The 72089-nt window shown below is 35.6% G+C and overlaps 1 long non-coding RNA gene across 2 annotated transcripts; it reads left to right on the top strand.

Annotated features, from left to right (window-relative positions):
• Positions 1-33369: 33369 nt before the first annotated feature.
• Positions 33370-66048, top strand: LOC116154619 (uncharacterized). 2 transcript variants are annotated; one of them, XR_010377388.1, is made up of 3 exons: positions 33370-33704; positions 49109-49187; positions 65906-66048. It is a non-coding gene; the product is annotated as an uncharacterized LOC116154619 (long non-coding RNA). The 2 variants fall into 2 exon arrangements; XR_010377390.1 differs by lacking the exon at positions 33370-33704 and adding an exon at positions 37095-37417.
• The last annotated feature ends 6041 nt before the right edge of the window (positions 66049-72089 follow it).

The following is a 72089-nucleotide window of genomic DNA, read 5'->3' as shown; positions in this document are numbered from 1 at the left end:
TTTAGTATAGGTATTTGCTAAGTTATCATCTTCCTTTCCACAAGACTGTGAGACTGTTGGATTTATCATCCCTAATATGTCTTGGTTAATTCAAACTGAACTGCACTGTTCATACTTGATTATTATTAAAGTCATATTTTTGAGTGAAGGGCTAGCCCCTGGTTTAAAAGAGAAATGCATTTCCTGAAAGGGTGATACAATAAATAATTAGCTCTTCCAAACTAGTTTGAATTTGCTCATCAGATTAAACAGAGCCATTGATGGGGAGAAGGAGGGAAAAGGAAGAGAAAGCTACAGAGTATGCTAAGGAAAGATCAAAATGAGGAGTTAAAATATTGGACCTTTGGATACAATGGATTGAAGATGTCAAAATAAAGGGAAGCACTAATACAACATCCACAAGAATAATTCCAAGTATTTTAAAATTTTGCCTAAGGCTAACGCTGAAAGACCAAAACATATCTCAGAAAGGTTGTCAGCGGTAAAGGAATATACACCTAATGGAAGCAAGTAAAAGGAGGCGTGCTAAGCTTCATTTGAGGGATATTTTCTTCCTCTAATGTTTGTGGAAATATCAAATACATGCTAATTTTTTTTCTAATGTCTTTCTAACTATGTCTCCACTTCCTGTTTAGGAGTTTTACAGATTTTAATCTATAATGCACAGTTATGATGTCAGTACAATTCAAAGGAGAGGCAGAAGAGCTATCTTGCTCTTGTTAAGTTACTACCTCTAAGCAATTAGAGAAAATGGAAAAGGAAAGTATTAATCCACACCTTAAAGGTAAAGAGGTTAAAACAAGTTCAACTTCTGACAATATTATGGTGTTTGTGGTTGTACAGCCTGTTGCTTTCAGATCTAAATACTGGGAGAGCACAGAAGGAAGGTATATTTCAGGATCAGAGGACTGTTAGGGGATCCTTTGGCTCCTCTGTGTTTACACTAACCTCAAATTAAATATCAGCACATTCTGTCACATTAATTTAAATCTTTGCTCAATTTATTTTGCTAAGAGGAATAGACAACTTGTTCTCAAGGTAAATCAGTGATGAAGAAAACAGAAAAAATCATAGACCTACTGATTCCCTAGACTGATTCCCTACTGATTTGGAGACAAACTTCAAATTTTAAAAAATTATCTTGAGCCATCTTAGAAATCATCATCACTCTCACATTTGGTAATCAGAAGCAGTATTAATGGCACTGCTGGAAATTTCCTGACCCCTAAATTTAAAAATGTGTTAATTTATTCAAAAGTTATTTATCTGTGACTGTAGTAGACCTGGAACTCTTACAAGTCCTGAGGATGCAGCAATGAACAAGAAAATCTATATGCAAGGCATTTTCTAGTGGGGTGAATTATATGTGTTTGTATGTGTGCACACATGCATATGTATAGGAGTTATAGAACTTGGACTGTAAATAAATAGACAAACAAATAAGGAAAATACAAAATTGTGGAAAGTACTGAGGAGAGAATGACTGAGTCTCCGGTCAAGATTTGATGGACAGGAAACCTGAGTGATATTCCAACTGAGATCTAAATAACAAAAGGAGACAATGAAGCAGAGGGGATTAAGAGGAATGGTTGGCACATGGGCTTCTGGGTGGAAATTAGGGAGTAATATCCAGTGTAGCTTATTGTGGTAGGTGAGAGAAAGAGCTGTACTAGAAATATGAGTTGGCCAAGGGTTAAGTCATGTAGAATTTTGTAGCCAAGATAAGAAATTTGGATTCATTCTAATTGTGTTGGGAAGTTGGGAAGGGTTTTAAGTAAAGTCTAACATGATTTGAATTACAATTTTAAAACATCCTATTCGCTTCTGGGTGAATTGTTAGCTGAAGTACAACAAATATTTTGGGAAACATGTATTGTTGCTTCTTCAAAGTGGTCATTCTCTTTTGTTCATTTTCAAATATCTGAGTGCCAATTTGGGACAAACACTGTAGTCTTTGCTAGACAGGCAATGTGAGCTAATGTGGGTCCTTATTCTCATGGAGTTCACTCTCTGAGAAGGGACATAGAAATTAATTAATCACACTAAGGATATATAAATACCATCTGCAAAATGTTCTGAAGAAAAGGGAAAGGATTATATCTTAACATGTACCAAAGGATCCAAATCTGACTGGGAAGTCACAGAAAACTTTACATTAGCTGTGATCAAAAGAATGAGTAGGAGTAAACTGATTTTTACCCTAAGTACAATGAAGGCTTTAAGCAGGATGACATGATTCAGTGTGGGTTTTAAAGTGATCATTCACTCTGGCTTCAGCTGAAGAATAGATTGGAGGGAGAACAAAATAAATGCAGAGGGACAAGTTAGGGGGATCTCCTAAGAGATAATGGTGGCTAAGAACAGAGTGAAGGTATCAATGAAGAGAAAAACAAATTCCGTAGATATTGAGATGACAAAAGTGAGTGATCTTGATAACAGATCAGGTAGGAGGAGTGAGGATACAGAAGGCAACAAACAGCCTGGGCTAGTGAATAAATGATGACGACATTTACTGCAAGAACAGATAGAGAAAGAGGATCAGGTTTGAAGAGAAAGACCATGAATCTGGTCATACACATCACAAATTTGTGATATCTTCAAACTATCCAAGTGATATGTCAAGTCAGTCATTGGATATACTGACAGAGCAGAGCAGAGCTATGGGCTAAAGAAATAAATCTGGACATCCCCATGGTGACAAGAACTGTGGATGTGTTGAAATTTCCTAGTGAAAGACTATTTTAGCCTATTTCTGAGCTTTAAGGAACTCCAGAATTTGATGACCCAGTAGGAAAGGAACTGCTGGCAGAGGAAATCTGAAAGGCAGCGCCAGACAGGTAGCATTTGAAGAACGTCCAATTAGGTCAAATGATTATGAAGAACTAGGGAGGGTATGGGAGTTTTCTCTATGTACAAGCTAATAAGTTAGTCTGTTACTGCTTTATAAGTGCCGGCAGAAGACCCAATACTCCTGAGCTAGAGACAAAGGACTTTATTATTCACAGTAAATACAGTGGCAGGATGCTCTTGCTGGTTCCCCATGTGTCCTAAGTCCTGTGGAGTGATGTGAAGTGCCCATGGTGGATGTTTGCAGATGCAGTGGGTTGCCCTACAGGAGAGGAACACTGAGCATGGAAGATTAACCACTTTTATGGTAAGGTGGAAATAAGCATGCTCATTATCTGGAGGAAAGTGTTACCTTATTCCTCAGGGTTGCTTGCTGGAAATGCACCTGGAGAAATGGCAGAGAATAGTCAGGAAATTTGTTTGTTTGGCACAGCCAAGAAGAACATATAAGGAGGTTTAGGGCCTATTGGAGATTGCATCTTCCAATAATGATCATGTAAAGACAAATGAATCGAGGGCAGGGGAGAAAAAAATCTCAAATGGATTTAGCAAAATGGAGATCATCTTTAACCTTACTAGGAGCTGTTTCATTGGTGTGCTGTAATGTGAAAACAGACTGGGGTGAATGTGGGGTGTGGAAATGAAGATCACAAACACAGAAGAGTCTTTTTTAAAAGAAGTTTAAATATAGCAAGATAAAAATAAAAATGGTAGCTTGAGGTAGTATATTAAAATGAGGGAAAAAGTAGGGGGGAGGGTATAGCCCAAGTGGCAGAGCTAATGCTTAGGATGCATGAGGTCCTGGGTTCAATCCCCACTACATCTTCTAAGAATAAATAAATACTAAATAATCCTAGTTACCTCCCCCATCAATAAGTTAATTAAATAAATAAACTGTAAAATAAAATAAAATAAAATAAAATAAAATAAAATAAAATAAAATAAAATAAAGAAGTTTTTGTTATAGGTCTGGTCTTGAGAATGTGGAAATACTGATAGAAACGGACAAGTGAAATGTCCTATGGACATGAGAGTATAATTCACCACTAGGTTTACATTAATCCTGTTTAGAACATTGAACTGAGCCCTCTCCCAAAATATACCGAAGTCCTAGCCCTCAGTATTTCTGAATGTGACCTTATAAGGGTTTTGTAGATGACCAAGTTAAGGTGAAGTCATTAGGGTGGGCATAATCCAGTACGACTATGCCCCTTTAAAAAGGGGAACTTTGGGCACAGAAACAGACATGCATAAAGGGAAGATGTCATCTTCAAGCTAAAGATCCCTGGTGGCCACCAGTTCAGAGAGAGGCATAAAACAAATTCTCCCACACAACCCTCAGAAGGAACTAACTCCACCTTTATCTTGATTTCAGATTTCTAGCCCCCAGAACTGTGAGAATAAATTTCTGTTGGTTATGCCCCACCTAGTTTGTGGTACTCTGATACTGCAGCCCTAGTAAGCTAATACAAGCATCATTTCCAGAAAGACTGAATTCTGATTGTAAGAAATGAAAAGCAAAGATTAAAGCCTTTTGAACACTTTATTTCACTGCATTTCAGCAGGACAATGGTCATGGCATAGTCTTTTTCAGGAGCCTATCATGTTAAGAGCACTACTAAAATGATCATTCTTGGTGAAATTTCAAAAAAAAGGAAGTAAGGGAAGAGGGAACAAAAGCTCCTGTGACAATGTTGCCTTAACAAAATGAGAATTCAATGTAAGTTAGCTTACTTAACGAATATTCGATTATCAAATACTTTGCAATTTGTTAATATAATTTTTCAGAATAAAATGGGGAATATAATTTAAGTCTACATGGAAAATAATTGGGATTATTGAGGAAGTGGCTTTCTGAAATGGTCTAAGTCAGTCTGCAGGAACAGGAAGCTTAAGCAATGACTCCCCCAGACTTTAAAAAAAAAAATCACTTAACCACTATAGTTTTATATTTCCTCATCTGTAACTAAAGAATTATACTAGATCACCTCTCAGAATGATTATGGGAATTACTTCAAAAACATATGTTTTTCATATAAGTGCCTTTTCTTGCACAAATTAAATACGTAACTGAGGCTGAAACCATTCCTGATTACCTACCAGTAACCTTTGTTCTTACACAAGATTTATTTGCTTTTGACACAGATGTCAAACTTATCCTTAATTCACGTTTTTTCTTATTCCAGTTTCCCTTAGGATGCCTTTCTGGGGTTTGTTCCGGACTTCATCTGGGGAGCTCTTTAATTCTCTCAAAGAGATTGCTCATTCATTCACAGGAGTCCAGCTAAAGCGAGTTCAAGGAAGTACACATCTGCCCCTGCAGCTGGACCAGGGCTCTCCAGTGGGCTGACTATGGTCAGTCATCTGCAAGTTTAATATAGATAAGTTTCGGCAGTCCCTAGCTCTGAAAAGTTTTCTCTATCTTATAATTATTCTTTTCATTATTTCTTTGAAGAAGGGAAAATACCTCATACTTCTGGCTAAACAATCTTAGGGACATTCCCACTTAGCTCTCCAAATGCCCCCAGATGCCACGTGAGTTTCCACGTGCAGCAGAACTGAAACATAAGTTAATGACTCTGACCACAGGATCAGAGAACTATTCCAGCAAAATCAAAAGTGAAGAGAATGCTCATGGACAACCCACAGGAACACATATCCCTTTGAGTAAACAGAGAAGAAAAATTGGTCCAAGTTGTTGAAGACATATAAGATTATTGCCCAGCTCCTCAGAATGTACACCTCTGTGATGAAAACAAAACCAAACACCCATGGGAAATTTCACAATTAGCTATCTCATTTCCCTAGCTCTTTAAAAAAACATTCCAGGGTGGGCAGGGAAGGCTACACCCTCATTGTGCGGGTCAATGCTTATGAAATCAAAAATGGTTCAATCATCTGAAAAAAATCTTCATACAAAGAGCAAATAGTAGGCATACCAGCCTGGCCTAGCACATTGGCTGTGTGCACAGTGTAACTTCAAAACAGCCTCTGGTCATAATAGTGCTAGAAATATGTTGCGGTGTTTTCAAGACAAATAAAACATGAAAAGTCCATTTATTTATAAAAATAAACCCATCTTAACTTTTCATTTATACAAGTATGCTTTTGTACAATGGCTTGCTCTTCAAAAAAAAAATATAGCTTACATTTAAGAATACTGCAATATCAAGGTCTTAAGTTCCTAAGAGTTAGTTTTATCTTTATTATTATTAGCCTTATTATTATTATTATTAAAAAGCTATTTGATGTGTTAGTCACCAGGGATGTAATTACATACATACACACACTTCAGTATAATTTTAAAGTCCATATTAACTTGTTTTAATTACATGCATTTGGGTATAACTAAAATTCTAGAAACTAATCTAAATATTTTCCCCTATACAATAGTAGCCAGGCTTTGGGGATAGAGAGAGAGGAGAGTGATAAACTATATTAAAAATAATTTAAATGTTTCGGGAAAAGGTCTCAGTTCAGTAGCCTAGTGTTCACATTCAATGCTTTTTCTTAAATTTACTTCTCTCTATATTAAATTCAGATAATAAAGTACTATGTCCCTTATCAGTATTTTCCAGTAGCTGAGCCCATTTTCAAGAGAAAAACATACTATTAAAATTATACAGGGTATTTGTTATATTTATTAAAAGAGACGGTTACTTAATTCTTTTTAAATGCTTGAATTTTATTATTTAATTGTACTTATTTGTGCTTGAACATTCAGTTTTAAGTATATTGGAAGAATATTTATAATACAATTCTGTTGTAAATATTTTGAAATATAACTGAGGAATACCCCAGAGCTCCTTTGACATAATTAAGAATATAGCATATCATCCTATTTATTACTTTTTTCTGGGTCATGATCTGCCTCTCACATTGTCCTCATTGACAGCTAGATCAAAAATAAGGAATGGGAGCCATTAAAATCTAATATACACTTTCTTAAGCTTCCCATATGAAAAGGAATCAGACATGACTACCCTCAAATGGCATCACAAATAAATTTCCTTTGCAATGATTCAACAATCAGTTGAAAATGAAAAACCATTTAAGAAGATAAAGAAGCCGCAGCAGATTTGAATATCATCCAAACAACAGGGGAACTAAAACTGTGGAAAAGGAACAACACCACCACCAACAAAACAAACCTAAGGAAATTGTCATGGGAGAAAAACATTGGGCAAATGTATAAAGCTTGGGAAATGTCACCTGAGTCAGGAAAATCTGTATGTCAGAATATGTATGAAGTTTTGGGTATTTCAGATAAATTTCCAGGGACGAAGCTTCCATGAGAAGTCACAGTGTAATGAGCCTATGATGACGGTTAAGCAAAATTGTCATTTCTCCCTTTTAACAAAGTACAGATTTATCATTGATTCTATTTTAGATTTTTACACACAAAAAAATGCTACTTTGGGATTTTTGGACAATGTCTCGTATCCACACAAGAACTGAAATTACTAAGATTATAATATTGTTCTTTCTAACTAGCCAGAATTGTGGATTCCAGCTCAACAGCTTCCCTTCAATATACTTACATTCATATTCATCACATACATTCCAGCCACACTGTTAGGACTCAAAATACCCTTAAAATATCTTCCAAGTCTGTAACATAGCCTTCTGAATACTCTGAGTAGTGATAAAGTTCCTTTTGAAGACATGCTTGATCTTTTGAAACAACAATACAAACACAATTTGTAGTTTAAAACTATTATCCTCAAAATAACTTTAAAAATATTCATTAATAGTTCCTCACTATTTCTCCTTCATTTCCTTTCTCATCTTTCCCTTTCCCCTTTCAAATACTTAACCAGATGTTCTCAAACCTGGCTACAATAGAGTTTTTTTTTTAAAAAATACTCTTGTCTGCAATGTATCTCTGGGAGTGGGGCTCACACACCAGTATTTTTCAAAAGTTCCCACAGAGGATTCTTTGGTGTAGCCAATGCTGAGAAAAATGGATTTGGGCAATCTTATACTTATCATCTCAAGAAGGTGATATGATAGAACTGGGGGGAAAAAATCTTGAGTCTCTTTCTAGCTTTGTGCTTCAGGAGTCCATATCCTTAAGGAAAAGTTTGGAGGATTAAAGAGGCAACTCTTGCCCTTGGATTGCAAAACAGTAGGAGAGATGAAAGGGGTCCAGGAAGAGAGGGCTAAGACAAAAGAGGACAAGGCAGATATGTCGCAGTCAAAGGACAATGTGAGGAGGATTGAGTCAACGTTAGGCGACTCTATACTTACTTAAGTCAGCCTAGATAAAGGATCCCAGCTCCTCCGCATAAGTGAATCCCTTAATCACACACACCAGGGCTTACGTCAGCTGTTTCGTCCCACCACGCCCATTGGCAACTTCCCTTTTGTAGGCCCCACGCTTTCGTTGGATAAGGCCCGTCTACAACTTAAGTGTTTGGGTCTGTCCTTTCTTTTTCAAACTAAACCTTGCAGCTCCCACTTGTAAACCTCAGAGAATAAACTAGATAAGTCTTTTCCTACAGAATTACATATGCCCAAATTTCAAAAGGAGGAGACAGGAAACAGAAGAAAATTTCAATTTGAGAACATGTTAGCTTTTTCTGTTTCTTTCTGTCTTTAAAATGTATGGGCAATGAAATGCCTGGTAATTATTTAGTGTTTGCATTACAATAGATTATCTCATTTTGTAGATGAGAAATATAGACAGCATAATCAGGAATCATCCTCAGTCACAAAACAAAACAAGCCCTGAACCTCTTCTTTAGCCTATGAAATCTCTCCCATTTGGGAACTGAATTTGATACCATCTGGCTCCAAAACCAGAGCCTGCAATTTCAGGCAGTACTTGGAGGAAACAGCTGCATACAGATCACTCTGAAACCCTCATAAAAATATATGGTACCATCATTTTTTTCTTTTTAAAAATGTTTTATGGGATTCCCCCATAGTATCTTTTGCTAGTCTTGCTGTAAAAATAATGTTTATGATGATTGAATATACTTTCAGTAGATAGCTTCTGTGGCTATCAAATGACGGTTTTTCTTCTTCATTTAATCACCTAGGAGGAAAGAAATGATGGAAAACAGATTTCACTGCCTTAAACAATATTTGTTAAAGAAAGACTTTTGCCCTGGAGCATCTTACTCAGAAAGTAATTTCCTGGTCACTGCTTTGGAGCCATTGCCTTATTATTCAGGGTTTTCTTTTTTCAGCATGAATCAGCTCTTTTGTTTTTTGTTTTTTGTTTTTTTGTCTGGCCCTAAAATGACATCACAGTCTTTTAACATCATGGTTAGTGAATAACATTCCCGATGTGTCTGGCTCAGATATTCCTGTGTTGGTGATGTTATGAGTATCTCATTTGTATTCTTAAGAGTCCAGTGACCTTTGAGTAAACCGTGGATTCATGTGGATCCATGTGAAACAACTGAATTACCTAGCTTTTGAAATAAACTCTGTCCTGAGCAGTCTTAGAAACGTGTTACCCAGAATTAAAATGTGATATATCTCTGAATTTACTGTATTAAATGAATTAACACTAAAACTTAAATAATCCATTTTTCAGTAAATTTAATATATAAGGTTTCATGCAGATTTCAGATAGATCTTCTTGTAAGCTCTGGTAATAATATTAACAATGACAATAATAAAACTACAAGTATTTTGTGATTTTATACAAAGTAGATTAAATATCATCACTGAATGATAAAAATTGAGTAACACAAAAATATTTCCAAGCGGAAACCAAATGTTAGGTAGTTAGATAAGTGGGGGCTCCGGGCAGATAGGTGGAGGGGAGGCAGGATGGTCCAAAAGATGGTGTTATGCCCGCCTCCTGCCTAAAGGGGCTTTACTTCTTCTAAACGAGTGTCAGCAGGAAGCAGGTTAAAACCCGACAACTACGAGGTAGTGGAAAGGACTTAACCAGACATGATCCAGTGCTCATTGTATTATAATTAACATTGCAGTTTAGGCCCCCCTTGGGTTTTTCTGTGTACACCATGGGTAAGGACATGCACAAAGGGACTGAACATGACTAAGCATTCCAGGGACAAGAGCTGTCCATCAAGAAACCATCGCTAAGCGAGGGAATAAGAGAAAAGGGAGACAAAAACCACCGCTTTTCCTCCTCTGGATCAGCCCACCTCCCATCCTTGGAGGTGTACTTTTTCTTTTTTTAAATAAATCTTTTAAAATCTTTCACTATACAACGCACCGTCACCTGACTGTAAACTTGTCTTTCGGGTAAGACAAGAACCAGGGTCTTTACCTTTTGGGGTAACACAAACACTAGTTCAATGAAAGATAAAACACGTTATAGTTTTCTGAGAACTAACCCAGCCTTGTAAAGAACGCTGCTAATATGGAATGGTATTTAAATTAAAAATATATATATATCACTAATAAATCCAATCTTTGCAATGCTAATATTTTGACTATTTTGTATATCAACACTATTCTTCTGTATCAACTGCTCTAAATTCCCAGGATGAGTTACAATTCTGCCTTAAAAAAAAAAACACAAGAAAATTACTTTTAGAGTAATCTTTGTGGACCACCTGGTTGAGGAGAAACTTCATAATGATTTTATGGACTAGATGATTCTCTGCTACCCAGCTACAAAAATTAGGTCTTTATCTTTGACTAATTTCTTTCTCACTAAAATATATGGGTTTACTTTTGCTCTTTATGAGTTTGTCAAAAATCATAATAAAATCCTGCCAATTGCTGCAATTTGAGAACATTTATTACTTTCAGGAATACTTGTAACAATACAGTAATAAGTAAGGCAGAGTTGGATCCATGGTTGTTACAGCCTCTGAAGGATGCAAAGATTCTACCCAGCAGCTCTTTTTTTTTTTTTTTTTTGCCATTGCTGCATCATTTAAGTCTGAACATTTTGCCTTCAGGATATAGCAGAGTTCTCTATGGTTCTCTGTAGTGATGACCCTTGCAGCTTTTACCAGTTGTATGGCTTCTACAAAATAACTAGATTGTACTAAATAGAGTCCCCTGTCATACAGTCATCGGTCTGATATATTTGCTCCTCCAATCTCTAGCCAGTGAAGAAAGGTGAAAAGGTCATCTATGCACTGGTCTTCAGGGAGTAAGGAAAGTCGAGAATTAGCCACTGCTATTTACAATATTGATTGGGAGATGGACCTGGAAAGGAAGGAGTTAGAATTAACAGGAAACAGAGTTTAAGGGAAAATAGATGCTTATTCTTTATATTTTCTGATAAAGATAAAGAAGAAAGACAGGTCCATTTCCCAAATTCCAAAGGCATAATCTTTAATGAGGCAAAGGACAGAGTATTTGTGTCTTTGCAGTTTTCTTTCTTTTTCAAAATTTTTATACCATAGCATTTTGCATAAGTGCCCAGAATATATGTGTTTTGTGTTTGTATATATGTATGTGTGTGTTTAAAATAGATATGCTTGACAGATTATTATACTGATCAACTATTACCACTTAAAAAAATTATTTATTAGTCAAGTTACAGACAAATATTTTGATACAAAACAAAACAGACTTTAGGAGCCTGCTGTGTTTATACAATACAATCCGCATTATCTTATTTAGTTCCAAAACAATTATTTGTGAGGGCAACACAATCCCAATTAATCTGTTCCCAAGTCAATGTTCCAGTGTCCAAAGAATACTTTGGGGAAGAGAGTATTTTCTTAAAAATGTGTTTTCAAGCTGTACTTAAGAATGATGACTGTGTTATGGTTTTTTATGTTTCAAGATTAAACAGTACCTACTAAAAATAAAGGTGTGAATAAAGGCTAGCCTTTAAAAGAATACACAGCTCATGTTGAAAGCAGTCTGGAGTTGATACACTGACACAATATCACCAATACTGATAATGACAAGTACACTATGAAACACACACATGAGCTCTATTTTCCATTTCCACACTAACATGTGACTTCTTATATAAAATTCGATCCTCTAAGGCTATCAACAAATGATATATAACACCAGTAAAGAATTCTTACTAAGATTAATGTTCATAAAACTCAAAACATTATTCTGTAGTTAAAACAAGAAACTGTAAACTACTAAAAACAAACTCCAATTTTGTAACACTCCTGTATATATAAACAGTTAAGGATGACTGGCCTCCGTAAGCTTGCATTTTTCTTTAACATTCTATGTTTGCCCAGATCGCAGGCAATAGTGTATCCAAATTATCAGCCAGTGTTGCTAGAGGGCCCACTGGCTGCGTGTTTGGATGTTTTTGAAGTAAATATAGAATGGAGTTTAATAAAGTTCCTACAGGAAAGAGCATTTTAAATTAGAAATTAGGTAATGAATGATCTTATAGCCCACTTTAATTGTCTTAGAGACGTTATAAAAAGTCATGTATATTTGTAAACATTTTCTAATTTTCCTTTGTTATATTTTATCCTCATAAAACTCTGTAAGGTAGGCCAGGCAGAGAGCGTTATCCCTAATGCACATATGAGCAGATTGAGGTTTACAGAGGTTTGATGATTTGCTTAAGGTCTCCAGATTTTTCAGTGTTGTACTCAGAATTTGAACCTAGGTCATAATAATGTAACAGCATCAACTTGCAAAAAACATAACAGGATAACAGTTACTACCACACCCCTCTGCCCATCATCCCAAGACTGTGATTGCAAATATACATCCTCTTAGGTACAATCTGGGATGAAATGACCCAGATTTACTGCCCTGAGAAAATATCTCAATGTGTAACTAAGAGCCTATCATGACTCAGAAATTCAATCAGGTACCCTCAAAACGCCAGTGGCTTAACAAACAATCATAATACCAAGAAGTACGCAGATACCATAAAAAGACAAGGGGAATTACTGAAATAATTTTGGTGTGAGCTTTCATGACTTTTCGCCCCTCTTCCCAAACTTGTATTTCTACATTCAAAAACCACTAGACACCTGACCACCTCACAGAAACTGCTATGCAGAAAGAATTGTCCTGAACACCCAGAATAAGCTTCATCAGCCAAAGAAAAAAGGTTTATGATGGAAACAGCCTCTTCTGCCTGACAAAACTAGAAGCGTCCAATCGCTGGTGTTTTCCACGATGCGAAAGAAAGATGAGAACAAAGAATAAGAAAGGTTGTGAGTCCTTTGTGAGAGGGATGAAAATTATAAAAACATATCTAAGTATCCTCTAGCATCCCCCAGTCCTGGCCTCATAATCAAAGCCAAACAGTTACTATTACATCTGGGTCAAATCACCTACACCTGCCTCCACGCCTTCCTCTCTCACCATCATCTCTGACTACAATGTCTTCATGGTCATCTTTAGGGATAAAAAATATTCCGCAGATATGCCACCAACCCTTCACCTCATGCCCATGGCAGACATAGTGGAATTCATTCCTCTTTCTAAATTCTTACCTAGGCTGATGAAACAGCATGAAAAATGCTGGAAATTTTCCATCTTTATATATACCATCTTGAGAATAATAGGAAGAAATTTGGTCGTTTTTCCCAACCCCTTTGTGTACTTCTTCCCATAACAAAGAAATGGCTTAGTGAGGCTGTGTGGAAGGGCACTGCTCATGCGTGGCCAGGCCTGTGGACTCTTGCCCTCCCTCTGGAATTCACTGCTTGTGAAGGGAACACACTCTTTCCCTGTTCTTGCCCTGTTTACCAGATTGAAAGTAGAAGTCTTTGTCTGCTCTTGTTTCTCTGAATTTCTTTATCCCATCTCAATTGGTTGTGAAGTATCCTGAGGCTCTACAAGCAACTGGCTAGAAAAGGATCTGTTCTGTCCACTCACATCTCTCTACAGGCAAGTCTCAAGGTTTATTTTTTAAGAGAAAAATCATAGTGTTGCTGGAGAACAGGTTCTTGCCTCGCATAGGAAAAACTTCAAAAGTGGGGCATGGGAAAGCAAGTTTACTTAGGGAGATACACACTCTCTAGGCAGAGTGGGGTCCGTCTCACTCAAAAGAGAAAGTGACTTAGGAGATAACACACTCCACAGGCAGAACGCGGGCCATCTCAAAAGGCAAGAGGGAGAGAGACCGAGAGGTGTGGGGGTGTTTAGTTTAAAGTAAGAGTGGATACGCACTCCAGAGACAGAGTGCGAGCTGTCTTAGAAGCAAGAGACAGAAAGACCACAAGGTGCAAGAGTTGTTAGTTTTTATGGGCTCGGTAATTTCATATGCTAACAAGCAGGAGGATTATTCTAACTATGTTGGGGAAGGGGCGGGGATTTCCAGGAATTGGGCTCCCACCCACTTTTTGGAACTTTTAATGGTCAGCCTAGGAATTGTCACAGCACCTGTGGGTGTGCCATGAAACTCAAGGTCTACTGGAAGTCGAATCTTCTGCCTTCTTGGTTCTAATCAGTTTGTCCTGTCTTCAGTTGCTCTGTCATGCCTTCAATGGTTGTGCCCTGGCCCTTCCTTTTGGCCTCAAATAAGAGATATACTCTGCAAATCAATTTTCCTTTCAATAAAAGTAATATTTTGATATATTGATTGGATTGGTCTCATAATCTTTAACAGTGATCTGGGAAGCCATTATCTAATAAATGGAATTCTCACTCAAATTGAAATCTATTTGTCAGTTTTGCTCTATGTCATACGTCTCCTTTAACAACTTATTTCTAAAGTTTTTATGAAACTTTCCCCTAATTACCTCAATTTATTTTAACCTCTCACTATTAAATTCTAGTGGCCTTCACAGGCTTTACCACTTATTTAGTACTTAGCACATCCTATCCCATTATGTGAGCTACATTTTCAAATACACCTTCTCATTCTCTAAGTGAACTGTAAGCCTGCTCACGGGAAGCGCTGCCTCTCCTGCTCTTTAAACTTCTGGAGTCTGATGTTCAGTGCTCAGTTACTACTTCCTGACATTGATGATGAGATTCTAAGGAAATTACCATGACAGACAATGGTAACACATGATTTATATACTGAATTATCCTTGATTCATTTTATGCATATCAGCATGAACTTCCAACCTCTGGACAGATGAAGTAAAGCAATGTAAGAAACACTTCTTTAGAAAAGTCTCAATTGTAAGGGTGGTTAGAAGTTGACTGTGTCTAAAATAGGAGAAGCAAATATATGTTCCTTAAATATTTCAGAGGACACACATTGGTGCCTTTGAAATTAACGAATTAGAATTTGACTTTCATTCTAGCATCTCTAGAAAATGCTAGGGAGTATGTTTTCCAGGGAGTATGGAGATTAAAATGGAGAAAATTCTATTAAACAGAGTTAGATAGTTCTGAAATCTCTAGGCAATATTTTTCCATGTTTGGGAAAAATTATAAAGGAATATAAAAGTAGAATTTGGTACAAGCTACAGTAATCATATCTGAATGAATGCTTTTCACTCAGTGACCTCCTCAAACAAAATGTCTTTTCAACTCTTATAGTCACTGACCTTGCCAACCCAAATCACCAATTCTCCCACCAATTCCCTGTGTGTATAACCTTGAGTAAGTCACTCTTCCTCAAATTTACTGCTGTTCTCTAGCTGTAACATGAAAATATTAATGATTCCCATTTGCCAGATTTCATGAAAATGATATGGAGCTCAGGTAACTTTCAGAAATAGTCTGTGTTCTTCAGAATAAAGATGTTTAGGGGGGTTGGTATAGCTTAAGTGGCAGAGCACATGCTTAGCATGCACGAGGTCCTGGGTTCAATCCCCAGTATCTCCTAAAAAAATTTAAAAATAAACAAACCTAGTTACCTACCCCCCAAAATTAAAATAAAATAGAATATTAAAAAAAGATGTTTAAATAATCACAACTCTTTCCTTCCAACTGAAAGATTAAGCAAATAATTCTACCTATGAGAGATTAATACATGAGCTAGTTGGTCAATGACTATAATGTTTTGAACATTTAAAAATCTAGTAAATATAAGTTTATCATTGTTATAACTTTTTCCTCAGTAATTGTTTTGTCGATAGACCTATTGAATGTACTTGAACCCTTTTATAAGTTTTTTGTGGAAGAGAGAATTTACTCTATATTCTATAATTTGCACTAGAACAGAATAAGAGAAATTCGTGTAATAAAAGCAAAATGAAATGCATTTTTACATGTTGACAGAATATGCTTCTGCATCTGGAATCTAGATGATATTTAATACTCAAAGTTAGCAGCAAACAGAAGATAGTCATCAACCATGTGTCACCCTTGGTATATTTAACTTGTATATTTACCATCCTCCTAGTGACATCAATTCTTCTTGTGCAAACATTTAATAAATACTGTCCAAGGTTAACTCTAAAGCTCACAAGCCAGCAGAATAAGCTCACAGTATCTTAATCCTAAAATAAGCTAAATTTTAATGTGACAGAAGGAAACAATAACAACAACAAACCTCTAACACACTGCTGAAAAATTTCAGAAACTTCTCCCTAAGACCATATAACCTACATGTTTTTGGAACATGTATATATACCCATAGAGATACATTAGCAGAATGGAGAAAAACTCTACCCTTTAAAAATTACGTTAGGAAATTCAGAGTAGAGGACCTAGAATCAAATCAAGGAAACTCTATAGAGCAATATAAATAAATTTCTCATTCACTGATTTATGAACCACTTACATCTGAGACTAGCAATCACCTCCCTCTGAGGTGTTACCTTGTGCCCCTCTGTCTTCTTTTCTGCAGCTATAAATCAATCCCTCACCATTAATCATCCTAACTAGTCTTCATCCTTCTAAACACAAACCAAAGGATGCTAATTTCACCCCACTCATTCTGTATTTACAATGTTTTCAACCTGTCCCCTGTCCTTCTGCCTTTTCTTCCCTCCCTTTCAGTGTAATTATCATTTACAGCTGTAATTTACTTCCATGGAGGACCTACTATGTGTCAAGCACTCCAAGAACTTCACATACACTTCAAGTCATATATGCATGTATATATGAACACAATCACATACATATGCAATTACATATGCATATATATACATGTACACATAACCATGTGCACACCTTCACATACACAATTACATTCAGTCCACAATCACATCAGACATGCAAGCACTTACTTATACATAATCACATACACAATTACATACATCACAATAACACAATCATACAATCACATATTCATATAAGACTACACACATGCATACAGTTTAATCCTCTTAAAAATGCAGTGAGTTTGGGTCCTACTACTATCATCCTTTCTTTTCAGATGAGGAAGTGAGGTCCAGAGAGTTGTGCAATATTACACAGCTTGTAAGTGCTGAGGCCTGTATTTGAAGAGTAACCAATCTGACTGAGTCCACAGTCTTCATCAAAATTCTATACGGTTTTGCACCAACAAAATGCCTATAGTTCTTAATTCTAATAACTGACTGCTCTGTCACTACTCTGTGTTTAAGCTATAATTATTCATTTTTTCTAATGACATTGCTAGTCCCAAATTATGACCTCTCAGATGACTGCACCAGATTTTATACAATGCCTTCTGTAAAACACATTTCCCTGCATTGGTAAATATTTAATAAAGCATATTTTGACCATTATTATAAATTTAGGTAAGTGAATCATCATCTCTGAATGTTAAGCATTTTCAAAACAATATTTTACTAAATTCTAGATGTTTAATGATAACTATGTGTACCCATGTAATTGCTTCTTCCATAAAATTCCAACTTTATCTTTTTTCTTTACTCATTCATAGTATTCTCCCCCCTTTTCTGGTTCTCCCTTTTCTATATTCTCTCTCATTCATTTTATTCAAGCACTGGATCATGGGAAACAAATAATATTCTCTCACCAGGATCATGTCCACCTTGAATCTTTGGATTCTATGTCTGGACATTATTAGAAAAACACTATTAGAAAAACCAGCCAAAGCAGTCCCTGGAATATATGACCCACTTATTAGACTAAAGTTTTAATTTACTAAATTGATTCTAGTAATTTTGGCTTCTTTTATTATTTTTTTACAACACTTGAAGATTTTTAATTGCTGCATCTATTGACACAGGTTTTCTTTTGAATAATAAATACACTCCCCACTGCAAACTCTAGGAATACATTTTATCAAGTTATTTTACAAAAGAAAACAAAGACAAAGAGAAAATACAAACCTTTTTTAGAGTATCCTACCTCTTTAACAATATAGTACAAATGGCTGTTTAAAAAGATCATGTTTATCAATTACTCTGCTTGTTTAAATTTCATTTAATTATAAATTTACCAATTATTAGAACATTATATAGGCAATGCTTTAAAATTTGTTTTTTATTTTAGTAATAACAATCTTAATTATATCAATAAAACAAGCTCTCTGCCTTTCCATTTGGAAAGGAAAATGTGTATTTCATGAGAGCAAGAAGCTGTCAGATAACCAATTTGTAAACCAAGAGAACTATGAAAAAAAGGATAAATTCATGCTCAGTTAAAACTATCCCTCAGAAATGTATAAGCCTGTAAAAAATACACAATAGACTCAAGTACTATTATTCAGTTCCCTCTCCAGCCCTCCTCCTTGTCAAGGCCCATTTTATAGACCAAGAAATCAACATGCAGAATATTATATGCCACTTACTAATTTAAAAAAATAGTCATCTATCCCAAATTTCCATGTCATTATAGACTAAATTTATTCCACGTTTCTTACAAAGCAAATTTTGCCTTAAAATAATTCTCGGGACGCTCTCAAAAAAGGGTCCCTATTTATTCTATTATAAAAAATATGAAAATATATATGTACACATATGTACCTAGTTATTTAGAAAATAATAGATAATATTATTTTCAAACTACAAAATCTATACAGAATTCCATATACTCATAGAAACATTATCAGTGACCTCAATACAAATTTTAGTATTAATTACTAATTCATGACATTAACTTACCAATGATAAATGTATCTTACTAAAGACACACTACAATTTTAACTGCTGCATTTATTGATACACATTTTCTTTTAAACAATAAATCCATAAAACTCCAGGATTTTAATACATTTTTCAAATTATTTTACAAAAAAGTAAATGGAAACAAATTCAAAATTCTTCAGAGAACTTTACCTCTTTAGTAAAGTCGTGTCTTTCATGTAAGAAAGTCAGCAATGGGTTGTTAAATGAAAATAAAGATCTTGTTTAAGAACTCCTGTGTCATGGAAAACACTCAGGTTTCTAAGCTTTGATGGAAATTCTGACCTATTCATGTGCAAATGATATCCTCTATCACCTACTCTTCTTTGGTGTTTTGGGTGTTTTCCCCCACATCACTCCACCTGACAAGTGGTTAGGAAATATTTTTTCGGCAAGCATCTGTCTAGTTTAGAAAATGTCATTTCCTCTGTAGTTGAAGTCATGGACTTTCATGAAGGAAAAACCATTCTCCGGGTCACTTAACTGTGAGACCACAAAGGTCAAAGCTACTGAGCATCAAAATAGTGGTTAATTCAGTGATATAATAACTAAACTGGTATGCTGATACTGTTTTTAAAATCTCTGATATTGCCTGAAATGTATGCTTATTGCCCAGGTGGGTTTAGCAAAGGATTAAAGAGGTAGACATTAATTATTTCTGTCTAAGAGTCATTTTAAAAATTTAATCATATAATTTTTGTTAATAAAATTAATACTATTCTAATAAGTTAAAAAATTGAAGTTACGGAAAAAGAAAGGTGAGAGAACAAAATCATCCATCTTCCTACACTATGAAGGTTTGTATTACCCCGTAAGCAGATTTCCTTCGTAGTATGCACATGACATAATACACCATCTAAAGCAGAAACAGCAATGCAAAAGCCAGGAGATTCAGTAAAAGACCAAAACAACAACAACAACCTATGCAACTACAGCAAGCTTCCATATAGGTATTATTTGGGTACTTGGAAGATGGTATCAACAAAATACCTCATTAAATCATTAATTTCAACTGCCTTCTTCATCAAACTTTTGAAGGACTTTCTGAAGAAAAAGTGGTAGGAAATAGAAACTTCTGTAAATCAAGCAAAGGAAAGTTAAAGAAAATGACATTAATGAAGCCAGAATAATCCAGAAACTAAGTAATCAACCTCTAAATTTAAAAAAAAAAAATTATTTATCCTGTAAAAATTATGAAGACATTGAAGTTTAAAGAACTCATTGCCATTTAAATCTTACATCCAGTTTTCTCTTAACGGCAATAATTTCTAAAATGTTCTTTGCATAATAGCTAACAGCAAAATCTAGAATAAAGTTTCATTATACCGAAACTTCTAGGTGCTACAGTATTCAGGTTACATGAATATATTTCAAATATAGTGCTATAGTGCATTGTTGACTTTTCAACAAAAGGCTCCTATTTTATGTTCATTTCTAAATCCCTTCAACTACTTTTAACTAGAAAGACCCCAGTTGCATGGCCCTGCACTAAGCAATGAGACTGGAGGGCAGTGAGTATGAAAAACATATGTCAATTATTATTGACATAATATATGTCAATAAAATATGTATCAGAATATATGGTCCACAGTGACTGGCACTTAGTAAGTGTTCATTAAACTTAGTTCTCTTCCTTTCTTACATAAAAATAGGTTTGCTCTCTGTTGACAAGGTCTGTCTTTCTTGTCTGCTGCTTTTTTCTCTTCACCTAGCCCAATCCCTGGCACAAAGAAAGAAATCAAAATATATAAGTGAACAAATTAATGAAATAAGAGAGTCATCTATGGATTTAGCTTTAGAAAGCTCAATTATTTAGTCATTTTCATGCATCTTCAAAATTATGAGAATTAGCACATTATCACTTAATAAATTGGTAGTTATTCTAAAAAGAAAAGCATTTTTAATGTACTGCCATGAAATAAATTGACTCTCTAGGTACCCCCCAGAATACCATCACACATATCTGTGCAGACGTTAGCCTCAGTTGAAGAATATCTGACAGAATTTTAATAAAGTTAATGAAGAGATTATTACTTGCTAACTTATACATAGTGCCAAAATAATCCTCATTTTTAAAATCTGTTTTTGTTATTTAACAAGAAATGATTATACAGAGGACTTATATATTGACCAACCCCAAATAAACATAGGATTTTCAATGATAAAATAGAACTTGTGTGATATTTTGAAGCCCATTCTTCATTCTGACTGTTGTCTACATGGGAACATTGACATGGTATCCAAAATCCACAATGGGAAACTAAAGTCTACTTTTATAAATTTGAAGACCTACAGCAATTTATTCTCAGGTATCTTTAACACCACTGTATTCATCTAATAATTTTTCACAACAGGAAAAAAAAAAAAAACCTATTAACACCATATTTCAATGAGTTTTGATTGAAAGACTTTCCTTCTTGGCACAAGCATCAGTAGACTCTATATGATGCTTTTGACTCTAAGCCAAACCAGTGTTATCAAGGAACAGAGGTAATAATATTTGGGGAAAATCCAACTGTCATACCATTCAAAAACTTCAGTGACTTCCTTCATCTAACAAGTAAGTCCATGCTTGCGGTAGGACAGATTTCAGGAGCACATATGCAGAGACTTAACTACCCAGGATTAACCAAACAGACATTTTATTTTTCTCATATGCCATGAAGTCTAGAAGTAAGTGAAAGAAAGGTAGAATGCTCCAAAATTACAGAACAGATTAAAGGTTTTTTTCATTTACTTACATGAAACTTTTGTCCTCACAATACTTCTGCTATGATTGCAAGATTGCTACTGTGCCTTCATCACTGCATCCTTAATCCATGCAGGAAAGAGTGGAAGGGAGCCTTCCTTCCTGCTTCCCCGCCATCTTTTCGAGTTCATTCATTTCCCCACTGTCCAACAACTACCAGTTCATACGTTCTCCTCTACCAAAGCCTCCGTATTTCCATATATGCACATCAGCACATTCAGCTCATATTTCCCAGAGAAACCTGAAGCAAGCCATAAAAAATTTTGAGAAGCTTCCATCACCACACCTTCTCACCTATCAGCTTCAAGACTGGATATTTTTCCAAAACTTTCTCTTGTATACAAGATCTCAGCCTATTTCATCCACCAAAGAGTATTGCACTCTGTCTCTTATTATTTCCAGTCAGCAAATAAACATGCTGTCATTTCTCCATCTGAGTTTTTAAAAATCTCAGGTTTACAGCCCCTTTGACTCTATCCTTTCTGAAATTTTCTTGACATCCAGAGCATTCTACCCTCTTGGTTTTCTTCGTACCTCACTCACTGCTCCTTCTAAATCCCCTTTGCTAATTCCCTTCACAACTCAAACTCTTTACAAGAGAAAGCCCCGGGACTCCCTTCTTTTCTCCTCTCTATCCATATCCTTTTCATGACCTTTTGATGTCTCAGTGCTTTAAAACTGTCTTTATGCTGACAGGACCCAAATAAGTATCTCCAGTCAAGATTTCTCCCCTGCCTAAATCCAAGAGTCACTTCGATAGCTCTATGTTAATAGGCCTCTCAAATTTTACGAGTCCCAGCCAAGTCCCTGATGTCTACACCTTAGAAAAACAAATAAGAAAAACAGAACAACAACAGCAAAACCCTGTTTCTCAGAAATCTTTCCCATCTGGGTTTCTCAATTAATAGTCATAACATCCTATCCCTAGTTAAGGACAAACTCTCATAATTGTCTTTATCTTTTGGAGGGGGAGGAAATTAGGCTTATTTATTTACTTATTGTTTTTAGTAGAAGTACCCAGGATTGTACCCAGGATTGAACCCAAGACCTCTGGCTTGCTAAGCATGCACTCTACCCCTGAGCTATACTCTCCCCTACTTTCCTACTATTCTTGATTTTCCTTGAACACACTAGGCACATTGCTGACCCAGGTATCAGGAATTCCTGCTCCTTCTGCCTTGAATTCTCTCTTCCCAAAAATCAACAAGAAGTGCTTCCTTATCTCTAATTTTTTGCTCCAATAATGGGGCTCTATATGACCATACTACTTAAAAGTAAAACAATCTTCTTACTTGTTTTCTCCTCATAGTACTCACGTAACGTACTGCATATTTTCCTTTTGGGGCAGGGTGGAGGAGTTGTGTTCAATGCTCCCCCTTTTCCCTTTAGAATTAAGCTCATCCAGATTAGAGATTGCTCTGTTTCATTTATTTGTTTGTTTTCTATTGCTGTATCTCCAGTGCCTAGAACAGTGCCTGGCTTAGAGCAGATACCAATAAATAAGTATTCAACTAAATAAAATACATGGAAAATTGTGTAATCTGGCCACCCCCAGAAGTCTTGGAAACATACATTTTCTTGGGTATATCACTGCTGTGAAAAAATTAGGGTCCCATTTGTAAGGAAAATAGGTGGCAATGGATACTGTACATGTAGCCAACAGTCTTCCACACATAGTCTTCTAAGAAATGGCTCAAGCCAGCATTTTTTAGCCTCCTCTCCCCACCACTTACACAACAGGACTATTCAGATGTATCAAGCAATTGGCCTTTCTTCAAGCAACACGTGTTTTTGTTTTTTTGTGTTTTTTTCCCTTAACTTTTGCTCAAGTTCTTTTCTTTCCCGAAATTCATCCTTTATATCTCAGCCTAGAAATCTTTGAACTCACATGACCATTCTCCACTTCCCTTTCTGAAGAATTCATATTCAAATTTGAAAACTCAGTTCAAGTTCACTTGCCCTCTTCTCAAAAACCTGTCCAGTCTCTCTTTGGGTTTTGATGAAACTTCCCTTTGCATGTTTCTGTTACTGCATCCATAGTGCTATATCTATTACTTTTTAAATGACAAATTAGTAAGATCCAGAAATCCAGAAATTTCTCTTTAATTAACTTAATTTTTATTATACTAAAATTTGTTCTATATTTCTCTCACTTTCCCCCCAAATAAGTGAATGAATGAATTTTGAAAGAGTAAATTTTTTACAAAAATATGTCACTTAAGGTAATTCTATCTCTTACACAGAATCTGAATGTAGATTTTTCTTTTTAGGGTGATTTAAGGCTTTAAAGTCAGAGGCAAATAATTTTTTTTGCCTTTGCCCCATATCAAAATTTTCACTCTTCCCTTCTTGGGTTCTCTCCATGTTGCCCTTTGTCTACCCCCTTGGATTCCATTACCACATTCATCTCCAACTGCACTACATAAATCACAGGCAAGAACTTAAAAAGAATCTGATTCATTAGACTAAGCTAGACTGGACTAAGTATAGTTTTAAAAAGGACTGTGAGTTAACTGGGAATGGAACTAGCTGTCCCAATACCATTCAACTAGTACAGTGCCTAGTACGTAGCAATATCTAGTAAGTATTTGTTGGATGAATGACTCATTGAGTAATTAAATGAATATAAAATAAGAAACACAGCTAAGTAGAATAGGGATATTCAGGTTATGAACACAGTGGCATTCCAAGGCAATAATCATCAAATGGTGTTGGAACAGCTGAGGAAGACTTTTAAAAAGAAATATTGAAATCAATCACATAATTTATTTCAAATTTCATTTAATCCATAAGTGGATTTAAAAATTAAGATAAAAAATAAAATCTTGAAATTAGGAGGAAAACATAGGTGAATTTACATTGTTTTGATGCATTCTATAAGATGACAAAGAATAAACCAAAAAATAAGCATTTTTATTAGGCAGTGGTAAGTACTACAAAGAAAAATGAAAGAAAGAAAGGAAATTGGAACTATCGGATTATCCCTAGAAAAATAATTTTTTTTTAAAGTTTAACAATAGCTATCCATCTATATGTTATGGGTGTTTTCTCTTTTATAACTCTATACATTACCCAATTTTTATAATGTGTTATTTATACAAGAAATCATTTCCTTTCCTTTTTTCATAAGGGAAAATATAGACATAAAATACAAAAGCAAATAAAATTTTAAAATTTCAGTGTCACAATTTTCTACAGGACTGAAGTTATCCTAAAACAAGATGATTTTCTGAGAATGGGAGGAGTTTCACTGACCTGAAGAAACTTAAGAAGGAGAAAAAAAAAAAATCAAGGCAACACATTAATGTCAAAGAGTGACAGAAAAAAAGCTAATTTTCCCAAACCATCCATTGTGCCATGTTATTTTCTAACCGAAATTACTAGCTTCAGTACTTTCAGTTTCTATTCACTACAATAGTTCCACACTATGCCAGGCTAAGTAGTGGCTTTTAATCTTACAAATATTTCAGTTTCATCTTACTGCCTCTTCCCTGAATCTAGAAACAAATACACCTTTGAGGCCTAACATCCTCAAAGTGATTTGCTTATAAATATTTAACAACCGATTCACTGTAGGTGCTTATTGGAAGAGGGGGAGCCCTAATTTGTACAATTTGCCCATTTCTACAGCGTAAATACCCCTACCATGGCTGATTTCCCAAAGCTGGGAAGAGAGAAGTTTCCCTGAACCGAGTCAAACCAGTTTCAACAGACATTAAGCCAAGTCTTCCATCATCTGCCCACCTCACACATTTAATCTCTTCTTCTACTATTCCACACAGGAACTCTTCCCTCAAGCTAAATCAGAACATCCTTTACACACTGACCTTGTTCCCTATGTCCATGCTGCTTCCCTCCCTGGGATTATAGGGCAACCACCTCTCTATCTATATACTGCCCATGGTTCCATATGCTACCAATAGTTCTAAGCTGTATTCAGACTCACCTGTATTCAGACTCACCTTATGTCACATAATAAAGTGTTCTTTGCCCCTCTTTTTCTCAGTGATGTTTCCTTCTTTGGAACTCCTCCAGTTCATATTTCTTAGGCACTTTTGAGTTAGGCACTAAGCTCAGAGTCCACACATAGCAAACCAAACAGCTACAGACCATGCCTTTTATAAAACATACTTTTGAGACATTAATCAAGTACTCACAGCCATGTATATGAGAAACTGACATGTTAAGAAGGATGCTAAAAGAGCACCGCGTAACAGATGACTTGATTTCTTCTGAAGGACCTTGTGTTCTGCCACTGTGCGGTATAAATTTTATTTCTGAAAGTATATTGTGTTCCTTAAGTTCAAGGTATATATCTGTTATATCTCCATTGACTATGCCTTGTCTCAGTGTTATCTCTGCTTTTAGCAGGTTTTCAGGAACAGAGTTGGGGTTTTAAAAGAATGTCTTGATCAGACTTGACCTTACAGAGTAGGTGAGGACACAGGTAGGAGGGCAGCAGAGACCATGGATGAAAGAGAATGTCGGCAGGAGAGAAGGGAATCACACAAGAATTGAGGCTGACCAGAGCACTAATCTGGGCTGAAGCAGAGACCAGATAGAACTGCCCATGGATCTGATGGCCAGGAAGGGGTTAATCAAGACTGAAGGGCACTGATAGCAGCTCACCTAAGTCAGATTAAGAAGGCTCTCCACCTCTCAGGTAACCAGCTTTGCACATTTCAGAAGTCTATAGGGATGACATACATTTTTCACAAAAATCAGCATCCTCGAAAAAAATGATATTAACAAACTTACATCATTCCATTAATGATAATGAATCAAAAGGGTTAGGGACAGCAGTAGGGTTCTAAACAATTAATAGGTGACTTCATATTTATAGGCACCTTCCTCACAAAGGTCTACTGACTGGCCAAGGCAGGCCTTCCATCCTCCCCAACACTTACAGCCTCATTTTTAATACTTTTTACGGCTTTATTTAGAAGAAAAGAAAGGTAGAAATATTTGGAGAAAAAACAAATTATCCATTATAGATAGAAAAATCCTCATAGTTTACAAAAGAGATGATGAAATCCATGTACAATAATTAAGCTTCCCTTCTTCCTCTATTTTCATAGAAACACATGACACTAAAGTTTAGCTGATATGTAATATTTCCACCTACACTGGATAACTACACAAATATTACAGATGAGATAACAATACACATAACTAAGACTTATTCTTAAAGACCAATTCATTTTAGATTTCACACAATCTAAGAATTATGTTCTTCATGGGTGGCCTGTGAAATGGATGTTGGGAGAATGTAAGATATTGAGGAACACAAATAGTGTAATATAAGATATCCAGGTAATTCTGACAAACTCACCACCTTGCCTTGATCTCTCCAAAACAACCACTTTGAGAACCACTGGTGTACAGCCAGCAATGTTCAAACCCAGCCTTGGACACATTTGCCAGTATCATTTCTTCCTCCATGCCAATATCAGCAACATAGTTCAAACTTCCACAACTACAAACACAGTCCTGTCCAGCACTAAATTAACTCTATTTTATAATTTCTCTTCCCTGAAAAAAATTTATATCCACTACAAAAAAAATGTACTTCCAGTATAAAACTTTCTATAAATCTTTCGCAATGAAACAAAACCTTCTAGCTTCTCTGATTTCCTTAATCTCGAACTAAATTAAACCTCAAGACTATCATTATTTTAGTATCAAATCACACTTTTATTTATAAAAACAAATGCTGAACAAGAGTAGCACTCTCAGATGATCAGAGTTTTTAAAACTGGGCTAAATCTTGTAGCGTGCCCTGTACTTTCTCAGCTTTTATTTGTACACTGAACAAATTATTAGATTTCTGATACCAACATCTCAGCAGCAATCGTATTCTCCTTAATGACTTCCCTCTGCTTTTTTCAATACCTTAATGCTTGGCTATCAAAACTTTAAAATTTCCTGACTTCTTTCAACATTTTCAGTGATAATCTAAAGTTAGAACAAGAAGTTCAAGTGGGCTTAATACAAAGTCTCTTGTCTCCTTGAGTGAACATACAAAAATATATATCCAATACAGCATAAATTCTGTTGTCAAGTCTGAGATGGTTTGACTTCCATGACTTTATCTTATTTATCTTTCTTCTTTTAATTTAGAATAGTGGTTCTCAAACTTTAGCATAAATCAAAATTTTGTATAGAGCTCATTAAAACACAGAGAGCTGGGCCTCAACTCTAATTTCTGATTGAGTACACCTCAGGTAGGACCCAAGCATTTGCTTTCTAGTGAGTGACCAGGTGACGGTGCTTCAGGTCAGGGGACCACAGTTTAAAAGCCACTGACGTAGATAATCATAGAATTCCATTCTAGGGGTAACCTTTCCCATCAGCTAGCTGCATTTGATCAAATGATTCTTAGGAAAAGTTCACAGCAATAATAAAAATTTCAATTTGAGAATGAATTTTCATCTATTTTTCAGTCTTTCTATAGCCCCACTGGGAGGACATTAAAAATATTCAGCCCAGTCATGAACACAGACTCATCAAGGAACTAAATATTTCAATTAAAGAGAAATCGATGTGTGCACAACACATTGGTTAAAGGTTAACAGCCAGAGGACAGCTATTATCACCTTTCTGCAATAAAGAAATACAAGTGCTAATGGCTTAAGGGACTTACCCAAGTCGTTTAAAAAATTTCAAGCCGTGTTTAGAAGAGGACCTGATCAGCATTCCTAGTTGCTTATTTGCTGTAATCATAGGGTAATGCTATCTGCTCTTGGATGACAACAAAATCTTCCTATTTCTTCATGCTGATACTGACAAGACACTGTTTTGAAAATATTCTGGGTTTTTTTTTAAATTACAATTTTAAAGAGAAATTTACCTAACAGAAAATGAAAATATTTGTATATGTTGATCGTGCATATTATTTGAAACAGATACTAAGTGCAAGTGCTGTGATAAAGCACTTAGTTGCACGGACCTACAAATACACAAGGACTTACAATAAACAAAACAATGAGAACAAATTTATCTTTACAGCCAAGGAACTGCCCAAGACTGCAAAGGCCTCATATCTCATTCCCAACCATATCTTGAAGGAGCTTTTATGAAAGTCAGGCCACCTCTCTGGACATAAGTATCCTTAGCTGTAAAAGGAAGAATATTGAACGACATGATCTGAAAATTCACTCATGCTCTAAAGTTTATAGTTTCACACAGCAGTCTAACTAGCAAAAATGTATTTCTTGTTTTTTTATTTTTATTTTTCACTTTTAACTGAAGATTGCAATTAGTCTCAGCTAGAAAGCAAATTTTTAAAAATGTATTACTCTGACCACATATCTTAAAAACAGAGATTCACTGCTGCAGTGAAATGATTGGTCCCAAAAGTGAATCTTGCAGAAAACAAATAAATATGTCCATCTGGTAAAGTTATTACACACTATACAAGTGATAAAGAATAAACATATAATAATTTTTAAAACCCTGCATGAGTTGTTACTGTAGTTGGTTAACATTTAAGGGCAAGTTTTTTTTCCTAGTAAACCATCAAACTCTATTTTAAAATACTGCCTTCTTTTCCTCTCTCTCTCTGTGTCTCTCTCCCACACAAATGTGCTCTTTGTTTTCTTCATTACATCAACTTCAAAATGATTATGCAAAAAAATTTAAGCCAAAATTACAGTCAAGGTATGACTGCAACCTCAGAAAAAAAAATTGCTACATTTAGAAATCTGGGTAAATTTCAATAAAAGATGCTCATCAGGAGTCAAATAGCTCAAATATTTATTAAAGATGAAATATCACCATTATATAAATATAGAGCATTGTCTCAAAACAATAATTTCAAATATGTTTCATGACAGCCATTAAATTGCTCTGTCATCTAAACAGATAACGTAAACATTTCATTTAACATTTACTTTCAAAGTAGCTTATGTAGTTGTACACTCTAGGGCCAGAATAATCAATAATCTTTTCATATAAAAAGGCTTTTCAAATCTAAATATTAGTCACAGGTCTTTTTATTATGACATATTAAAATATGCAAAATAGATGACTTCAAAATAGTCACCAACCTCCACTGATCTGTACCATGTTGATGCCTACTGGCCAACATCATTACGTTACTGAAAACAATAAACCCGGTTAGAGAATGCAGCCCACTGTTATTACTAGAGAGAAAAATACAACTCCCTAACCTAGAAAAATCCCTCTCTACTTAACATCGGATTGGCTACTGTGAACATTTTTACTCAAAGGAAGAGTTTAGATTTTAAGGAAAATTAGACATTTTTAAGAGATGTCACGCTTAATTGTCATCTTAAATGGCCATTTACAGTAACTCAGACACATTGGCAACTTGAAGGTCACTTTGGTGGCTATCACCTCATTGTAAAAATTGGGAGGGGGATTAATTGAAGAAAAGAATTTAACCAAGAATTGCATCGTTCTTAGTGCATTAAGATCAAAATATAGTATTGATTTACTTTTGAATGATGGATATTCCATAAATTTATACAATCGCCTTAAATTTTCATTGTTCCTTTTACGGATTCCATAGTTAGCAATTATCATGCTAGAGAGGAAGACAAGTTTCAGCCTCTTCCACTCTTCATGGAATGAAACAATCCTGTGAGGCCGGTTTGTCTCTCTCCCTTTGCGGTCCCTCCAGGCCAGTCACACAAGAGGAGCATGTTCTTGCTGGTAAGGAATGCAACAGGCAGCGGCCCTGTCTGCTGCCTTCCTCGGAGTACATGCAACATGCCAACTGCTCCCGTGGTTCATTATGGGACAGCCCACCTCCATCACTGTATGATTACTTGGAAATCCTTTTACGTTAGCACCTAAAAGTCACTATTCTATATGATGAAACGTCATGCTATTAAAAATCAGGTCTTTGAAGATTACTTACTGGTGGGAAATTTTTTTTAATAGAATATAAAATAAAAGCTACAAAGTACTAATTTTTATAAAGTATAATCCTAATTATATCTCAAAAATGCATAGACAAAAATTAGAAGAAAATACATTAAGGCAGTACATGTGATTCTCCATGTATACAGATACAGTCAATTTTTATTTTTAGCACTTTACCCATAGTACTTTTAAATCATGCTTTTAAAAAAACAGTGAGCACTTTTAAAGTACTGCCATAAAAGAAATGACCTTTGGAGGGACCAGTGAAAGCAAAGGACCAAATCCTTACTCTCTTATATTTGTGTAAAATTTGTCTGCCATGAATTTTAGAGGTCAGCAGAAGGTCTGAACAGGCAAGGAGTGAGTATGTGCGAGGGGAATTGAGTTTATGAAATGAGAATCATCAAGACAGATACAGAAATATAAGGCAGAAGAGAAAGGGAAAGCAGAAAAGGAGGTACTTTTCAAAACAGTCATGATGTCCTATATTACATTTATGTCATGGATATGAGTATTAATGTAAATAAAAAGATAATACTGGACACAAAGTGAATGATTAAAATTATAATTTCACAAGAAGATATTACCAGAAACAAGAGCTATTAAAACCACTATTTGATAAAGATTATTTGTTCACTTTTCTTAGCTTTTCAATTTATTTTCAAATAATGAAATGAAATTGCAGGAGCCACTTACTGATTTCCTTCAGTCTGCCTATCCACGAATGCATTTTACATAAGAAAAAAACCTTTTTATCAGAAACATAATCCTCTATCTTAAATATATTAATTAGTAGAAATTATTTTCTTTAAAAGGTGAGATTTATTCCAAGTTTTTTTGAAAAGTTCTGCTACTTAACTCTCCCCCAACGATAAGAGGCAAGATATCCATATGAATTACAGAGAGAGCACAACCACTGATGAAGATGGCAAAATTATAATGCCTCTAACTCTGTGCCCAGAATTTTTAAAATATATATGTTTGATTAAAATGCAACTGAAATTTCTCTTAAATAAACTTAATGGATTCAAATATGTCCTAATATCTCTTGCAAACAGGGGAGAGTGGTGAATTAACATTAACAATATAAATGGTCTAGATTGTCACAAGCTATATTATCAGAGAAATATCTCCATGAAGATATGCTAAACATAGACATCTATTAAATTTCTTAAGGTTTTCAGAATTCATAAACCAAAACAGCCAAGGTTATTAAAATCCCGTAAGCTAAATATTCAAGGTATTTCACAAACTGACCCCACAAGGTTGGCCTTATTTCCTGTCACCTATCATTCTAGGAAGTGGAGTAGAAAGTTCCTGCTAAATTAAAATCTAAAAAGAGTTTGGGATTCTTGCATAAAAATAATATCCCCATAAAAGAAAAAGTAAAACCATGAACATGTGTTTTAGAAATTGAGCTTTTAGAGGTAACTATACAAAGCTTGTTCTGGAAGATAGCAGGTTATAATAACCACATCAGAGTTAAATTAATTTAAATTTAATCATGTCCACACGATCCTGTTTCCTATGAAAATTTAGACACAAGTATAAAGAGTGCACAAAGAAAACCAGCTTCTGATTTCAATCCACAATTCAGGTTGGTGACTACAGCCACAACTATGAGGGTTTAGGTTTAACCAAAGTTATAATTCTGATTTTAGATTTGCTACTTGTCTGAAGATCTCTTGAGGGAGAAAAATTATGTCTGTCTAAATCATCATTCCATCTGTAGCTACAAGCATAGTGCTCAATAAATATTTTCTAAGTTAATTCACTTACTTCAATTCAATTCACACTTATTGAACACTGACTCTGTGGTAGGCAATGGTGATACAAAAATGGATAAAACAGGGATCTCAGCATTCTTAAAGTTGTTTGGGCCTCAGTTTCCACACCTCAATAAAAGAAGACTGAATTAAATCATTTCTAATGTCCTTCCCCATCCTCAAATTCTACGATTCTACAATTAGAAGTATTAGCTGTTTATCTTTAAAAGTTATGCAAAGCCACATCATTAACAGCTTTAACTTACCCCTGTTAATGGTAAGGAGCAGTGGTAGCACACGGTAATGGTCTAAAAGTATGGACATTGAGGTCAGACAGTCTTGAGTTTAATCAGGAGAAACCACACAGTAATTTGAAAAGGGAAAGATTAATGAGTGAATTATTAACTACAATGAGGGACTGGAGTAAGGAGGTATTGGCTAATGAAAAGTAGAGAGAACTCTAAAACGTATAGGAATATGAGAAGCAGTCACTGTCCTTAGGACTGAGATAGAACAGCTTAAAGAATGCCTCCCCGCCATCCCTCCAGATTTAAGTCCCTCCGGACTAAGAAACAGATCTTAAAGGAGAGGGCACAGCCATGACTGGTAAATGGCAGAGAATTTGCTGTGGTACCTAGCTGGCAGAACTTGCTGGAAATCTGTGCTCTAACGTGCTTGGGAAAGCTGTTCACGGGGAGGTGCTGCAGAAACCACCCAAGTGGAAGCTGCTGGCCACTGCGTGCTGCTGGCTGCCGTGCACTGCAGGCGGGGAACTGCCGAAGCAGCTGCACACTTCAGGAGCTGCAGAAGCCAAGCAAGGAAGAAGCCATCCCTTATGGGAGACTGCTGATCGAGCACTCCAAAACCAGAAAATAAAGCCCTACCTTCCGCATTCCTCTCTCCACGCCTCTGGACTGACAAAGCTTAACACTGTGCCAGTCACCAGAGGGCTCAGATCCATTTTCACAGAGCAAGCAAAAAGGTTAATTTGGAGCTGATATGCAATAGATAGCTAAGGAGCACAGTCCATGCCTTTGACTCTTAACTTCTACATGTTCCCTGCTGCTCACATGTTAACTCCCATACAATAAAATACTTTATATCACTATGTAACAGTGTATAGCTACGCTTCTTAAAAAAGATTTTATTCCTTCCCCAAAATGAGACAATCCAAAAAGTCTTTGTATCCATCACTGGCAAATTCAGTAAGAGTCCTACTGAATAGTAAGAGTCCCCTAAAAGCTAAATTGTAAATTTAGCTACTAATAATACGCATATGACACAAGGAGAAGAAGCCAAGAGATAAAGAAAATAGCATACAAACAAGTGCACACACACATATACACGCACACACACATATACACACACACAAACATAGAGAAAACAAATAACATTATGCAAAGCTTCTACAGTCCTCATTTCTATAATTGGCGTAGGGACTTTAACTAATACCTTTGGCTTCCTTCTTCCAGTGACCGTTAGTTATTACCTCTACCATCAGCCAGAACCTCAATTAACCAGGGTTTGAATGACCCAAATCTTCACTGCCACAGAGCCCAAGTCCTCAACTGTTCCATCCTTACACTTTTGGTAAGTTGCCAGACCTCTCTAAATTCTTGTTACCTCGTTCATAAAATGATAATAAAGGTAGCTAGTTCTCATCTCAAAACTTTGTGATGTAGGTTAAATGAGTTAAGGCATGAAGAGTTCCTAGTACATAATAGATATTTTGAAAGTCTTCCATTTTCTTCATCAATTCATCTTCCCTTAATAAGGTAACAGAAGATTCTATGTGCACTAATATGTTCCTTTTGACTTCCAAAATAATTTTAAGAATGAGCTTTATAGATCTTGCATCATGAACCCTATTTTTGAGTGCTACTTGAAAACTGGAGGATGTATCGTCTATCTATGAAATGTAGAATATGTCCGGGATGGGGCATAGTGAGATTTGGGGGTTTTCTTTATATACTTCTGTAGTATTTGAATTTGTTACTACAAGTATACATGATTTTTGACCTAGCTCTATGTCTGCAAATTTCTAGATTTATTACCTAGAGCACTTAACCTAACCGGAATTCTTTTCTTATCTACAAAATAAGGGAATTGGAATAGATGCTCTCTCAATTTTCTTCCAACTCCAGCATATATGATTCTATTTCTACAACTTCAGAGTTCTGTCCAGGTGTACTTCACACATGGTCAATAGATGTATCTTAGTTTTTCTTTTTTTATTGACACATCATCAATTTACAATGATATGTGAATTTCTTGTGTACAGCATACATATACATAATGATTCCTTTTCGAATTATTTTTCATTATAGGTTACTACAAGATATTGAGTACGGTTGCCTAGATGTATCTTTAATTTATGTAAAAAAAAAAAAAAAAAAAAAAAACGCAATCTCTGGGCCAGAACAATAACGCTCAGATACCACCATTTACTAGATACATAACTCTGGTGAGGTGCTTAACTTTTGGACCTAAATTTCCTCATCTGAAAAATAGAAAAAAATAAGACTTCATGTGCATTAACATGCAATAGGAGTTCAACTAATTGTAGTCATGCTCCTTAATCAGATATCAGACATGTTAACATGTGTGTGGTAGGGGTGGGGAGATGGCAAATTATTTTTTAAATCTGTGAAATAAGGTAGTCCTGTTATTGTTACTCACTGAACATGTATCACTCTGGTTGAAAAAGCAACTCAGCAATCTTTTTTTTTTTTTTTTTCATTTTCAACTCCAGTAATTTAAAAATGTTAAATCAGTATTACAAAGTATGAAAAGTAAAGAGCAAGTATCATGTGTCCTTTATGAAAGGGCAGGACCCATGCATTTTATAATTGATTACTTACTGAGTGACTACTATCTGAAAGATAGGTTATTAAATGCTTGGGATATACCAGTGAACTAAAATAGAATCCCTGTTCATATTGGAGCAGACAGCCCAGCAGGCGGGGGGAAAGCACTGATAGAATTTAGGAAGGATAAAGAGTAAAGGAAATATTTGACAAATGAAAATGGAGGACAACACTGTACATTATTTTTTCTCTTAGAATATTAAACCCTAAAAAGTGTGAATGTTTTTATATATCTTTTCTGGAAATTTTTATATGTATAAAATGAAAACATAGTATCTTAAGTTGAATCACTATAAAGCAAATGATTTGGTGACCAGGGGCAAGGTGCCACCAGGATTAAAATTAAAAATATTATAAGGAAAGAAGTAGAAAGTTAAAATATCCATTTCCCAAGCCTGGTTGATTTATGAACCTATTGTCTTCAAGAATCTAGGGTTTTGATTCTTGACTTAGACAAACAAAAAAATATATGAAGGAAAATAGATTTGCTTGTCCAAAAACAAAAGGGGTGGAAGGTGAAGTCATAGAACAAGTTTCCAAATGGAAACACAAAGGACATTCTTTCAGGTTTTACTGTCATCCACTCAAGAACAAGCAGATATTCTCAAACTAGATAACAGTGCTTTTGATCATACTGGACCAGCAACAGAGCCAGGAGGCATTTAATCATCTTTTATTTACTTAAAAGCATACCTTGAATATGTTTGTTTTTCTTTCTACCTGTATAACTCATTTTGTTTCATTTTAAAGCTATTGTAGGATAGATAGGCATTTTACTTAGTGCTTTTCATAACAAAGCAATTTACTGAAAAAATTTTAATGACAAGTATATTAAAGAGACTTCTATAGGTAATTTTGTGAACTCTTTTCCCTCCAGAGAGCTTCACAAGCAGAGGGATGTTAGCATAAAATTGTATAAACATCTTCAGAAAGAAGTTCTTCATTTCAAGTAACCTATTTGGTATTTTGACATTTGGCAAATGCTTTACTTGTGTTCCATGGACATTAGGAACAGAATATATTGCAATATATTCTGTCTTCTGGTCCCATTTATATGAACTTTTTAAGAAAGCACTCTGTTAGGTATGAAGTTCTGGATTTCACTAGTGACTTTGTACCAATCTATATCATTTAGCAATAATATTCCAACAGTTCATCTTGAAAGAAGGGGAAAAAAAAAGTCAAGTTTTATATGTTATGTGATATAGTTAAATGAAAACAAATATCATTATTTTACATCAGTGGGTAATTCTACCCATGATGACTACCTTGTTATTTTTCTTCTGTTTTTCTTTCTGTGCATCTCTGTGCCTGATAAGTTCTCATTCCCTAATCTTTCCACACTCTTGCTCTCCCTCTGTCTTCAATGTTTCACACTTGCTAAGCTCTTACAATTTGTTTTTAGGTACAAAGGAAAATACAGGGATAGAATAACTTGTGTGTATAATTAATAAAACATAAATTATATAAATATTTAGTACATTTATTATCTTAAAATAAATTATGTTAGAAAGGAAATAAAATTTCAAAGGGAGACGAAAAAGTGGTATTTCTGAAAATAGATATTGTAGTAGAGTAACTTCAGGAGCACAGATTCAATAAGTGGACTCAGCCAAGTTACAGAACACAGAACTAGAATTCGGAATGTGAGCAACAAGGTTTATAATATTTAGATAATATTGATCTTATCCATGGAAAGAGAGTTAAAGGTGAGGCATGTAGGATAAAATAGTATCAGCACATTTTTAATACTGAGTACAGTAAGAGAGGGAGAACAGAAAAATATACAACTCTAGAATAAACCAATCCTACTAAGTGCCAATCTATGAAGAATAAATATAGGAAAAAGTCCAGGGAGAATTAATATAAATGCAGAATTTCCATTCCCACTAAAGGCTTTATTATCTGGTCTGTCCATGGAAGGATTCTTTAGCATCTGATTTTTGCTTATGAAAGAAATCTACTTAGAATCTTCTGGTCAAGTGTTGTGAATTTAATATATGCATTTATTTCTTTTCCATCTAAAATACACACACACACACGAAACCTGTAGCAATTCAAAAAGGATAGACTCACAAAGTCAAAGAAAGCTAGAGCAATGTAGGGATGTTAATTAAATTTTAGAAACTGGAAGTCAAATAGGCAGCATGATTTAGGAGACCTGAATGGAAGATGCTTGTGCGTGATGAGAAGGGGGATTAAAAACCAGACTCTAGCAGTTTCACACCACAGGAGCCAGAGAAATTGCAGGGATCAGTTACTTCTATGAAGGTGCAAGGTAGAGCAGAAAACAGGATAAGTGGCTGAGTCTTTAAAAAGAACTGCTATATCCTCTCTCATCCCAAACAGCCCAGTAATTATCTCTCTCTTACCCGTGCTAAAGATGAAGGGTTTATCCTCTGGAAAGTTGGATAACAGAGCATCTCATCTAAGAAGGTAAGGCACAGGTGAGGGGAAAAGGTAAGTAAGGTACTAAAAATGAAATTTAAGTGATAACTCAATGACTAAATATTCAGTTCATGAGCCCTTTCCCTCTCCTGGTGCCTAGACTAATAACATCCAGGTCTAAATCTCCAGGCAGGCTATGGAAGAAAAAATAAAACAGATCAAAAGGGAAAAAAAAAATCCCACCAATACTGACAATAGGGGATCCCCTCAAACACAAGGAGAAAACTGAGCTCTCACACCAATAAACGCCCCACCTGAGAAAACAGAGCTCCAGTAAACTCAGCACCTCACTCTTAATGTAAATGGGAGGCCAAGGACCACTAGCCAATTATGGAAAGTCTCTAATATAAATAAAAATGAAAACTTACAGGGGAAAAAAGCAACCAAGGCAATTTAAGAAGCAAAATTTAAATTTTTAAAAATATTTTATTGTCCTTAAAGAAATAAAAGAAATAGTAAACCTACAACTCCAAGTCAATATGCTACCAAAGTAAGATTATTTCAGATCAGTGGCATTTTTCAGAGAACTAGAACAAATCATTTTATAATTTTTATGCAAACACAAAGGACTCCAAATAGCCAAAACAACCTTGAGAAAGAAGAACAGAGCCGAAGGAAGCACACTCCCTGACTTCTGACTACACTACAAAGCTACAGTAATCACAACAGGATGGTGCTGGTACTAAAATTCTGATTCCAAAAAATAGAATAGATTATTCGACAACTTTGGCTTAGTGGAAAATGAGACTGAGAAGTGTTAAATAGTATGGAAAATTTAGCCAGGGATCATAAGAAAACAAAATAACAACAATAATAAAGGGCAATTAACTCCACAAAATAAAAACAAGTTGTACACACACAAAAAATTTAATAACAGTGCTCCATTTGGCTCTGAATTAAACAATATACACATAGTCATAACAATTTAAAACTCTAAATAATGATTCAACTTAAATGTTAAGAAGTGGGTTTGTTAGGCGGGAAGAGGTGATGACACATAGCTGTGAGGGGAACATCAGCATGTGAAAGGGGTTTAACAGAACTAAATCTTCAGTTTCCACAGTAGGAAGTCAATACACAAAACCTGAAATTTAGGAAGATAGGCAAAATAGGTTATTTAGGAACCTAGCTAAATACCAAAGAAAATGATGAAAAAATTTGAAATTCCAAGAATTACTTTGAGAAAAAGGCATACTTACATTAAAAATCTGTAACTAGGAAGAGTGCAGTACTTACTGGTGGTGGCATTACAAATTATATTATTTGAAAAACTATATGACAATTTGTCATAAAGAAACAATTCAATAAAGCAAAATGCTGTTTATTACAGCATTATCTATAACAGCAACAAACATAAAATAAATGTTCAACAAAAAAAGAAAGCATTTGTAAATTACAGTAAGGACATAAAAGGATTTGTAATTATAAACACAATATTGAAACATATGAAAATGTTTATGAGATATAATTAGATTAAAAAGGAAGAATATAAACAGAAGAGTGCAGTATGATTGCTACTCTTTAAAACCACGTTTGCATGTGGAAAATAAAACAGAAAGGACAAGTAAAGCAAAAGTACATAGCAAAGTTAAAGTAAAATTGCAAAGTAAAAAACCTAAATTGTGTAGCCATTTATAAATACTGTATACAAACTGGGGGAAATGTTTGCAATACTTCATGGAAAAAGAGCTATTACCTTTCAATGAGCTGAATAACAGAACATCCCAAAATTTAGAAGTTTAAGACAAAAGCAATTTAGCTCCTGATTCTGAGGAATTTTGGACAGGTTATTTGGGTCTTTTAGTTTCTGCTGGGCTCACTTGTGTTGCCAGGCCTTAGCAAAGATGGCTTATCCCTGCTCCTTATGGACTCTCATCCTTCAGAAGGGTAACCAGGACTGGCTCACATGGCAGTTAGGCAGGGTTCAAAGAAAATGAAAGAAGCATTCAAGGTCTCTAGGGGCCTACGCTTGAAACGGTACACAGTCACTTCTGCTACATCCTACTGGCCAAGACGTGTCCCAAGCCTAACCTTGGGAGGAATGGAATCCACATCTTTATAGGAGGAACTGAAAAAGAATATTGTAAACAGAATGGATGCAGGAAGGAGTGAAGAAGTGCAGTCAGTTTTGCAACCTGCCATAATTCCTAATACACTTTAAAGTTTTTTTTTTTTAAAAAGAAAGAACACAAAAAGACAATAATTGTATATAAAAATAGTCTTGAGATATGATCATATAGCCCACCAAAAAATAAAGTCAAAAACCCATTAAAAATGAAAAATTAACATCTTAGTAAGATGAATGCAAATTAAACTGTATTGAGATACTGTTTTTTTATTTACCAATATAGTAAAATTCCAAAAAGTTGATAATATACCCTGTTGGTGAAGCAGTGGCATAAAAGTATGTTCATACATTATAGGTAAGAATGCAAAATAGTGGAAAAGAATAATAGCAAATTTAACATATGTATTTGTTCTTTGACCAGAAATCCCACTTCTAAGACTCTATCCCAAAAATACAATGACAAAAATATGGGTAAAATTATGCATAACGCTATTCAATAAAGGCCAATTTGTAGTAGCTAAAGATTGGAAGCAAACACATCTTCATCAATGGAGAACTGGTTGAATAAACTATAGTAAGTCTGCACAATGGAATACAATGCAGCTGTTAAAAAGAAGAAGAAACAGCCCCATAGACAGCTGTAGAGTAATCTTCAGGGTATAATATTAAGTGAAAAAAGAAAGTCATGCCAACATTTATCCATTTATGAATACTTGTTTAGTTTCAAAAGGGAGAATGAGAAGATAAACCATAAAATTAGTAAAATGTTTACCTATGAGGAGAGAGGAACATGTTTGAAGGACCAATGGCAGAGATTAGACTTCTCTGAATATACTTGCTTTGTACATGTTTGAGCCATACAAATATTTTATAATTATAAGGTAAAATTATATGCAAATGAAACAACTGCAATCCCCAAAATTCAGAAGCAAAACCAAATTTACCATATATTTAGTTGCTGGCCTAACTACCAAACAAAAATAATTTCAAATGATTAAAAACACAATAATTTGTTCCTCCAGAGTGAAATTTATCTTAAAGACAAAAAAAGAGCTGGAGGAAAAAACTATTACTGCCTAAAGCAGCTGTTTATAAATGTTAAATGTAAAAAAGCAAATAAGTAATTATGAAAACAGTGGCATTAACTGGAACTCCATAATGGTAAATTCAAATTGAAAATGTTGTTATGAACACATGGTTTATTTTTTCTTAAAAAATAATATTTACAAGCTTGTCCACTAAAAACAGAAAAAAGCCTAGAAATATTGCTTAAAACCAACCAAACAACAAATAAAAAAGCCCTAGCTTTCATTTTTTTATTTCAACATATGATTTTCTACTAAAAGGAACCAGGAATCATCAGAGCAATGGCTAGCACCAGGTTTAGAAGAGGAAATGTTGAAAATGATTCTGGATATTGGGTCATACCTGATTATAAGGAATCCATCAAAGACTATCAGGGTTATATCCAAAGGATGGAGGAGACAATTTGAAAAGCCTCTTTATGCCAATGATGGACAATTTGTGTATCAAAAAAATTAAAAGTGCAATGGATTGATGACAAGCAAATATGTGAAAATCTACAAGTTCAAAACTATATTTAAAAATGTATTAATCACTTTGGAAGATGGTTGGTAACTAATTCATTATTTAGAAAGTAGTAAAGAAAGAGAAACAACCAAGTGTTTAACATGTCTCTCCCACATAAAACCAACGCTGAAGTTAACAAACTACTTGACTGATAATCTCAGGAGAGAAAACCAGAGATTATGTCTCCCAATGGAAGATACAACACCACATATAAAGCGTTTTTGCCAAAAGTATCAAGCTTAAACCAGATCAAACAATACAAATAATCTCGTTTTCAACAAATAAATTGAATATTATTAGGAAGGGTAACCTCAAGATGAAAAGATACTAAAGAGTTATATCAAAATAAATACAATGTTTTGACCTTACTTGTATACTGATTTAAACAGACCAATTGTAAACAAGCTATTATGTAACTGGGAAAATTTGCACATGGACTTGATATCTGATAATATTAATGGGTTATTTCTAATTTTTTTTAGATATGATAATATCGTGGCTGTGTTTAAAAAGGAATCCTTACCTTTTAGCAATATATGCTGATATATTTATGGCATAATCTTAGAATTTTTTAATAAGATTCTTGGAATATTTTCTATGTAAAAGTAATTGAAATGAAATGCAGGATTGGTCTTTTATTTCCAATATTAAAAATTAATTGTACCAACCAAGGGGAATTTCAGATATTTCATCAAATATTATCCAATTAACAATTCAAACAGTGAAATTGTATCTCTCTCATTCCATCTTTCTTATTCACTTTTTTCTCTCTTTTATATTCTTATTCTCTATGTTCATATTTTATCTTCTACTCTTTTTTATATTCTTTACCTTTTTGCTCCCATTTCTTTCTCAAATAAATTTACCTATAGAGGACTTTATCGTGGAAGTACATTATGAATGTCTAAGGCAAGTACTGAAACTTCAGAAAGTAGGACGGTTCATAGCAAAATTCAGCTGTAACAGTAACTCTGCAGTATAGGTTTTCCATAGTTATCTACTGGTAAATGTATAGAGACTTAATCAGAACAGTAACACCAGAGTTCTCACATGATCCAACTGTTAAATAACTCAGCATAATAAATTTAGCTGTTTTCACATGAACCACTGATGCGCAAAAATAATTTCCTGCTAATCAGTAATAATGACTATATCCCCAGTGAGTCACCGTTACACTTTAAGAAGAAGACTGTGCTAATGCGTGAATAATTATTGACCTGATTAAGTGTCCAATCTTGCTCTTGGGGGAAAAAATGCACATCATTTAACAATTCAGCTGTATATTGTCTGTGCGATAAAAGCAAGAGGTAATTTGGATAACTAATGCACCAGCTAAATTCCGTTAGGCAGTTCCCAAAAGTAGATGATTTTCATCTCCCTTAAACATTTCAGGAACCTACATTTTTCTCTGCTTTGTGTCCTTAATGTGCTGCCAACTATTTTCTAATTTTTTTTTTCCTAGAGGCAAGAGGAAAAAAGAATTAGAGAAAATGAAGTAGATGATAGGGTTTTATCTGTCTCTCAGTTAAGAGGGCTTGGAGTTCAGAGAAAAAGCTATTACTAGTTAGCGCCACAGAACATTCCTCCGCAAGGCCACTTTGCAATGCTATTAGAAAAATAGGCCTTTTTGGGAAAAGAGAAATGCACAGGATTCCACATACTTAGCAAAGACCAACTTGGACTGTGATAAAGAGCTAGGAGCTATTATTTGTTGGGTTTAGTTGTCTCTGATCAAATTGTTACTTCTGTTTGTCTCCCTAAGATTAACTCCCATTAAGTACAAAGCGAGAGCAGTTTTGCTCTCCAGGAACGTCTTGACATTGCAAATCAGATCAGAGGTATAAAGAGGGAAATAGGAATGCAATCTGGAAAGGATGCAATGCTCCTTCATTTGGAATGAGTGTGGTGAGATCTGAATGCTACGTTCTTAACCACTGAATGAATACATTGGGTCAGAAAAACTTCCTGAACAGTTAAAATTAGAAATAATTTGGTTTCTGCAGCAAATCTGTTGGATCAGGTTCATAACAAATTCCACTGGTGTGCACCACTATTTAAAATTTTCCAGTTCTACTGAGAGAAGGGGAATTAGTCCAGCAAAGCAACGTCCTTTCCATCAAGAGACATTTGTTTATTAGCCTTTATGAAACTGCCTGCTTATCACCCAAAACTACACCAGAGCTAAAGAACAATTGAAAGTATTCCCACAACTAACATTCAACCAAAACAGCTTTAGTGATGCTGATGAACAATATGGGGACTTTCCAAGAATAAGTGAAAAATAACCTCAACTCTGAGAGGGGCAGAATATTTTCACTGAATGCTGCATCTCGACATAATCAACGATGGAAAACAATGGAAGGGCTGGAGTCGTCTTTCTGGGGGAGGACGTTGTTTGTGTAACAGTTATGCCCACTTCCAACCATTCACTTTAATTTTAAGGGGAAATGTGAAGCTACCTCAGAAGCACTTTGAATCAACAGAGCAATATTGAGTTTTGGTCTCATGAGGCAAGTACATCTATAAGTTGTTTGCACCTCAATATTAACTCCAGGCTTTAATCATTTAACCTTTCAACTTCTTCCTTATTGAATGGTATTCTCTCACATCACACCATGAGAATACTGAGTTCCCCACTGTACTGCACTAATGAGTCACTGAAAAGGTTTTGCTCACTTCAGACTACAAATAATACTTCTGTATTATAGCACCAAATAATAATTATTACTCATTCTGATGACTCTGGGTCATTAATAAAATGAGTATATAATGATCATTATGCTCTGTTTAGAAAGGTAAATCATTATATAATACATTTTAGAATAACTTCCTCCCCAAATGATTAAAATATAAAGCTGCAATGAAAACAGATAATTTGGGTGATTGAGAAAATTTACTGGCCTGAAATCATTTATGGTCCATTATATTGTATAAATTATTTCTGTATCAGCATAATAATACTTATTATAATGTTTACTTCAATATAGATTTTTCAACTCTAAAGAGCCTCAATATGGCATTTCCTCTTCTGAAATAGATTCATCCACAGTCGACTGGTTTAGATTAGGCAAAAGAGATTTTGAATGGGCAAACATAAGGTTAGATGAAGATACTGTGATGTTTCTGCTCCCAGAGATGAAGTTTATGTCTCTCTTGGACTGATTCAATACTGTAGAATGGGAGTTGCTCGTGAGTCGTGAGATTTCATCAGTCTTCCCCTGCCTGGAGTCTTCCCCTGCCTGAACCCCTCTCTGAACCCCTCTCTTCAGGGTTGCCTGTCAAGAGACCTGAAGTAGGTATCCTGCTGTCTTGCCCAGTTAAGCCACTGGATTCAGGCAGTGTATTACAAACACATTTTTTTTAATCTCATCTCTGAAATTTATCTCCCTTACTGGCGTTGCCTTAATATTTTCATTGCGCCCCTTCAGTTGCAATCACTGACTTAGTGAGGTGCTACAGCGACATGGGAGGCTACATCCCACCTCCCTCCTTCTGAAGGTCAGAGTAGCTGTGAGACTTCGCTGCAGTTACACCTTCTCAGGGGAAAGCAGCATGTCGTGCACGGTCTAGGGCATGGAAGCAGGGAAAGGATGCTGATTTTTAAAAAAGAAAAAACCTTTCATTGTACTTTTGATTATCAAGAATGAGGTATTTGCTCATAATGATAGGCTGTCTCTAAAAAAATGAACACTATTTGCTCCATCTACTTGGAAAAAAGTTTTATGAAATTGAATTAGAGAAATTAAAAATATGTTTAAAAAAACTCACCAGAAAAACTGAATTGGGTAAATGAGAAGTGGAGAAATAAAAATATTATGCCAGAAAACCTCAGCTCAGGGAGAGCCCCGTGGCAGCATGAAACTTCCTGCTTACCAAGAGAAACGAAGGTAAAGCAGAGTTGCCATCACCAAAATTTAGAACCCTCATCTGATGAGACGATGTTTCCCTATATGGGAGAGCTGAAAAGGAACCAGTGGTTGAATAATTCATTCTCTGCACAAACACAGGTCTTCCTGAGCATCCAGAACGGGGACAAAAAGAAGCACAAGAATGTGGGTTTCTCAAGTGTACACACTGAGTAAGATAGACACATACTATGGTTTCTGCTTTAATCCATATGACCGTGTTTCTCTAATACATGCTATTGCCAAAGATCTCTTCAGCTCCTGCTGTGTCTCCTCGACTGGGTGTATATTTCTCCATGGAAAGTGAAAGTCGCACAATTAGAGATGCCAATTAAAGAGAATAATTTCACTGATCTAACAGCTAAAAGGTTCCCTTCTTCTAGTACAAATTATCATCCTTTGGTCATTCTTGTTGACACTTTGATTTTATAAGAAAAAAAGGTTAGTTGTATAACTTCATTGACTCTTTCTTCAAAGATTATAGGGCAAGAAGATTAGAAACACCAGCCTAATTGAGCTTTACCGTGCACTGTAGATTTCTGTCTTCCAGTCTCTCCATGAACTCTTACAAGCCAATTCCATTGGGCAAATATTTACTGAGCATCCACACATGATGGGTTCAGACAGTGCTAGGAGCTGGAGGGGTTGAAAAAGTTAGAGGGAATAGTTTCTTCCCCAGAGAACCTTTAAATCCTTATTAGAAGAGGAACACATAGAGATCTTCTTTTTTTAAGTGGGAAGCTTTTGGCATCACATGATTAAGGACACAAGCAAAAAATACAAAAGTTAAGATTAGGACAGAACAATTCAGAGAAAACATAGGACTTGGACCAGACCTTGAAATAAAATTGGTAAACGTAGGCCAGGGAAATAACATCAGCCAAGACATGGAGAAAAGAACAAACACCAGACTTTTTTTTTATTGGAGCTGGAGAACTGTGTACTGGGAGAAATGGAGAGCTGACAGCAGGAGATAAACACAGCAAAGAAGGAAGTATACGCATCTCCCTAGATTAGTAGGAATGCATCATTTATACATTAAATGTCATCATGTAAATTCCTACAGTATAAACTAAGACACTGTTTTGTTTCCATATCTATGAGAGTCTGCAGAAGTCGCAGAGGTGAATTTTATTTCCTCTCTACACTAACTGGCAGAGTGAGTCAGAAACACTGGCAAGCTCTGAGGGCAAGACATGTTTTACTTTTGCTTGAAAACATAAGCAGCTATTAAAATAATTCTCTTCATTTCATCTGTTAGACTATAGACAGGAAATGCATGGGAGAAAAACACGTATACCCAGGATCCATTAGTCTTTTCACAGCTGGGGAGAAATGAAACCTTGTTTTATCAAAGTAATTGGGTTATTATATGAGACTAACTTCACTCCAGACCCCTTTTCTCTCTGTGGAAACTATGTACACGGTCAGCATTTCATATCCCCACCTCACTACACCTCTTTTAGGAATATTTATTTTACAAGGCAATAGATAATTCATGTGTTTGTAGCTTAAACTTACTATTATAAGCTCATTATTCATTTAGTTATAATGTGAGTGCCCACTGTATATCAGGTTCTCTTGTAAAGTACAAGAAATACAATGATAAGCATGGAAACTAAGGTCCCACCCTCCAGTGAAGGAAGACAGCGATAAACAAGAAAGCAAAACTGTAGACGTGATGATTTCAGGCTGTGGTCAGGCTCTAATGGAAAAAAACAGAGTCATATGACAGAGGATGATGGGAAAAGAAGAAGGTCTTTCCTTGAACAGGGTAGTCATGGAGGTGATCCCTGAAATGGTACCCCTGAGTTTAGCTGGAAGAATACAAGGAAAAAGCAGAGAGAAGGGTCAGAGGAAGAATATTCAAGGCAAACAGAACTGCACATGGTGTGTTCAAGGAACAGGAAAGGGGCGATGTAGCTTGGCTGCAGGAAAAGCGAGAACAGGTAGCAAGAGCTTGGAAGTTGTTGGGAAGGAACCCAAACCAAAAAACATGGTTTCCAAACCCATGAATTCCAAAATTCATGTAGAATTGTGTAGGGTTTGGTTAGAGGAGGGAACGAAAGTGAAAAGAGTGGATTGGCAAGTGGTTGAGAACTATAAGGGGAAAAAGGAAAATGGTCCTTTCACAAAGTTAAAGAAAATATCTTCTAGAAACTTCTTTTCTTGACACTGTTCTCTTTAGTTTGCCAGTTTCTTAAATAGGGAATTTTATTTTCAATTAGCTATTTTAGGCTGTAAAAAGCCAAAGACAAAGTGAATTGAATTTTATTTTCCCTTTGCCTTGGACTCTTTCCAAGAATGTATATACAAAGGAATCTACATAAAAAAACTTCCAAACCATTAGTCCACTAAATTAGACAAGTGTTTATTAATCACTTACTGTCTCCTTTACAATTCCAGGCCCTGCAGAATTACAAAAGAAGGCAGGCGGCATGGTTCCTGCCCTCAGGGAACTTATAACCTGTTTGAGAAGACCTGTATAAACACAAAAGCTAGAGAGCAATGTTATTAGAAATCTCTAAATCAGTGGAAAGAATTAGAGTACAAGTTGCATGTTTAATTTTTTTAAAGATGTGGAATGCTAGAGGAACCACCATGGGGTGGATTCATCCAAGAATATTGTGTGAAGTAGTTGAGGTAATGTCCAATTATAAAAGAAAGGGGTTGAATTTCTAAACAAGGGACAACATTCACAAAGTTGGGGTTGGGTACTGGTTTCTAGGGAAAAGCAGAGACTGTAGCTAAGTGTTTATCTGTAGCTAAGGGGGAAATTTAAGACTAATTAGGCTAAAAAAGATGATATAATAGAAAGTCTATAAAATCAGACTAAAGGATTTGTATCCAATAGTTGGCAGAAAACTACTAGACTTTAATCAGTCAGCACAAGAGTGGAATTTTTTGCTATATAACAGACAACAATAAAACAACAAACACATGCAGTGCTTCTCATATGAGAAATATTTTAAAGAAATTTCCTTAAAATTCTTATAGATATTCTTTGAGATAGATCTTTAACCTCAGGGAACAGATAGAGAAACTGGGGCACATAGGGTTCCCCAACTTGTTCATTGTCACCATATAATCTCTCGCAAATCCAGATAATAAAACCAACAGGATATCTCTTGCTGCCCAAGCTTTTAACATCATTGAATACTAGATACTGTGTCTATTCTATGAGCAAATGTGATAAAACAAAAAGGGACTAGAGACAAACACCAGGTAGAAGGGTTTAGTACCTGTGAGTTAGAAGCCTACATCTCAGTGCTAACAATGAGAATGGGGAGGAAGGTATAAATCTAAGAGTTCTTGCAAAGGATGATTGTCCAGGCTTTTGGAAGATATGCATATCTGAAAGAAGAAATAACACCAAAATAGTCCACTTAGGAAATAGGGAAGATAGTAGTGTAGTTGGCACAAATATAGAACTTGGAGAGGAGGGTTAATTAGTGGTGAAAAATGATGGTTGTCTGGACATAGAGTTTAAGAAGATGCAGGAACTTTGCCAGGAAGGTATTCATAGGCAGCTGTAAAGCAGATAGAGAATCAATTCAGAGTTTCATGCCAAATAGACTAAGTCAAAGTAACTTTTTTATCATTGTCTTTCTTTGCTTTAAATTTGACTACAAAAATTGAGATCCAAAGAGTTCCTGGTCTAACTTCAGATGAGTAACTGTAGCAGCTGTGTCTAAGACTAGTCATTCTCAGGGGTGATAGGGTTAAGATCTGCAGTTAGCTTGACATTTTGTTCAAACTGAGCTGCCCATCTGCTCTTGTAGACTAATAGTGCTGTGCTTCACAAAAAGAAGATATCTTGGTCACTTCTGACTAGATTTGGGAAGCAGACACGCATAAAGTGATGGATGGCTTTACTTCAGCAGAGTGTAGAGTAGGAGCAGGGGAGGGCAAAGGTGGGAGCACGAAGAAAGTTTACCAGACACCAAGAAAAAGGCCACGCTTTCCTTGGATGAATCTTTAGGTCCTTTACTGCTTCATCTTCTTGTCTTGGGAGTTAACCCCATCGAGACCCTCCATCTCACTTTGTCATTCTGATACACCACAGTCATGATGCATAAGGTAACCGCATACTAAGTTCCTATTTTTCTATTTCAGAAGACCCATGGGAATAGTTGCTACTTGGTACTGATACGGCCTACCCCCAAATTACAGGAATGGTCTTTTGTTTTTCAAGGTAACTAATTTGCTTATCATCCACTTCTCATCATCCTTCTTTCCTTCTCACAGGGGGAAAAAAATGGGGTATTACAGAAACTCAGTTGGATACTACCCCTTAAAACAAATCAGTTTAAACCTCCTTGATCTGAAAAAATTCCCTGAGAAAAGATATCACAATATGGAGTTAGAGAAAAGTATCCTTCCCTTCAAGCTAAGAAGCCATATTTTCCACTGTGAAGAAAGCAAAGTAGAATAAATCTTGAACACCTATTCCACTTTCATTTTAGCATCCATCAATTTATGAACAATAATCTGAAAAAAATTCACGGCACAAAACTAGGAAGATTTCATTTTATTGATGTAGTCTGAAGTAATACAGATACTTTGAGGCCTACATCAAATTTGTTACCGGATTTTATTCAAGATATATATTATATAAGAGAAAAAGCAGGCTCTTGCCCTACATGTGATATATGTAATAATTTACTTGCTTGTCTAATAATAACATCACTTTGTATAATGCAAATGAAATCTGTAAAAAATATGGACTCACAGGTTGTTTTTTAAACCCTGTAGCAAGAGGGAAAATAGCTAACTACTATCCAAAATTCTCAAATCACTTCGTTTCTTAATAAATTAATTATTTTCAGTTATCCAGTAGATGAAGGTTTGAAAACCCTTCAGTTTCACAAAGCTTTATTTGATTCTCCATTGGCTCCATAGATAACCAGCCATCAAAATAAAATGTACAAAAACATCAGGCTATTATTTTATACCTGAAAAGACTGCTAACTATACAGTTCTGTGAAATGTATTTGAGAGACAACTGTTTCCTTTTGTACTGACTTGCAGTAAATTTGGCAGCTCCTTTCTGAAACTGTTTTCAGATCTTTCAAAATGGTTGCAATTTGAAGTCACAAACGGTTTATTTATATCTTTACAAAATGTTTACAAAGACCCAGTCATGAGACTCTACACTATTCACAAAGGCAGAACATATTATTTCTAAAATATAACATTTCTTAATCTCTGGTGGCACTCTTTGTCTAACAAATTCATGCACTTAGCACCTGATTTAAGCTAAAAAAAAATACAATTATAACAACGCCCGAGTCCTCTTCACTTTAAGGAGGCTGAGAGCAATGTACTCTTCAGGACACCTGACAGCTCTACAGTCACTCAACCAACATTAAGGATGCTGAATTACTTTATTATTGTGTCTTCCTATCTCATCTTCTAAGTCCATGTGACAATAACTCACATTCAGGTCAGCTTACTCTCATACAGAAATTTACTTTCCTACAGTAGAGTGTGTCCATGTGTGCATGTGAAGAGGGTATCAATAATAACACATGCTGAGCAATTTACAGTCACTTTTTGTTATTGTTTTGCTGTCAAATGATGCTAACAGATCCACTCAGATAAATTAACTTTCTTAACTAGATTGCCTCACTTGGTGGAAACAGCATAAGAAAAGCTTACCACAATAAACAGTCCATCAAATATACAGAAGATTATTATTTTATCATTTTGTTTCCATATTAACAAGCATTAAAAATGGTCAGGTTTATTTTTGTTTTCTTTCTTTTCACAGAAATACTCATTATCCTGCATTCCAGCACATACTGGTGCAAAAGAGGGTAAAAATCTTGTGGTTTTATGATACAAAAACCTGCTGGTGATTTGTGGTGTTGTTTTAGGGATAATATATGAGAAGACTTGAATAAAGTTAGATGAGTTGATAAAAAGCTTTTTTTTCCTCTTTTTTAAATTTCAGGGGAAACTGGCCCTGTCCCCAGCTCCAGAGATAAATCTTGATTGGACTAAGCCAATCATGAAACCATTCCCCTTTCAGTAACTGGTTTAAGTAAGGGCATTTGATACCATTCTGGCCAATAAAACATGAAGGAACATCTGCTGGGGACTTCAGAGGAAGGTTTCTTTACTGAAATACATGAAGACATATGTGCTGATGTAGTATCTGCGTCTAAGGCCTGGAATCACAACAATCATCTTGTAATCCTAAAGGAGACCAGGGGAGGACAAGCCCAACACACTCCCCAGCCACTCCCCAAAGGTCCTTCTACTATTTATACAGTAAATATAACTGGATAAAGAAGAACACCCAATTTTCTATGGAACCTTCCCATGGAAGACTGTTGGATTTTCAAAGAATCAAAGCTCCATCATGACCCACCTACTAGGGTAAAAGTATATAGGGTTATATAATAAATGAAGTCCTGACCCAAGTCTGTTTTACACAGATTTATAATTGCTTTCCAATTTCTGAATGAGAAATCAGAATGGGCATGCTGTTGGTTGATGAAACTTTTACACTGAAGTCCATGATAAACCAAGCACTGCCAATTGTACAAAGTCATAAATTGGCATAAGCCCAACAGAAATACATCCTAAAACAGAAATAGTGCACCCAGGACTGTACTTGAGCAGGACTAATAAGTTAGTTGCAAAAATAAGTGGTCCAGACCTCCACGTCACCTACCACTTTTACATCTACGTCTCCTCCTTAGCTTATACCTATGGCTTCATAGAGAGTTCTCTATGATCACCTGTCAGAGGAGGAAGAAACTCAAGCTTGGTTCATGGAGTCAGTCTGTTTGACGTACAAGTCCAAGCTGAAACATGACTGCTACTGAGCTGCAGCCCCAGTGAGGAGTAACCCTGAAAGACAAATCAAGGCACAGAGCTTCGGACTGTGTACCTGATCAGCTGCTTTTTGTAAAAATAAAATTATCCCATGGTAAAGATTTACAGAGAATCATACAGAATCACCAGCAGTGCCTCATTATTTGACTGGTTAGTCAGAGATCTGAAGGAGCAAGACGGGAATGTTGGATGTAAGTGAGTTAGGGGAAATGGCATTTGGAGGGAAGACACACTAAACACCATTCATAAGTGGTCAGCCAGGAAGAGAGATGAAGTAGACTCTTAGAGTCGTGGATGAGACATCAGCCCAGAAATAACACCCTGCACTGGTAGAGAAATATCCTTCAGGATGCATAACCCAGTGGCCACTGCATGACACAGCGCCCTGTTACATAGAATGCATGGGTTCATGAGCCAAGATGGGGAATTAGGGGTGACTCCACCCATCTTACTCATCCCATTCGGAGTTGTTTTTCCATCCTCTCAAACTTGGGTTCTTTAAAGCTAGAAGCCCTGGGTTTCCAGAGGAATGATTCTTCCACCAGAAAATATAGTAGGAGTCCAGCTTAAAAAAAAAAATCTATGTCTGCTGCCAGCTTGGGACACTTATTCTAGTGGCTCAGTAGTCACAGAAAGGAGTTCTCATACTAGCAGAAGCCAGTGACCCTGGGCATAATTAGGAGGTAAGATTCCTGCTACATGATGACATCTGAAAAGAATACGTTAGCTCTGAGGTAACAGCTTTGTGAGCTGGGAATAGACAATTACTGCCTGAGTTTGGACAAGTGGGAGCAGAAGTGCTTCCATAGAATGGATCACACTGGTATGGGCAAGGAGGATCACAGTGACATCAAGATATAGAGAAAACTAGAGATATTTTCCCAAATTTTCTGGACTAGGTAAAGCTCTCAGAACTGTTGAATAATCCTGGAAAAGGAACAGTAGCCACCAACAGGAATGACTGAGATTTTATTTTCTGCTAACACTGAAAAAAATGGGGTTATCTAGTCAGATTTTTTTAATTTCAAAAGCATCAAGATATAAGATATTTATTCTTTCTACATACTGTCATGTTACAGAACATGTTCCTAGCAGGTATCTGCCTAGGTACTATGTACAGTGTTACTCCCCCTGGTACTAATGGTTTTAGACTATCAGATCTACCAAACAATAGTCTCACATGCTAAAATGCATATAAAATATTAGAATTGCTAAAATGCACAGAGAATATCAAAATACTTTTTCTTCTTTAGGGGTCCAAGTGACTTATTTATATTTATACATATTATATACATGCTATATAAAATGATATGTTATATCATTTTTTCAATCAGGTATTTGAAATTCAGTGACTTAGAATTTTAATATTTTCCTTTAAAGTAATTTTGTTTTTTATTAGTGTTTCCACATTTTCAACCACAGTGGATACCTGGAAAGAGATAAACCTGTGTTTGAAAGCTAGCTTGCCTATGACTTTTCTAGCTATGAGACCTTGGTCAAGTTACTTAAACTCTTTAACCCTCAGTTTTCTATAGCAATAATAATTCCTATCTTATAGAGTCCTTATAAATATTAGATGAAATAATTTATGCAAAACGCCCAGCAGGTTGGTGGCACTGGGTGGATGTTACTCTGTTAAAAGAGAAAAGAATGACCAAACACTATGATTTGAATATTTAAAAATATTAGACCAACTGTTCCCAGAATTATACCATAGTATTAAGCATACACAGTTTATAGTGTTTCCTTTGTCAGATTTCATCCACACAGGTATAGGATGCAGACATTCTTCACTGACTTAAGAAAGACTACAGGTTCCTTCTACTCCCCTTTGACTTCCTAGTTGTAGAAAATATCTCTGTAGTCTGTGTGAGAAGTGCCTGCTCTCCCACACAACCATGTATCAATTAGGAATAGGCTAAGCTGTAGATAACAGAAACCCAAAATGACAGTGGCTAAATAAAATATACATACAATCTATCTCATGCAAAAGTCAGAAGTGGGCTACCCAGGAGTGATAAAGGTATATCTACTACACCAAATCTTTCTATCATGTTGTCCTGTCATCCATGGCCACCATTACCAAAATCATCTCATTGTCTGAGATGGCTGCCCTTGCTCCAGCCATCATGGCTACATTCCAAGTGTCAGAAAGACAGAAGAGGCGAAATAAATAGAGGTGAATTATACATATGGACCTACTTCGAAGGAAAATGTCAAAATCTGGTGTATGACACAACTTACCTTATCTTAGACAAAATTTCTTTCCATATCCACACTTGGTTTGCAAAGAAGGCTAGGAAATAGTTATTTTTGAGGGCAGAAATATCTAGAACTAAAAGTGAAACTCTTGCTAAGGAAGAAGGGGAAAAGGGATATTAAAGAGAATGAACAGTATCTGACATGATCCAAGACACAGTCCGAAGAGAGTATCTAAATCTTCCTCAAAGCTTTGACTTACAGAACATGAAACTCAGAACACGAGGCTCAGTTATTTCCGCCTTCTGCCCTCTTCCTCTCTGAGGCACTGAACAAGAGCAAGTCTCACCCACTAACAGATATAGAAGAAAATTCAGGAGGAAGTGAAGCTTAAATTAGCATCTGAAGTATTATGGAATTATATATGTCAAGTAGCTGATTTAATAAGTACTCAATGAGAGGTATTCATTACAAATTATTATACAAAGGGACAAGATATTTTTTGAAATCTGCATAATGATGTCACATTACCCTCCTCAAATTCTCCTTGGTATACTGTTATTATTATTTTATATTTAACTCTAAAGGGGAAAAAAATCAATGAATGAATATATAACTGAAGACTCATAAAATTCCCTTTCATAGGCACATCTACACATCATTTATAGAACATCAGAACATATCATTATTTTTGTTCATTTTATTAAATATCAATACAATCAACACATGTATTAATGTTAATGACAACATGATAAAGTGAAAAAAACCCTGGACTGGGAATTGCTAATTAGTGACTAAAGAAAGTAGTCATATAGCTTTTAGTTATTAGCCCTCTGACCTTGGGCAAGTAATTTTCTTTTAATTTCCTCTATGTTATAGCAAAAGTAATATGTGCTGAGAAAATTTACACAGAGGTATAGACTTTTTTTAAGTTAACAATCTTCCCTCACCTACCCCATTCTCAATGCTCAGACACAAATTATATTAATATCTTCATGCATAGCTGTCCATGCTTTTCTTCTTAGGTAATACAAATATGCACAAATATATTTTTTAAACACATTGGCAGTGATTGTGCATTATTTCTACTGAAAATAAAAGAAGGAATTGATTGTATTTGATTTTCTCACAAATACACTTTTGTCAACCTTCCAGAAATATGTACATAGTAGATTCTCATTATTCATGGCAGTTACATTCCATAAGGTCACCCTGAATGTTGCTTTAGCTAATACTGAATCATTGTCCCAGGTGAAATACAGGTTAGGTTACTTAAAGCCTCTAGCCACAAAATTTTCATCCATCAATCAGTATATAACCTTGCCTTATGTCTGTTTCTATTTAAACACATCTTATTTAATATATACGTTAGTGATTCATTAGCACTGAACTCACAGACAACAGCACTGTAACTCATGACGGAAGTCTATCTAACACAAGGACTTTCTCCATAAAATGTCAACCTTTCAACCTTCTTGCCCCTGGGAACCCTACACAACACTACTGCACTATACGTGGGGGCAATTTAAACAGCGAAATCAATATACAGCACAAATACACAAAAAACATGGCACTACACAGACCACAAAAAGGACACTTTTAACAGTGTAAGTTTAAACAAGAAGGCAGAACAACCCTCTAATTCAATGTCAGCTAGAAATATGTGCATTGGGCAATTCAAAGTTTTCACTGATCTTCACATGCACGTGTCCACAAATGATGTGAGCATGTCATGAGTATTGATTAGGGTGTTATAAATAAATTTTAGCAAGTAGGAGAATTCACAAATACTAAGTTGACTGTGTATAGTTTATCCTCATTATTCTTACATTCTATATTATACACACACACATAAGTAGAATTAACTCATATTTTAATGAGTATAACATCTCACAGTATGAGTGCACTACATTCAAGTGCAGTTGAATACATGTTTCCACCATGTCAATACTCCCTTTTGAACATTCAGGTTGATTCCAACTATTTTACCATTATAAGCAATGCTGTAATAAATATCCATGTACATTTATCCTCAAAATATTCATATTTATAGAGATTTATGGAAAGTGTCATTGCTTGATAAAAACCATCATATATTATTTTATTTGAGTAGATAAGTCTTTAAAAATAACTTTCCAATTGATTCTCCTACTGAAAATATATAAAAGTATCAATTGAGAGAAATATTACTAATGCTAGTTTTTTATAAAAACATATTGATTTCTCAGAATTGTAATAGAGAAAATGTGTGGAAAACATAATATATATTTAAGTTCTACTTGTTTACTCACTTGAAATTGTATCCTGAGTATTAAATTGAAATAGTTAACCAATAATTAACCATTTTAATAGTCCATCATATTATTTACATTTATTATTAGATCTTTCTGAATTTTTTCTGTAAGAGATTAGTAAATTTTCCTTTATATATTTTGTTGAATTATTCCACATATTTTTATTTTGAAGGGATAAAATTTTCCCAGAAACACCTCTCATAGCCAAATAATAATCAAACATGTAATTGAATATACCACAATATCTTTATACTTCCCTACTATTAGACATTTAATTTTTCCCAAATATTATTTTCAATTAACCTATTGCTGTATAATTTTTATAAAATAGGCTGAACTCATTTAAAGAGTACCATTTAATGAATTTTGAAAATCATATACTCTCATAAAACCATTACCACAGCCAAGATACAGAACATTGCCTTTTTCCTAAAAGCATTCTCTCATTTTCAGTCAATTCCTTCCTTCACCCCAGGACTTCAGAATAACAATACTCTGCTTACTGTCACTGAAATCAGTTTACATTTTCTAGAATTTTGTGTAAATGGAATTATATAGTGTGTTGAGATTTATATGTGTTGTATGTATTAATAGCCTCATATATATATTTTATTGCTGAATAGTATTCCATTGCTTAGATACAGAACTATCATTCTGATATCCACTTAACATAGTGATGGACAACTGAGTGTTTTTCATTTGGGGTCTATTTTGAATTAAGCTGCTGTGAATACTGATGTACAAGTCTTTATGTGGTCATATGATTTTATTTTGGACTTATAGGAAGGTATGATATGTATATGTTTATAAGGAAACTATTAGTTTTCCAAATTGCTTGTGTCCTTTCCCTTTCCCACCAGAAGTTTATGAGAGTTTCAGTTTGTCTGTATCTTCACCAACCTTACTATTGTTAGAGTTTTTAGTTATAACTCTTAATAATACCTAACTGGTATTTGATTGTGGTTTTAATTTGTACTTTCCAAATGACTAATGAAGCTGAGCATTTTTCACATGCTTATTGGCCATTTCTTCTTTTGGGAAATGCTCATTTAAATTTTTTGCCTAGTTTTTATTAGGTTGGTTTTTTAGTTTTGTGTCGAGAATTCTTCACATAGTCTTTACACAAGTTTTTTGCCAGATAAGTGTATCAGGAATATTTTCTTTCCTTTTGTGGCTTGTCTTTTCACTTCTGTAATTATGTCTTTCAAAGACCATTTTTTAAATTTTTTAAAAATAACATCCAGTTTATCATTGTGTCCTTTATGGTTTATGCTTTTTGAGTTCTGTATTAGAAATATTTGCTTGCCCTCTTTCTTTTTCTGGAAGTTTTATAGTTTTGACGCTTACATTTAGGCCTATGCTCCTATTCAAATTAATATTTGTGGATGGTATGAGGTAAGCGGTAAAGTTGATTATTTTTATCAATATCCACATGTTCCATAACTACTTTTTTAATAAAGAATTCCCTTCCTCATTGAATTGCTTTAGCACTTCTCTCAAAAATCTATTTACTGTACATGTGTGGATTTGTCTTTGGACTCTGTTCTGTTCAATTGATCTGTATTTATTCTTTTACCAGTACCACATTTATTTTGATTATTGTAGCATTAATATGTCTTGAAATCAGGTATCACGAGTTGTAATATCGTGAGTTATAATAATAAGTGTGCATTTAGTCGTCCTCCCCGGTTTCTGGCAAAGAGCCCCTAAAACCCTTGGAATGCCCCAAGTTAGAAGAACAGCAGGGAGAACCTTTTGTTATAATATTTGTTCTTTTGTCCTCAGTTCTTAAGCCATAAAGGTGAAATGGGTGTTTTGTTATTCATAAGCCCATATTTTATAACCATAACTGAGTTTATATTAATGAGGTGACTTTTGGAAGTTGTCTAAGATGTAGGGTGCTGGTTGCCAGTGGAGCCAAGCATGTGACAAGAGGGTTGGAACTTTCTGTTCCACCACACACAAAAACCCACCTTCTAGGTGGGGAGAGGGGCTGGAGATTGAGTTCAATCACCAATGACCAATGATTTCATCAATCATGCTATATAATAAAGCCTCCATAAAACCCCCAAAGGATAGGGTTGGAAGAGCTTCCGGGTTGGTGAATATGTGGAGATCTGGGGAGAGCAGCGTGTTCCTAGAAGGCATGGAAGCTCCATAACCTTTCCTCATACCTAATGCTATGCATCCCTTCCATCTGGCTGTTCCTCTGTTAATATCTTTCCATAATAAACTGGCAATCTAGTAACTAAAAGGTTTCTCTGAGTTCTCTGAGCAGCTCTAGCAAATTAATTGAACCCGATGAGGGGGTTGTTGGAACCTCCAATCTATAGCCTAACTATCAGAAGCCCAGGTAACAACTTACACTTTGAAAAGATGTCTGAATTGGGGTGGGGTGGGGCTCAGGTTGTAGGACTAAGCCCTTAATCTGTGGAATCTGACGCTGTCTTCGGGTAGAAAGTGTCAGAATTGAGTTGAACTGTGGGAAACCCAGCTGGTATCTCAGAGAACTGCTTTGTTGGGGGGAACCACCCACACATATTGTAATTGATGTCCAAAACCCTTCTGTAAGTCCTCTAACTTTGTTCTCCTTTGTAAATTGTTTTGTCTATTTTAGAACATTTGCATTTACATATATACTTTTAAATCATCCTGTCAAAATTGGCTTGCACTTCAGTCTTATTTCTTCATTTTCAATCCATATGCCTTTTATTTATCCTTGACTTACTGACATTTCTAGGATCTCCACTAGAAAGGCTGATATTTTTGCCTAGCTCCCAATCCTAGGGGGAAAACTCAGCCTTCATCATTAAGTATAATACTAGCTACAGAATTTCCACCAATGTCCTTTATAAGGTCGAGAAAATTTCTTTCAATTGTCAGCTTGCCAAAAGTTTGTCTCCAGAATACACATAGATTTTTCTCTAATGCTTTTTTAAAATATATTAGCTTTTTTATGTATAGCTGGGTTTGATTTGCAATTATTTTGTTAGATTTCTGTATGTTTAAGAGGAACATTAATTTATCATTTTCTTTTCTTGAAATATCTTTGTGTGGTTTTGGTATCATATCAGTGTGATGTAGTCCTCATAAAACTCACTCCCTGGAATGTACTCAACTCCTCTATTTTCTGAAATAATTTACATAGGATTGATATTATTTCTTTCTGAAATATTTTTCAGAATTCACCAGTAAAACCCTCTGGGTCTGAGACTCGTTTATAGGGAAGTTTTTAATTATGAATAAAATAGTACATTAGAGGTATTCTGAAATTTTATTTCTTCCACTGTCAGTTTTTGTCATTTTTATCTTCTGAAGACTTTTGCCAGTTCAACTAAGTTGTAAAGTTGATTATATAAAGTCTTTAATAATATATGTACGCATTATTCTTTTTAACATTTTAAGACCTCTGTTAGCACCCCTCTTTCATTCCTGATCCTGATAATATGGCCTTCCCTTTTTAACTGTGGTCAGTCTTTTAGAGGGGATGGCAAACCACAATCAGTGGACAAAACTGTCTCACTGTTTTTGTATAACCCATAAGCTAAAAAGGGCTTTTATATTTTTAAATATTTGAAAAAAAGACAAAAGTTGAATAATATTCCATCATACCACAAAATTGTATAAAATTCAAATTTCACTCTCAATAATAATAAGCAACATTTTATTGGAATACACCTGTGCATATTTTCTCCTCTTTTTCTGCCTTTGTAAGGGAGAATCACTAGTCACTGAATTTCTTGTTTTCTAACATTGGCATTTAAAAATATAGACTTCCCTCTAAGCCGAGATAAGCTGCAGTGTACAAATTTGGAAATATTGTATTTTCATTTTTATTCAATTTTAATTATTTTCAAATTCTTTTTTAAAAAGAAAGTAAATCAGAGAAATCCATTCTATTATATATGAGCATATGGCAAAGTTATAATAATTTTAAAAGAGTAGAATTGATTAATTAATGATAAGGTTATACACAATGCAATAAAGGGCAAATTAGATTTGGTCAATGGTGTATTAAAAGTCTACTGTCGAATAACAAACTACCTTAACATTAGTGGCTTAAAACAATAAAAATTTATTATCTCAATTTCTGTACCAGAAATCCAGTTTGGCAGAGTCCTTGCAGTCAGAGTCTCTCATAAGGCTATAGATAAAGTGTTGGCCAAGGTCAAGGTCATCTTAAGACTCCACTGAGGGGAAATCTACTTCCAAGCTCGCCCCCTTGGCTGTTGGCAGGCCTCAGATCTACTTCCAAGCTCTCTTATGTGGCTGTTGACAGTCCTCAAACCCTTACTGGCTGTTGGTTAGATCTAGACTTTATTCCCTTGTCATATAGCCCTCTCCTCTCCAACGGGTAGTTCACAACATGGCAGCTTGTTTCCCCAAAGTGAAAGAAGGAAAAAGCAAAAGAGAGAGCAAACAACACAGAAGTCACAGTATTATTGTAACCCAACCTCACAAGTGATATCCCATCAGTTTTGCCATAATCTGTTGATTAAAAGCAAGTCACCGGGTAGAGCCAGCCCACTCTTAATGGAAGGCGATTACACAAAGGTGTGAATACCATGAAGCAGGGGTCACTAGAGGCCATTCAAAACGCTGCCAACCACACATGGTGCTGAAAGACGAGTTCAACATACAGAGAAGAGTAAAACTAGATCGCTACCTAACATCATATAAAAAGATGAAATCCAGATGGATTGATAATATACACTGAAAGATACAGTAATAAAGTTAGGATTCAATGTAGATTTAAAGATTAGAAAGAACTTTTAACAAAAGTTCAAAAACACAAACTGTAAAGGAAAAAAATAAGTATTTTGATAACATCAAAAATAAGGAATACTGTAAAAGACATGATTAAAAAATTAATTACAAGATGAACAAACTGGAGAAGATATTCTTAAATCCTAAGCATACAAGACATTAATGTGTCAAATATACCAGAAATTTGTCTGAATCAATAAAAATCATGGAATAACTCCAAAAAAATGGCAAGAATATGAAGATACAATTCAAAAAGAGGAAATCCAAAGGCTGACAACCTAGGAAAAGATGTTCGGATTCATTCTGAGTCCTTGAAATGCAAGTTACAATGAGATAACATTTGAAGTCTCCTAGGTTTGCAAAAAGAAGAACTCTGAATAAAGCATGAAGTGGAAAGGAAGTGCAGGCGTAGGGACTTTCGCATAGTAGAGAGAGTAATACGGCCAACCAGCAGTATTTAGCCATTTAAGTATTTATATACCTTATGGCTCAGCCATCAATTCCTAGTTCTTTATATCCTAAAGTCCTAAAGAAATTCCTTAAGAGGAAATTTATAAAGGCTTTTCATTTCTAGATTATTTAATTTAGCAGGTAGTTGGAGGGTATGTGGCATTCAGCATTGGGAGAGAGAATAGGTACAAATATGGACAATATATCCTCATGCAGCATTATGCAAAGTAAGATGGAACAGATTCCATGTTCACATAGCCACATTGAAGGACCTTATAAACACAGAACTGTGTGAAAACAAAAATAAGGAACAGAATGAAGTATCTAACATAATACACTTTTTAATACACTATATTTTATTTCATGCATACACTGTATTTAACATTTAATATTTAATGAACACTTAAATTGAGTATACTTGTATACATTTTTTTCCCACATTACTATTTTCTCAATGTTTCTGAGAAATGAGGTTGATGGATCAAAGAGTAGAAAATTTGAAAGTGTCTCTAGGCACATTGTCAACCTTTTCCGGAACTACGGTTCCAATTGATGTTCCCATCAACTGTGTATGGTAATTCTGTCATACCGTAAACATCTGTAATTGAATTCTAAGAAATACATTTCCTAATTTGACAAATTTAAATGTTTGAATAAGCACTTTTTTTATTTTTGCATAACTTCATTGGCAACAGTATTTTTCTAATTGAACTTTAAAAAATTTAACCGAGTATACTTACATTATATTTAGGTGTTCTGATGTTGAATATATATATAAATTGTTGTATTTTCCTGATGAATTAATACTTTTATCGTTACATAATGTCTTGCTTTGTCCCTTACAACAGTTTTTTAAATTAAAGTCTATTTTATCTAAGTATAGCTACCTCTTTCTTTTTCATTTGCATATAGTTTTTTCCATTCCCTCACTTTTGACCTTTACGTTCTTAAATCTAAAATGAATGTCTTCTATACAGCATATAGTTGGGGCTTGTTTTATTACTTATCCAGCCATTCTATGTTTTTTGATTGGAGAGTTTAATCATTTATCCGTAAGTACTTATTGATACGGAAGGATTTACTATTGCCATCTTATTGGTCTGTCTATTTTGCAGGAATTGGTTTGGGGGGAGGTAGGTTAGAGGTCATTAACTGGGATGAGCAAGAGTTAGTAAATGGCTAAGCAGGGATCCATACTTGGGTCTGTGCCTCTAAAAGTTTTGCTTTAGAAGGAGAATTGACAAACTATCGCACACCAGCCAAATTCAGCCCACGGACTGCTTTTGTGTAGCCCTGGAGTAAGAATGGTTTTAGCACTTTTAAAAGGTGGGGGGGGGGGGGATCAAAAGGAGAAGAAAGTTTCCCAACATGTGAAAATTCTATGAAATTCATATTTCAGGGTACTTAAAGTTTTATTGGAGCTAAACCACACCCAGTAATTTACATGCTGTCCAAAAGAGACACTACGCCCCATAACACCTAAAATTTTACTATCTGGCCCTTCACAGATCTGCTGACTCCTGCTGCAGAGCTTTGCTGCTCAAAGCTTGGTCAGTAGATCATTAGCAAATGGTATCATCTGGGAGTTGACTAGAAAGGCAGAATCTCAGGTACCACACCAGACCTGTTGTGTCCAAATCTGCATTTTAGCAAGATGATTGGTATGCACCTTTAATTATAAGAAGAATTGTGATACTAGTCTGCTGTTTTGGCTGAAGAGTTGGAAGAGGGCAAGTCTAGCAACTAGGACATTGGGTGGTTTAAGAGTAGGAGACAGAGGGGGAAGGGTCAGGGTCCACAGACATTTAAGGAATGTCTGCCATTTGGGTGCACAGGCAGGCACACATTCCTCCCCTCCTACCCCAGGCCTCTGAGATTCCTGCATATAAATATGCAGAGAACAGGAAGTCATATTCAAGTTAACATGAAATCATTTCTTATTATTTCTAATTTCTTATTATGAAAGTGTGTTTTGCCAAAGCAGATCACAGGATAATTGAATTAGCCAGTAGTATCCAACTGCCCATCTCCATCCTCAATGTGGACCAAAAAAACAAAACAAAACAAAAAAAAAAAAAAAAACAAAAGACTTCCTGACAAGCAGGAATGCCAGTTCTGCTAGAATTTGGCCTGAAGCACTGCTATAGGGAAGTTTCTCCAGAGATAGTAGTTCAAATATTTTGTTACAGCATCTTCACAAATGCTAGTTGTGAATAAGATGATGGAACCTGCATTTCTCCCTCAAAGGTACTCCACAAGGAAATTTGCTATTTGACCACTTTCTTTCTTTCTCTTCTTGTAATGAAAACTTTAAGATTTACTCTCGTAGCAACTTTCAAATGCAAGATACTCTGCTGTTCGTTTTAGTCACCATGCTGTAATCCCCAGAACTTATTTATTTAAAACTCAAAGTTTGTCCCTTTTGACAATCTTCCCACATTTCACCCATCCCCTAACCCCTTCTCTGGCAGCCACTAATCTGTTCAGTTTTTTTAGATTCTACATCTAAGTGAGATCACACGGTATTTGACTTTTGTTGCCTTATCTTACTTAGCATACTGCCTTCAAGGTTCATCAGTGTTGTCACAAATGGCAGAAATTCCTTCTTTTTATGGCTGAGAAATATTCATATATATAATGTATATATGTAATGTAGACACACACACACATTTGCTTTATTCATTTATCTTTTGAGGGACACTTAGGTTGTTTCCATGTCTTGAGTATTGAAAACAATGCTGCAATGAATACTGGGGTGCAGATAATTTTTAGAAATAGTGATTTCTTTTCCTTCAGATATATACCCAGAAGTGGAATTGCTGGATCATGTGGTGGTTCTATTTTTAATTTTTTTGAGGAAACTCCATACTGTTTTCCATAGTGTCTGCACCAATTTACATTCCCACCAATAGTGGACAAGTGTTCTCTTTTCTCCAGATTCTCACCAAAACTTCTCATCTCTTGACTTTTTAATAATAACCACTCTAACAAGTGTGAAGTGATATCTCATTGTGGTTTGATTTGCATTTCCTTGGTGATTAGTGATTTCAGCACTTGTTCATATATATTGTTGGCCATTTGCATGTCCTCTTTAGAATAATGCCTATTCAGTTCTTCTTTTTAATTGGATTACATTTTTGTTGTTGTTGTTATTGAGTTGTATGAGTTCTTTATATATTTTGGGTATTATCCCCTTATCAGATCTATGATTTGCAAATATTTTCTTTCATTCCTAAAATGCCAGGATATTGGGTGTAAACTCCATCCTTTTCCCATCCTTTCTCAGGAAAAGATTCTGGGTTGTATGCCTTTCCCTATTCTGCACAGCTGTGCTGGCTGCTCAGAGCCACCCAGGCCTTTTCCCGAGAATAATACACTGAAATGCCATGTTGTCAGAAGCAAGATTCACTTCTCTCCCTACCTCTTGAAAGAGACATCTCAGGATTGCTCATCTTCTCTCTATCCCACAGAATCATGCTGGTTGCAGAAAGCCAATCACTCCCTCTCCCTAGGGGAGTGCACTAAAATGCAGTGAAGCTGGGTGGGAGCTCCATCCTTCTTCCCTCTCCCTGCAGCAGAAGCCTCAGGATGTACACCTACCCTCAGTCCTGCAAAGCCCTGCAGTCTGCCAAGATCCACCCACTCCTCTTTTGTTGGGGAGCGGACTGGGATGCCAGGAGGTGGGGTGCAATGCCACTCTCTCTTTCCTTCCCGGGGGAGAAGTCTCAAGACCATGCACCTTCTCTCCATCCCGCAGCACCATACTGCAGAGAGCCACCTACCACTTTTCACTGAGGGGCCAGGCTGGAATGCCAGGAGGCTGGGTGCAAGTTCCACTTTTCTCCCAGTCTTCTGAAGGAGAAGTCTGGGAATTGTGCACCTTCTCTCAACCCCTCAGGGCCAGGCAAGCTACAGGGAGCCGCCCACCCCCTTTCTTTGTTCTTTGCTGTCCTCAGGCATTCTCAGTGCCGGTTGCCTCAGCAGTCTGGGTGAGGTTACAGAGGTAGATTTCTTGGGCAGCATCCCAAAAGGTAGAGGATATCAAATGCATGCTTACCGCACTCTTTCCCCCAAGGGAGAAATCCAGTGGCTCTTTCCTGGCACTGAACTATGCCTACTTGGGGGAGGGGTGGCATGGGTACAGTGAAACTACTCTTCTTACCTGTTTCAAAGTGGTTTTTCTCGTTTTTGTGCTGTCTTGGCTGTTGCAAATGCTTAACTGGTCTCTGGAGGTCTCAGAAAGTTATTTTGGCTCAAACATCATTGTTTTATATGTGTTTATGGGGAGGGACAATGCCTGGGACATCTTATTCTGCCATTGTACTGACGTCACTGTTCAATACCTTTTCATACACAGGTACACCACGGAGACACTGCGGGTCCGGTTCCAGACCACCACAATAAAGCAAATACCACAATAAAAGTGAATCATGTGAATATTCTGGTTTCCCAGCACATATAAAGGTTATTTTTGTACTCTACTAGAATCCATTAAGTATGCAACAGAATTATGTCTAAAAAAACAATGTACATACTTTAATTAAAAAATACTTTATTGTTAAAAAATGCTAACCATCTTCTGAGCCATCAGTGAGTCCTAATCTTTTTGCTGGTGGAAGTCTTGCCTTGGTGTTGATGGGTGGTGGTTGCCAAAGGTTCGGTGACTGCAGCGGTTTCTTAAAATGAGACAACAGTGAAGTTTGCCACATCGATTGACTCTTCCATTCACAAAAAAAGTTTCTCTGTAGCATGAAATGCTGTTTGATAGCATTTTACCATTTTTGAACATTTAGAACATTAGAGCATTTAACGTTTTGGAACTTCTTTCAAAATTGAAGTCAATCCTCTCAAATCCTGCAGCTGCTTTCCCGACTAAGTTTATGCCATATTCTAAACCCTTTATTGTCATCTTAATAATCTTCACAGCATCTTTACCAGGAGTAGATTCCATCTCAAGAAACCACTTTCTTTGCTCCAGAAGAAGCAACTCCTCATCTATTCAAGTTTATCATGAGACTGCAGCAAATCAGTCACATCTTCAGGCTCCACTTCTAAGTCTCTTGCTATTTTCACCACATCTGTAGTTACTTCCTCTAATGACTTTCTGAACCCCTCAAAGTCACCCATGAAGGTAGAAATCGACTTGTTTCAGTCTCCTGTTAATGTTGGTATTTTGACCTTTTTCTTCCACAAATCACGAATGTTCTTAATGACATCTAGAAGGTGAATCCTCTCCAGAAGGTGTTCAATTGACTTTGCCCAGATGCATCACAGGAATCACTACCTATGGCAACTATAGGCTTACAAAATGTATTTCTTAAATACTAAGACTTGAAAGTTGACACGACTCCTTGATCCACGGGCTGCAGAATGGATGTTAATATGCATGTTAATACGCATGAAAACAACATGAATCTCATTACACATCTCCATCAGAGCTCTTGGCTGACCAGGCACATTATCAATGAGCAGTAATATTTTGAAAGGAATCTTTTTTCTGAGCAGTGGTTCTCAACAGTGGGCTTAAAATATTCAGTAAACCATGTTATAAACAGATGTGCTGTCAGCCAGGCTTTGTTGCTCCACTTACAAAGCACACACAGAGTTGATTTATCATAATCCTTAAGGCTCTAGGATTTTCAGAACAGTAAATGAGCACTGGCTTCAACTTAAAGTCCATCAGCTGTATAGCCCATAAGAGAGTCAACATGTCCTTTGAACCTTTAGAGCCAGGTATTGACTTCTCCTCTCTAGCTATGAAAGTCCTAGATAGCATCTTCTTCCAATAAAATGATCTCAGTTTGATCTCCTGGATAACTTGCTGTGATTTCTACATCAGCACTTGCTGCTTCACTGTGTACTTTGATGTTATGGAGACACCTTCTTTCCTTAAACCTCATGAACCAACCTCTGCTGGCTTCAAACTTTTCTTCTGCAGCTTCCTCATCTCTCTCAGCCTTCATAGACTTGAAGAGAGTTAGGGCTTTGTTCTGGATTAGGCTTTATCTTAAGGAAATGTGGTGGCTAGTTTGATCCATCCAGACCACTATAACTTTCTCCACATCAGCAATAAGGTTAAAACAACCTTATTGCTTTCTTATCATTTGTATGTTCACTGCACAGAAGTAGCACTTCTAATTTCCTTCAAAAACTTTTCCTTTGCATTCACAACTTGGCTAACTGTTTGGCACCAGAGGGCTGATTTTCATCCCATCTCAGCTTTCTGCATGCCTTCCTCACTAAGCTTTATCATTTCTGTTTTGATTTAAAGTAAGAGATATGCAACTCGTCCTTTCACTTGAACTCTTAGAGGCCTTCTGTAGGGTTATTAATTGGCCTAATTTCAGTATTGTTGTGTCTCAGGGAATAGGGAGGCCCAAAGAGAGGGTGAGAGATGGGGACACCTGGTCAGTGGAGCAGTCAGAACACACAAAATGTTTATTATTTGCCATCTTCTTTACATGCAGTACATGGTGCTCCAAAATAATCACAATAGTAACATCAAAGATCATTGATCACAGATCACCATAACAAATGTAATAAGAAGAAAGTTTGAAATATTGCAAAAATTATCAAAATGTGACACACAAAAAAAAGTGAGCAAATGCTGCTGGAAAAATGGCACTGATATACTTGCTCACAGAGAGTTGCCACAAACCTTCAATTTGTAAAAAGAACAAAACAAAACAAAACAAAACACTGTATCTGTGAAGTACAATAAAACAAAGTGTGCCTGTACTAATCATTGATGCACACAAAAAGCGTATTTTGGGAAGAACACTTACTAACACAAATATACAAATTAAATAAATTAGAAAACTGCCGGGGAGGAGAGACAAAAGAAAACCTGAAGTCATATGTGGTAATAACCCTACAAACACCGATTTCTCACCCAGCCTTAAGGTAGTTGGGTACTGAAGAAAATGTGCAGCTTGTAAGAGGAGATAAAGATTTAATAAGGAAAAATGTTTGTGGATGTAAGTAAACCTGTTTTAGTACAGGAGAATTTCATAAGGCACTGCAAGAAACTTTGGGAGGATGCAGAGAAGTAGAAAGTTAACAGAAAGGCATCACTGAGCATTTGAGAAATACATGTAGGAATCTGGATGCCTACAGGCATTCACATTTTCGGTAATGAGCAAGAATAAAAAGAAGTTAAGCATGATGAATTTGGTTTTAACAGTATCCTGAAGATAGGAAGCAATCCAAATTTATAGAATTCAGCCGTAGGTTGGGATAAAAGGACAGGTGGTTCTAATGTGGGGTCAGATTTTTCTCTCTTTGTCTTTGGAGAGGAGTGCAGCAGAGATCAGGCAGGGAGCAAGGTCTAACAGATGGTTGTAGCAGAAGGTTGAAGGTAGAATACCGCAACAGTAGGAGGTGGGCCCCGGGTTGACATGCCTCAACAAGTTGGAGCCCAAAGAGGACAACATGATCAACAGAGCAATCCCAAATACAAGCCCCATGGAAAAAGGCACCATATCTGCTATGCTCATCAACCAGTGCACAGAACCTGAGACATCAATCAATGCAATAATTATTTACCAAATGAATGAATTAGATAAGGGTGAAAAACTGGAAACAGAAAGCCAATACAATGGACTAGTCAAATACATTACGGCATATCTTTACAATGGAATTTGAAATAAATGAAATTTACAATTTGAAAGTATATTATTAATACGGAAACAGAGCTATATAAGTAAATACTCAGAGATTACAAATAATATCACTGTATGACCCTATTTTTGTAAACAAATAAATATGCATGGAAAAAAGTTGAGAAGAATATACATTAAAATATTAACTATAGTTATTTCTAGATGTTATAAGTGATGTTTTTGCTTATATAAATTTCTGAATATTTCAAAAGTTACCATGGATTATGGTAAAATTTTTAAAGCACAAAAATGTACATGGATTTTAAGAATTGATACCTGCAATGTGAATGAATGAGTTTTTATTTAAATTGTCTATACTAAGGATTTATATTTAACTTTAATTATACCAGTTAAGTAGGGATAAAATGGTTTAATAGTCTAATTTGCATTTCTTTGCCGTATGTTTCTGTGGTTAGCAGCTGCAAGCTCCTTGAGGGCAGTGATAATATTTTTATAAGTATCCTGAGAACCTAGGAGTTCAATAAATGTCTGTTGAACTAAGCAACTATTTTTAAATATCCTCTAATTATTTGCTATGTTGCTGAAAATGTACTTAAAATGCTAAATGAACACTTTGTATAGGACTGGTTTAAAATGTTTTCACTTCTTCTGAAACTGCTTCTGCCTTTACTCTCTTAATTTAGTTGCAACCTTTGTACAGAAGCAAAAAATTATGGTGTAACCTATGACTCTTTTCTATTTTGATATTTTCTGTCACTTCTCTGCTTACAGGGTGACCACTCCAATGTTCAAGTCAATAGTCATTTTTTTCTTTCTTTCTGTAATGTAAATATTTACATTTTGATTCCTAATATATTTAAAGTTTATTCATTTTATTTTATTTCCACAAAAAAGTAGACATTGTTTTTATTTTTATCATTTTATTCTGGACTTTAATACATAGGAGTTAATAACCCTCAATTCTCCTTTTCAGAAAAATCTTTGCTATTCTGACCTATTTATGCTCTTGGATGCATTCTTAGAAAATTTGTTTGGTCTGGTTACAAAAAAAAATCATGCTGATATTTTCACTGAGACTGCATCAAAGCTGTAATGAAAGTTGGGAACATCTGACATACTTGGAATCTTATTATCTTCATATTCAGAAATACAGTTTGCCTCTCCCTTATTTCAGTATTCTCCAAATAAACCTTGGTAGTTTACGCAAACTTTTCAGCTCTCAAATTTATTACTATTTAACGTTTGCTTTATTGTGAATTGGATCCCCTTTCTATTATTGTTCCCACATATTTCTACTTATCATTTCCTTTTTCCCTACTTTCTTTTGGCATGTTGCTTTATTCTTTTTCCTGAACACTTTAGGTAGAGACTTAGTTCATTGTTTTTCCTTTTTCTTCCATACAAACAGAGGTATTTTGAGTGATAAATTTTCTCCTAAGTGCTATTTTGGTAACATTCCATTTTTTTTAATATATTGTATTTATATTTTCATTGCATTTTCTTGTTATTACATTTTGGATTCCTTCCCTGACCTAGGCACTTTTACAAAATGCTTTTTTTTTAAGATTTTATGCATTTGGCACATTTTAATTCCATTCTCATTATCTGTTTCTATTTTTAATGTATTGTAGCCTAAAACGTAATCTGTAGGAAATCAGCTGTTAAAAATTGTCATTCTTTTTTTTTTTTTTTTTTTTTTTTTTCGTTCCAGCAAGCGATCCTTTTGAAAGAGATCCTGGTATACTTGAAAAGGAAGAGCATTTCCTTATCCTGCTCTCATGTTCTCTCCAAATAATGATTAATTCTATTCCACTACTCACGTTATTTAGGCGGAATTTTTTTAATTATTCGTTTCCTTGTTAGTAATATAATTAGGAGAATCTTCATATGGCAGTCTCACTTCTTTTTCTATCTTCTTGGATCTATTTTGACTAACTTGACAGTCCTCTACTGGCTTGCCACTGGCCTCTGAACGAGATAATCATATGACTTATTACCCAAACTGGAAAATTTTTATAGTGAAAAAGAATACTGCTAATAATTATGCTGGATCAACAGGCTTGAACCAAGACTGTCTGAGCAAACCCAGGATAAATGTATCCTACCTAAGGTAACCTGGCACCACAGCTCTATTCACTAGGGGGTTCTACACTACTCATTCAGAAAACAGTTTGAATCTCTGACTTGAAACTTTAAAGAGTCTAGCAACATTCTGTATCTGTAAGACTTACATATAAGAGAGGCCCGGGGGCATCAGCTGCATGGGTTCTTATGTGTTGGAGAGATAGCAGTGGCGGTAACAATGTTTGCTCTTGGACGGAGGGGTTTTGAGTAATTTTTGTTTCATTCTTTTGCTTACTTGTATTTTCTAAATTAAATACAACTACTTCTTAACAGAGGAAAAAAATAAAGCTATCCAAATAAACAGCTGATTTTGTAAGTATGGATATCTGGGGCCATTCTAAGCCTCAATTTTAATAAAGAGAGTAAGGAATTTTAGGAAAAGGGTGGAGTAATAGAAAATAAAGTGATCAACAGGCAGCCCATTAGTCAGACTGCCATTTATTTGCAAGATGTGCAACAGTTAGACCTATATCTGCTCTCCTTCTCCTTTGATAGAATGAAGATAACAGGAGTACCTTCCCCATGAGGGCGGTAAGAGTATTACGGGAGATAATGCTAAGGAAAGCACTTAGACCAGTGTCGGGGGGCGGGGGGGCATAAGTGTGCAGAGCACCAGCTAGTAGCTAAGGGCAAGCAAGAGAGCAGCAAAGGAAACAGCAGCATCAAGAAAAAAATAAGAAGTGGCGTAAATATAGAAAAGCAATCCTCAAACCGGGCCTGCCTTCCTTCATGCCATTGAACCTTAGTCCTCCGCAGGATTCGGGCTGTTCTGCAAACCCGTGGGACCTGTTTAAG

Source organism: Camelus dromedarius, chromosome 2 (assembly GCF_036321535.1).
Source record: "Camelus dromedarius isolate mCamDro1 chromosome 2, mCamDro1.pat, whole genome shotgun sequence".
NCBI lineage: Eukaryota > Metazoa > Chordata > Mammalia > Artiodactyla > Camelidae > Camelus > Camelus dromedarius.
The sequence above is the reverse complement of the archived record's forward strand: the minus strand, read 5'-3'. Positions and strand labels throughout refer to the sequence as shown.